Here is a 57,392-nt window from a genome sequence, read left to right as displayed (position 1 = left end):
AATTTAGGACAACTTTCATAAACAAAATAGAAAAAGTGAGCTCTTTGACATTACGAAAAGAATAAAAGAGTGTAACCAGTAAGCAAAGCTGTTCATTTGCAGAAAGTATAACAATAAACATTAATATAGGTTACACACCAAGCTGGATGCAAACAAAATTATTTAGGAAGAATTGAATGATGTTTAGGAAGGATCCTTTAAAATTCATGATAGCTTTCATAAAAAAAACATCTCAGTTCACAAGGCTACCGTTGTCTGAGTTGTTGAGAGTTCCTAATCGTTGTGGAAATCCATTGGAGTCATTCGAACCATTTATTATGTTCAGTTTACTTGCTGACACAAATTCAGTTTTAAATTGCTTTACCTGCAAAAAACATCCCAGTTCACAAGGCTTTAACATCCATAAGCATTGTAAGAAAGAAGCATGGACAAACCAAAAAGAGAGAGAACCCACCTGCATCATTGTGTTTCCTGCCACTTCCAAGACTGTGTCACCAGCATGAGCAAAACAATTCACCCAACCTGTTAAGAGACATAACCCAAGCAGTCACATAAGCCTTGAAGGCCAACACACATAAGCACACACACTCTAATTCCCAAATTATGGCTTTACCTAGGATCTTTGGCACACCAAGCTTGTCACAAATGGTGTTGTTAGTCTTCTCCGATCAAACTGTTGGTCACATCTTATTATGTGAAGAACAATATATGCCCTTGATTTTCTCTCTCTCTCTCTTTACAAGAACTACTTAAAGTAACTTACAAGACTTCAAAATCCACTGCGCTGGTTCACATCTTATGCTTAATCGTTGGTTGATTCCTTCTCCAGTTCTAATCCAATCAACAAAAACTACATAAACCAAATGAAACTAACAAAGAAAAATCAACTTTTTTTTTCCAAATATCTAAATCACACTGGTAGTCAAAATCAAGCTTCTTATAATCTACTGAAACATGTAGAGACTGAACATCAAATCCTTCATAGCACAGTAAATATCCAAACTAAGAATCTCTAGGAAAGTCTCTGAATTTATACATTCCCAGAGTTGTAAAGCAAACTGCAGAGAAGGATGTGAAAAGACATACCTTTTTGCATTAGAATCGATCTCTATTTCCTACCAAATCGAGCTTGCTAGTTCTCTGATCCATTGTTGGTCACCAGAAGCTTTGTCTTCACCAAAAACTTCGTCGGTGAAGCATAGAGAGACTCAACATGAGATTGCAGCTCGGCAATTTATTTATTTTTCTCGGTGACAAGTTCTGAGAGATCTGTTGACTCTGATTCGAGAGCAGAGACATGCGTAGAGAAACCCAAAATCTCAATTCTCCACTTACAAATCTGAGCTTGATTTACTAATTTTACAGTTTCCCCAAATCTGACATATTCGTCGTTAATCCCAAATATGATTGGTGAAAAAGAAGAAGAAGAATGAGAGAATATAATTTTTCTTCTTTTTGTTATAAATTTAATAATTAATTTAAAGAAACATTAAAAAAATAAAAATGCTAGTTTTGGAAAACTTGAGCGTGTGTGCTAATTTTGGAAGAAAAACATAGAATGAGGGAAAACGGCTAATTCCCCCTGAACTTAGTTGCTTTATCGTATTCATACACAGATCTTTGCAGTGTGCCTAAAACTACATGAACTTTACTAAAATTTGAATTTTCCACATGAACTATCGAAATCAAGCCAAAACCATCAAATCGAGTAATGGTGTTACTGTTCCGTTAATATATGATAACTGGATGCCACATTGGACGCTTAAACGACGTCGTTTTATAGTTGGAAATTTTGCACTTACACCCACTTTCTCCTAAACTATTAACACACACACTCACTTTCTACTATCACTATACTTTTCTTATGTCAAATTACAATTTACACCCTCCAACTAAACTAACCTTTTTCTTTTATACTTTTTCTTTTTCTTTCTCATTTCTCACTCTACTATCTCTTTCTCTTTTAATATTTTGTTTCTTTAACATTTTTTTTTTCATTACTATATCTAAGTTTAGTAACTTTAGTTGTTCACAAAAAAAAATTTAAGAAACTTGTAAATAAATATTTTTTTTGCATTTTTCAATATTTTTCTTTCCACAAAAAAATAATAATTTATGAGATTAATCTAAATCAAATACAATTGAATTAGTCTTCATAGTCAAATCAACAATTTATAAGTCCAAACTAAATTAATTAAATAATTTAGAAATTAATGAATTTATTTAACTAAATTTTCAATATGAAATAGACTGTTTGTCCACATACTTTAAGCTTAAATTAGATGTATAATGGATTAACAAAATATTGCATTCATAAGTAGTTATCCATTTGGATAAGTTTTAAGGAACTTCGATCTGTTACAAATACCTACAAATTATATTGGTATCCACATGACTATGAACATATGGATTTGATGTTGTCATTGTATCCTAAACCTTAAATCTTTATAACTCGCAAATTCGGTTGGTATCACATGACTACAAATATATGGATTTGATGTGTTGCTAGTACCGCATTTATGGTCATGTGTTATGGATTAGATAACAAACTTTGATATTGTTACTAATACCCACATTTATGTTCATGTGTTACTAGTACCCACAAATTCTATTGGTATCCACATGACCATGAATATATAGATTTGATGTTGTTGTTATATCCTAAACCCTAAATTTCTAGAACCCACAAATTCTATTGGTATCAACATGACCATGAACATATGGATTTGATGTTGTCGTTGTATCCTAAACCCTAAATCTCTAGAACCCACAAATTCTATTGGTATCCACATGACCACGAATATATAGATTTGATGTTGTCGTTATATCCTAAACCCTAAATTTCTAGAACCCACAAATTCTATTGGTATCAACATGATCATGAACATATGGATTTGATGTTGTCGTTGTATCCTAAACCCTAAATCTCTAGAACCCACAAATTCTATTGGTATCCACATGACCATGAACATATGGATTTGATGTTGTCGTTGTATCCTAAACCCTATATTTCTAGAACCCAAAAATTCTATTGGCACCCACATGACCATGAACATATGGATTTGATGTTGTCGTTGTATCCTAAACCCTAAATCTCTAGAACCCACAAATTCTGTTGGTATCCACATAACCATGAACATATGGATTTGATGTTGTCGTTGTATCTTAAACCCTAAATTTCTAGAAGCCACAAATTCTATTGGTATCCATATGACCATGAACATATGGATTTGATGTTGTCTGTTGTATTCTAAACCCTAAATCTCTAGAACCCACAAATTCTATTGGTATCCACATGACCATGAACATATGGATTTGATGTTGTCGTTATATCCTAAACCCTAAATTTTTAGAACCAACAAATTCGATTGGTATACACATAACCATAAACATATGGATTTAATGTTGTCGTTGTATCCTAAACCCTAAATCAACATAAGTCATACTCTAAACCCAAAAACATCACGATGTTTAGGGTTTACTTTAAAGCTCATTCACACTCTCCACCACTAAAATTTGGTTAGATATATCCTTAGCTCGTAATCATAACACCACATAGATACTGAATCCATATAAGCCCAAAAACCTAAACCCTATACCCTAAACCTTAAATCCTAAACTCTAAACCCTACAACTTGAACCCTAAATCTTAAACCATGAACTAAAAATATAGACACACCATCCACATACTTAAACCCTAAACTTTTAACCTTAACTCTTAAATCATACACCTTGAACCTTAGACCATACAACCTGAACTCAAAACATAGACACTAAATAGTCTAAACCCTAAACTATAGTGATGTTTGAACATGCAACAAACTTGTCAATAAATTTCATCAATGAACTTGAATAATTATATTATTTTTTGAAATTTAGTTATTCATAACTAATTTATCAAGCCATAAATTTTTTTATTAATTAGGTTCTCATATGTTTTTTAAATGTTCAAACATAAATAAATATCCATAAACTACACCATAATTTACAATCCACTTATCAATGAACAAATGTTCAGCTAAAAATGGATAATATATAATTTTTTTCACCTAAAATATAGCAAAATGCATCTTAAAATATAGATAAAATGCAATCATAATCTATTGTACAAAAAAATATATAATTTATTGAGAATAGCTACACAAATGACAAGAAATAAAGAAAGAAAGAAAGAATGAAGGAGAAGAGAGGAGAGAGAAGGGGGGGGAGGACACCATCGACCATTTCTACTTTTTTTCTCCAACAAACCACGTCCCTCAGATATTACATACGGTTATGATCTAATGGTAGTGCTTCATTCATATAAAAGAAGTAATTCTTAGTTCTAAGTTATCCAATATTAGTTGTAGGGCAGTTTGGTCATAATAAAAAGACACATAAGCAAAAAATTTAGAAAAGTATAGAGAGTATTGAAAGTAGGTGTAAGTGAAAGAAGTTTGATAGAAAGTGGGTATGGGTGCAAATATCACTTTATTGTTTTAAGAAAAAAAAATCAATTTGTTCATAATCGGCAGTTGAACCCCCGACCTCTAATACTCACAACCAACCATAAAACCAGCTGAACTACCATAACTTTTTGTTAAATATGAAATGGATAAAAAATATATCTAAGACAACGCAGAAATTATAAAAGAAAAGGAAACCCTTTTCTCTGCTTTTGTTTTCTCTTCTCCGATAACATTGCAACTGTGATTGTTGATTTTTCATGGATTGGATTAAGAATTGGGATTTTTTTGTTAGTTTAGATCAAAATTGATTAAAATCATGTATAAAATCTGATCCTTAATAGCTGAACTTGATTTTATAAAAAAACAAATTGTAACTGAAATTGAATTGGGTGATAAATATCTAAGCTCTTGACATCCTAATTTGAAATTAACCTCTGCAGTTGATATATGACATCCTAATTTGAAATTAAGAAAACTTAATCGTCATAAATATCCCAATTGTTGAAGACTCTGCGAAAGAAGTGCGTAGAAACAAGAAAACGAAGATCGGGGGGGAAGAAGAAAGGATAAGCTTTTATTTTTCTTAGTTTTTTAATTTGCATCGTATAAGTATATATATGTTTGTAGTTGTACTATTTGTTACTATAGTTCAGCTGCTAAATCGCCTGCTCACGTGCGTTAGAGTTCTATGGTTCGATCTTTGAGTTTTTGAAATTTATTTTACTTCAGTTTTTTTCTTAACACAATAAAACGACGTCGTTCAAGGGTCCAGTGTGGCATCCAATCATCATATATTAACGGAACAGTAACACCGTTACTCGATTTTATGGTTTTGGCTTGATTTCGATAGTTCATGTGGAAAATTCAAATTTTAGTTAAGTTCATGTAGTTTTAGGCACATTCCAAATATCTGTATATGAATACGATAAAGCAACTAAGTTCAGGAAGGAATTAGCCGTTTTCCCCATAGAATGATGCTATTTTAGGATATTTCTCTTCAATTTTTTATCACGATAAAGATGCCCCATTTAACACAATTCTTTCTAATTGGTTTAACTTTTTACAATAACTTAAAATTTAATGGCATATCTAAATTATATTAAATAGAATTATATTAGATGAGATACTTTGGAAAGTATCTCACCAATGAAGATGCCATCGGTACCTAATAAAAGAATTAAAATGCTTACACAAAGAAAATTTCATAACAACAAAGAGCCAAAAGATTTAAAACTGGTCAACACAGGCAATTTCTGAGAATGTTTGTGCATACCTCCTTTTAAAAAGTCAACGATATATGTATGTATAGCTTTTATAATTTGTTTAATAAAATTATGTTGCGTCTCAATTCTCAAATTCTATTAGTCAACACATCCAAATTTTGAGTGCTGATCAACAGCCATTATTAAATTAACCGGACAATATTAATTACTACTAGTACGGTTACGTGATTTTACACATTTTCTGAAATATCTTTTAACAAAACTTGTACATCCTCTTCTAATATGTTTTCCCTTACTTGGTCGGTTTGTGGTGTCATCTCGATCACTCTGTCTCTAGCCTTCGCTGCCTAAAATCCCAAATCGAAACAAAAGTCAAAACACTAGAAAAACAAGAAAAAAAAAACAAAAAAGGTAAATCAATAAGACAGAAAAAAAAAAAAAAAAAACAAAGCTATACCTCGTGTTCCCAATTGGTAAAAAAAGTGACAAGACCAAGAACAATAGTTTGTAGAGTAAAAAAAAAAAAAAAAAAAAAATAGTTTGTAGAGTAGAGCCAATCAATATACCGATCCAAAGTCCTTTCCCTCTCAGTTTCACAACGAAACACAAGATTGAACCCACTGGGATCCCGACCAGATAATACGATCCTATGTTTGCATAAGCTCCTATATGTTGCCACCCTGTTCCTCTAGCAACACCTGAAGAAGCAAGAAAATTTAGGGTTTCTCATAACAGATAAATTTAGCTTTCTTGATCGTCAAGTAACATATGTAAATGTTTTGGTCTGTACAATTCTAGTGTCTACAGACTTTCGTTTAATGTGAATTGTTTACCTGAGAGTACGGCGAGGAAGCTGTCAACACCAATGGATAAGCAGAGAAAGGGTGTGATTTGAGTTACATAGTCAGCGACTTCACTCTCGTTGCTGAATATATAAGCCCAATTTCTTCTGTAGATGTACAGAGTGATGCTTACTATCGCTGCATCAATAACGCCGAGAAAAATCGCAGAATTAGCTGCGGCTCGAGCTGCCTTTGGATGTCCAGATCCTAGCTTGTTTGAGACATGTGTGCTATTATAAGAAAAAACATAGTTTCTAAGAAATTTTCCAAGCACAAAAAAAAACATACATTCTTATGAACAATAGGAAATCAATAAAACCTCGCGGCTGCTCCTATTGCATTCACCAGAACGTAATGCAGTGACGACATTGTTAGGCTGTCCAAAGAATAAAGACTGAACGATCAAAAGGTTGTTTGAATAAGAAGGCTTAAGTTAGAATTCTTAGAAAGTGATATATGTGCATTACCATATGGAGAACACCGATGTTTCGAGCTTTGAGTTCGGTAAGAGTCCAGACATCAGTATAAGAAGCTCAAAAGACCACCATTCTAGGCTTTACTTACACACAACAAAAGAAAAAAAAAAAAAAAAAACAGAGTTAGGAGTCCATAGAAGATCAAAGATCATGAATCCCCCAATAAAGAACAAAACCAAGAAGCTTTATAGTGTTAAGAGGGGTTTTATTACCAAGTCATCATAGCAGAAGGTATCGCAAGGGTGATGAACTGCTTCATGCTCAAAAAGATTTCTTGCGCTTGAAGATTCATAGTTTCACGATATAGAGCAGATCGTCTCATGAAAACCCAAAGCAAAATTACGTTGAACCACTACGAAACTCCTATGGACAAGGCGGCGCCAATGATTCCAAAACTCAGTTTATAGACAAGAAGGCAACAAAAGGGAATGTGAAAACAAAGAGCTCCAAGAGAACTCAAGAAAAGAGGAAGAACCAATCCTTGTGACTGGAAAAACCGAGTCATAGATTGAAGGACAGAGTATCCGAATAAAGCTGGTATGAGTCAGATTTAGTATCTACAAGCTAACTGAGAGATGAGAGGATCTTGATGAAAAAGCTCCAAGAGTTTGTCCATGAAAACCCACAAAAGTGAGATTGGGAAGCAGAACAAGAGAAGACATAGCATTGAGCTGTAAGTGTATGCACTGATTTTCCTAAATTGCTCTGCTCCAAAAGCTTGACCATATAGTGTCTCTAACGCACCTGCCAATCCAAACTAACCATCTAAGTCAGCAGGTAGGTGTTTTAAAATTCATAATTCACAATACCTTTAAAGAAACAGAAACATTTGGTGGTCCTAAAGATAAAACTATTATAAAAATAAGATAAAAAGTTAAGTAAATTAAAAAATTTGGTGATCTTAATCTTTTTATTTTTTGACCAAGGTTGTCCTATGGAGAAGTTAGAAAAATGAGAAAGAGAGAGGAGGAGGATTTTACGACGAGGCTGAAGCCGGTGACATTGGTAAGAGAACTTGCGATGACCACGGCTGAGAGAGAGAGGACGTCCAAGTGACCAGCCATAACAATGGAGATAACTTGAAGGAGGTACTGAGAAGCAGCCACAGCTACCATTGGAGCAGCCATGGAGCTAACCTTCTTCATCATCTCTGTTGACATATAATAAGTCGTCTGATCTTCTTCTAGATCTTCTCTAGGCACCAACGAGAAACCCTTTGCCATGATCAAAACTATTTTTGAGATAATCAATAAACTTTGGATGGATCAAAATGAAAAACTTGGGGAAGGATAAAGAACTCGTCGTTGACCATGTCCATGTGAAATTAATTAAACAACGACGCAGAGACAGACGTTGTAATGACCCTCACCAAGGGGTGAAATTTAAAATAAAAACCCCTGGTCCAAGGACACGCAAGGGACACAAATGGAAGGCAAGGGAGGAGAGTAGAAGAATTACAAAAGTAATGTTCGAAGAATTCTGGACGAATCAAGAGATGGCCAGTGGTACCATGTACCATGTACCGTACCGGACGTACGTACGCGTCAGAACGTACCGGCCGAACGCTGAACGACCAAGGACGTACGCGGACGCGAATTCAAGGTGGGAAGGAACCCACTAATGGAGGATTAATTTATTCAAGGTGGAGGATTAATTTAATCTATTGGGAGTTAGTGGAGAAATTAAATAATCAAAGGTGGTTAGTGGAGTTTAGTGGGTGGATTAAAGAAATCAAGTAAACTTAGTGGAAGCAAGGTGTAAGCTCAATTTTCCTCCATGTGTTCCTTCATGCTCTAATGACGACTAAGGAGGAGAGAGCGCTCCACATGCATTGGTTGCCGACCACCGCCTAAACCCTCTATAAATAAGCCTCCATCCCTCTCATTTTCGCATAAGTCATCAAGGGGGTAAGGAGAGAAAATTTGAGAGAGAAATTGAGCGAAAGAGAAGAGAAAGAAGAGAGGGTTCGCGAGGTGGAGAAGAAGAGAGTTGCCGCCGAGAGAAGAAGAAGAGAGGAGCAAGCTGAGACTATCGACAACCGGCCAAGGTTAAATCGATAAGGAAATCGATTCTAACCGAAGAAGAAGATCCGAGTGTGCCGCGAGAGAAGCAGCGTCGAAGGAGTCTGAATCATTGACGGTTTACTGTGAGTTCAGGCACATATTTTGCCGGCTTAGATGGGGAATTAAAGACATCCATCTAGTGCGCGGTTTGCATGAAGCATTTAGTTGCATTTACTTGAAATGTCGTTGGTATTTTTCTTGTTTAAATGCATGCGCGTGAGGTTACATCGGTTACTAGATCGAAATGGTCTAGTGACAAGGGTGTTAACTAGTTAAGATACTTGTAAACTTATGAGTTTAAAAACCATATAAACTCAAGTATTAATTTTTGGTGAAGTCTTAAGGCGTCTTAGTCCGCGAGAAATTCCGGCTAAGCGTTGTAAGATTTGGTATTGTTATCCTTCCCATTCCGTACCACATACAGCCGCGACATGCAACCCATGTTCGTGTGTGTGTAGGGTTGGTTACGAAGAGCTCGGAGGTTACTGGGCTCGCTACCCTGGCCGAGGCTGTTTACACGACGGTGTGCCTTTGAGTGTTATCCGATCGCATGCCTTAGTGGTTGTGATTCGGAGAATCATGAGGGGTTAAGGGAAAAGGATGCATGCCGGGCCCAATAAGATAAAACTTGTTAAAACGGTTGTTTTAGTTCAAGTTAAATTGTTGCATGTTGTTGTTGGTTGTGCATGTAGTTGCGAATGCTTGTAGAACAATCTTGCTTGGCTTATTAGCTTCCGCATGTTGTCTCTGATTGTTGCTTATGCTTGCATGTTAGTTACTTATGCTTACATGTCCTTGTATATGTTCGCATGTTGTTATCTATGTTCGCAAGTTACTGTGGTATGTTCGCATGTTGTTGCATATGCTTGCATGTTAGTTACTTATGCTTACATGTCCTTCGTATATGTTTGCATGTTGTTAATACGTTTGCAAGTTGTTGTGTGTTCGCATGTTGATGTTTAAACTTGCATGTTGTTGTTGTTGTTGGGGTTTGGGATTGGGGTTTAATTCTTTGCAGGAACCCTGAGCTCACTAAGTAATCTTAGATTACTTACGATAAATGTTTGTGTTGCAGGTAACCCTAGAGGGAACTAGAGGGCGTGGTGAACGATAGGACTCCGGAATAGTTTTTATTTTGTGTCTACTGTAAAATTCAAGTATGTTGTGTTGCAACCCAAACTTTGGCGTTAGGCCTTGTGAACTTTTGTGTACCGTTTGTAGTAAACTCTTTTAAGTATCAATGAATCGGATTTTCTTTAACCGAACGAGTTGTACTGATATAGACTCTGTCCGAGTCGGCTCAACACACGGCGTGTCCGTAGGGTTGCAAAGCCTTAAGGACGTGTCATGTGGTCGGGAACCTCACCAAAGGACCGGCCGAAGGGCTTGATTTGTTCTCGTACCCGGCTGGACCATTGGCGAATGTTTCCAAAGTAGCGTCTCGGGGCTGTGCTATGGCCTTGGTGGTCATAGTACGGTTTGGGGGCGTTACAGACATGGTCGCAATAAAAATAGAGTTATATCAGGATGATATTCCCGATGAAGTTAATACAAAAACGTTGACGGATTGTTTTTTTTGTCTTTTTTTTTGTAACCTTTTTAGATTAAAAACGTTGACTGGATGTGTTGTAGAAATTAATAATATTTATGAAGCTGGTGGAACTGCATAAGCTAATGGTATTTTCGGACAGAATCTGATTTATAATCTAACAGGTTTTAAGGATTCACATAATCATAATCTAACAGGTTAAAAAGCTAATGGTATTTTCGTAGTGATAATGAAAAAAAGTCAGTGGAGAAAACTCACCAATCCTATATTTGGCAACGTAATTAACTCTCATAAATTGTTTGGTTCACCCTATGGTGCACCCTGACAGAATCTTGCTCGTTACAATCAGCGGTATAGGGATCGTGATTGAAATCGTTTTCCTTTTCATCTTTTACGTTTTTTTTTTGTGATCGTAATATCATCTGTTTTAATAGTTCAAGCCGTGTTTGTGGCTACACTACCAATCAACGGACAATAAGAGTGGGGATCATATGTTGCATTTTCAATGTTATGATAATTTTCCAAAAGGTCAAACGATTCAACTCTTTTTTTTTTAAATAACAATAATATAATTAAATATCCCACAATATTTAATTACAACACAACCATTAAACCAACAATAACCTAACATACACAGCTGAAAACATAACAAACCAACTCCATTATATTATATCATAATCAATATAAACCAGAAACTTAGCATACATAAACATAACACAACAACTGAGCGGATTGTGACTGCAGGTTCAGTGTCGATCGATATCAGGAGGGTGTCGGTCGACACCCAAGATTTAGCATCGGTCGACACTGTGGGGTAGTGTCGGTCGACACCAATGACTAGTGTCGGTCGACACCTCCCTTCCAGCGAGACAATACTTGTTCCCTGGTTTGTTTGTCTTGTTTGTTGTTTGTATTTGACTTTGGTATCCCAGTTGCTTGTGTGTATAGCCCAGTAGATGAGAAGATTGCCTCACTGAGTATTTATCAAATACTCATGCATCTCAATTTGTGTTTGTGGTGCAGATAAAGGCAAAGTGTGATCATGGAATCAAGGCAATGAAGAGGAGGATGTTCTAGGCCTCGATTGGTTGTTGTCTGGCATTGCTAGGTTGCTAGAGTTGGGTCATTAGAAAATTGCTAGGTTGTTGGATCTATGTTTCATGTTGTTTGGTTATTGGATATTTCTTATGTTTTAGTATTGGATATCGAATATTGGTATTGATTATTTTCTGCTGTTTGGTTTGGTTGTGGTTAGGTGGCTAGTGGATATGTGACCACTAGTTTAGAGTATTTATTATTATTTATTATCTATTATTTATTATATAAAAAAATGGGTCGGGTCGTTTCAGTTTGGTATCGAAGCCCTTACGGTTCTAGGTTAGGGTTCACTAGGCTATGTGCTGTAGATGTTTGGGTTTTGCATGTCTTGATTGATTATGTGAGTTAGTCAATTGTGTGTGGCATGGAGTCCCAGAACATCCTCTTCGAGCCTACAGTGTGATTCCACGGTGAGTTATGTTTTTGTGTTATGTTGAATTGCGTGCTTAGCATTCTGTTCATGGTAGTGCAGATGGTTAGAGAGGATGTTGTTGCTGGTCGTGGTCGTGGATCATATGTTGCATTTTCAATGCTATGATAACAATTTTCCAAAACCTGTTTTTTCCTTTAAATAATAATAATATAAATAAATACTTCATAAAATTTAATTACAACCCAACCAATAAATCAACAATAATCCAACATACACAGCCGAAGACATAACAAACCAACTCTAATATATTAAAATACAATACCAATCATAACCAATATAAACCAGCAACCTAGCATACATAAACACAACACAACAACCGAGACCCTAAATCATCATCTTTCCATGCTACACATTACCTGCACCACAAACAAAATGAGATGCGTGAGTATTAGTAGAAATACCCAGTGAGACGATCTTCCCATCTACTAGCTATACACACAAAAAAATCAAGAGTACAACCAAAAATAAAACATAACAAACCAGACATTAAACTGAACACCCAATAACATATTCACAACATTCAACCCAATTTCTCAGATAAGCTCATGGTCACGCACTCACCTTATTAAACTGATTATAACAACAAATACAACAATTAGAGACTCTCCTAACGTGTGCAACAGCCCAGAAAAGCCCTACAACAAACCACACAACCAAAAATGACTTTATAACAAAACTGGATAAAAACATCAGAAAAGAACAGTCTCAAAGATGAAACCCTAAAATAAAAACCAACCGTTATCTATAAAATCCCTCCAGTGAAAGGTTACCACTAGACGTCACAAAGCTTACACAAAATATCGTGCCGATCAGAAACCAGGCAAGACCACGATCTCAGTTACAACCCTTGATGGTCCTAACTCGCGTCTGAGAAAACGTGTCTCACGAAGCTGCTAATAACTCATCGAGTTTAAAACCAAATCCACTTATGTAAAAAGGAGAATGACGATGAAAGGCTTGGGAATAACTCTACCAAATTTTGTTACTTTTAACGACTATTAGACATGTCCTAACTGTTTCCTCCCAAACCCTAACGATTCTGCTCTTTTGCCTAACACACCAAAATTAAACCTCTCCTTCCTCACACCTCTTCTCCACAAACAAGCTATCTTTTTTTCTCTCTACAGGAACGACCACAACCACCAAAAGAGAGTAGAGAGGCGTGAGTTATAGATGAATCTAGGGTTAATTAAACCATAATTTATGTAAACCGATACTAAACCGATTCCATCCAATTTCGGGTATAAACTCTAATATTTCATTATTTTTCGGGACACGAGCGTTACAAAAAGAATCTTGTAAAAATAATCCATCATAAGAAAAACAAAATCAATGGTCACAAAATAGAGAACAAATGATATGTAAGCCGTTACAAAAAAATGACATGTGATTTCTGTAGCATATCTCAGAAGGCATATCATCAACTCGAGTTACAATTTTATATCATGATAAAAAATATATATAAAACAACCTTGAGATTTTATCAATTTTATTAAATGCTTTTAACCCAAAACATTGACATAAACAACACATATAAAGTACACTATGTTTTTTGAGAATTGTAACATCCGTGAACCAAATAGTAGAATTTGGGGATGGGTGTCGATCGACACGAGGGGTGTGTCGATCGACACCAGCTTTTCTGGTTCGACCAGATTGTTTTAATTCGCAATTTTTGGGTTGGTTTGGTTTAATTGGGTTATCTAAACCGAATATATAAGTGGGGAAGCGACGAATTGAGGGTTTAGGGTGTGTTTTGTCGCTGTTTGCAGAAGAAAAGAGAGAAAAGGGAGAGTTGAGAGGTTTTTGGGATTGTTCTTGGTGTTTTTGGTAAGATTTGTGGCTGAGAAAGGGAGTATTGTTGCTGGAACGAAGGAGAAGCTTCTTGAGGTGTTGTTTCCACCGTTTCTCAATCAAATCTTCCTGCAAAAGAGGTGAGTGCTTGACCATGGCTGATCTAAGCCTGAGATCTCTTTTGTTTTGGCTGTTCTTTGTTGTTTATGGTGTTTTTCTTGCGTGGTTTGGTTGGTTTCATGTTTCCTTAGGTTCCTGAAGTGTTTAGGAGAGTTTGGGATGGATTGGAGGCGATTTGGAACGGAGGTTCGACGTTCCGTTTCGTGCAGATCGTGTATGCGAAGGACAAAAACCGATCTAGCGTCGGTCGACACCGACCTAGCGTCGGTCGACACCGGACTTAACCGGGACTTGTTTGTCTTGGTTTGATGTGTTGTTTGTGTTCTGTTTGTCTGTCTTAACAATAGAATCTCAGTTGCTTGTGTGTATAGCCCAGTAGATGGGAGGATGGCCTCACTGACCATTTATGACAATACTCATGCATCTCAATTTGTGTTTGTGATGCAGGTAAAGGCAAAGTGTGATCGTGGGTCTCGGTTATGTGTTGTTGGTCTTGGTTCTGTTTATTAATGTTGGAACCCGGTTTAGTAGCATGCGAGGTTATTGGTTAGGATGGTTAGGAATGTTTCTGTTATTGGTATGTTTCCGCTGTGCATAATGATTGTTGTTGGTTTAATGTTGGTTTGTGGTTTGATGTTTAATTAAGTATTATAGGGTGCTTAATTATGATTTTTTTTTTTAAAAACGGGAAGGGTTGTTTCAAGAAGACGGAGCTGAGGTTGCATTACAAAATTAATATCTAAAAATAACATATGAACATTTAAAAAATATGTAATTTAGATTAGTGAACGGATATTCATTGTCGGGTTTAACCGTTTCACCATCTAAGCATTCTTGACTTGGTAGGAAATTTTATTATGGCAAGTGATGTACTTGGACAACCTCGTTTAGCGACATAGCACTAAAATTTTTTATGAAACTTTGTATATTTGTATTTAATGTAAAATATTGATATGTTTAAATGATCTCTATAATTAGGCGAACGATCGACATTTGACTTTAGAATTTTTGAAAAGATGTTTTCATAGGATATGAATATGGAATGAACTCTTTTAGGGATAAAAGGTCAGAAGATTGTCGACAATATTGTTTACTTCTCTACTGAGGTCCTTAAATCATTTTTTTGTTACCATGTAATATATTATTGATTTACCAAAATAACATTATTGCGATACTAGACAATATATGTTATATATAGATTAGTAAAATAATTATGACGTTTATATAGATTTATCTTTTAAACTTCAAATGATTATAGAGAAATTCCTCAAACTGCCACTAAAAACGTTTTTTTTCCAAAAATATCACTTTTTAGTTTTTTTTTTCAAAAATACCACAAATGTTTTTTTCTAAAAATACCACAAACACAAAAAATTTGATTTTTAAGGGTGTACATTTTTTTTTAGGTTTGGGTTGACAAATTTAATTTTAGGGTATAGTTTTTAAGAGGTAGGGTTTAGTATTTAGGATTTAGAATTAATATTTAGTATTAAAACTTTAAATCAATTTTGTGGCTATTTTGGAAAAAAATGTATTTTAGTGGTATTTTGGAAAAAAATAAAGTGTGTTATTTTTGGAAAGAAAACCTATTTTAGTGGTATTTATGAGAATTGCCCATGATTATATTTATATTCAATGATTTTTATTGATAAAAATTTTAAACTAAAATCCCACGTAAATAGATATAACAAATAAACATTATCTTCAACAATATAGTATATATCACTTAGTAAAGTAAGTTTAGTGTTTATATAGATTTATACTCAAAAGTTCGAATGTTTTTATTTGAAATCAAGAATTTATATTTATAGAAAATGTTTTAAATTAAATCCTACGCGGATACAAATTCTAGTATATATATATATATATATATATATATATATATATATAAAGGTTTCACTCTCTTCTTATGTGTCCATTTGGTATTTGTTTAATTTATTTTTAAAATATATAATATTATTTTTAATTAAACCTAAAATGCAACACATTTAGTCATATACATTAATTCATACTTTAAATATACACTTTAGTACTAAGTTGTAACTGAAATTACATAAATTGTGAATTGACTATTTTCTTGTCCATTCACTTTCAATTAAATATCCTATCAATTATAACTATAACTCCTCTAATTTAATTAATTTTTAAGAAATGTAACTTCTATCACTTCTTATCCTATAAATAATCATTCTCACATCCTCCTCCATGATATCTCGATTCCTAAATATTATTATTATTATTATTATTATTATTATTATTTTTTAATGTTCTTGCATTGGTTGAAAACTCAATGAAGATAACATTGTAAGAGTTTAATAATATATTTTACATTGTTCTCAATTTGATTCCTTCTTTATGTATTTATATGTATAATAAAATTTTCATGGCAATAATAAAATTAATTAATCAGATTCAAAAATATTATTCTAACCATCTCAGAATAAGGAAATCAAGGTAAAGGAACAATCTCTATTTTTACTTTGGATGTTAGATTATTTCTTACATATTCATGTATATTTATTTGACTCTTAAAAATATGTAATGTTCTAAGGAAATAAATTTGTAATAGAATTATTAAATATCAAATCAATTTTTTTTTAACTCTCTCTTACCTCCAACAAAACTTGTAATACATTTTTTATAATACTTATCATTATATTTAGTTTATTTTCAAACATATAATTACATAAAGAACTAATATTTATTTATTTAATTCAAATATGTACTTTCAAAGGATTTCTCTATATAAAAAAAATATGATATTCTATTTTCTATCTAGCTTTTACTACAAGGATGAAACAATTATTAACTAAATATAGCAGTATAAATTAAAATAAGGGAAATATAAAAAGACTTGAAATAAAATTAATCTTTTGGAATTGTACTAAGTTTTTCTTGGACTTTCTTTAAAGAAAAATGGTCTTTCAAGCTAGTTCAACCTGCAACTTTCATCTACGCTAACAGCTCTCTTCTCTTAAAACAAGCGAATGAAAGGCCGCTTTGCGTTGCATGCTCTTAACGCTCATATGATTTTAGGAAATGATTTCGTTTTTATCATTAAATACTTTAAGTTATGTGTTAGTTTATATGAACAACTTAAATTAAATATTTGATTATCATAGTTAATTTTCATTTTTATCATTCTATTTTTTTTTTACCTCAAATCCTCTAAAATACTGATAAAAATTATTCTCAAAGTTGAACAATAAAAAAACAAAGAAATTCAAGAGATATGTATGTGTGATTATATTTAAACTAGTTATATATTTTGAAATTGTATGATTTTTTTTAAATGTAAATTTCTTAATGACATTTAGATTTAGATTTTTTTTTTATGATTATTAAACAAAATTAAATTAACTAACATAACTTATTATACAACAATCCGTGCATGTGCGGGATATTACCTATTATCTAAGAAAATAAACAAATGATAAACCACTATAGAAACTCTCTCTGATTTTTTTTTCCTTCCATCTAGCCTAAGAACTATGGAGTTTATGACATTTATTTTGTTAGTTTAGGAGAAACCTTAATTAGAGGAGTATTAATTCTGACTAAAGCAAATAGGCTTGTACAAAATGTAAAATAAATATAGGTTAGAAAATATTAGGCCCAAGCCCATCTTATGACCCAATCTCTGGTTTTAAGCAACTCCCTCTCTCATAGTCCTACTTGCACAAATATATTGTGAGAAGGCCACAACTCTCGGATATGAAACCTACCTTATATATCAGTGGAGTACTTTATTCTATGGGACAAGAACAATTTTGTGGTATAATATATGCCCGACTTTATACATTCATTTCTAGTGTTTGTAGATATGAGTCCAACACTATCATCATCTAGTCATTCTATCGAGATTATTTATCCTTTTCTAGGTAAATGTCCTACGAAACATGCCAAATATTAAGTTTTTTTTTTACAGAAAATAGATTTATTATCTGACTCTAAATGAAATATCCCGGTTTAAAACCGAAAAACCATCACTTAAATGGGGCGTATTAAAAATTCAATATTAGAAATTTGATTTTATAAAAAAAAAGTACTATAAAATAACAGAAGTAAATCTATTTACTGTCAATCTATTCTCTGGTTGTGTTGGGTTCCTGCTTTCTTCTCTGTCGATTTACTTTCTGGTTGTCTTTGATGTGAGGTTATCCGGTTTTCTAGTGCTTTCAACATTTACCGGGTTTATAGGGAAGCTTGGTGGGAACTTCTCATATAGAGGTTAGTTCATTTTTCTTCTTCTTGTATTATCGTTTGTTTCTAATCTGGTTTCCTTTACTTTGGGGTTGTGTTTCCCTATTGTGGGTTAATGACTTTGGGGACATTCTTGTAGTCCGCCGGCATGTTTTTCTTGTTTGGGTTTTGTATTCTACTTATTATAATCTACTTTGGTGTGAAACCAAGTTTATTTTCGGATGTTCAAAAAAAAAACCAAAAATTGAACTATTAAAAGACATAATTGTAAGTTTGTAACACATTGAATTAGTTGTGTAGTGTTTGATCTTGACACGGCCGGGCCCGTATAGGTCACTGTTCGAAGCTCTGTGATAAGATTCTTACGTCCATGAAATCTGAACCAATACAAACTGGACTTGAACATGGACTGATGCGCGGCTGGATTCATTTCAGATTTCACAGTGAACCTCCTTGTATATGTACAGTAGGATTTTGCAAGTCATATTCAATTTTGTTTCTTGGAATGATGTTTATTAATGTATATTGGATCACTTCACCGTCCTATGGAATATGCTTCCACGTGTTTTGTACCATTACAGTCACCTACTCACCTTGACTCTTATGAGCATCTCAGTCACGTAATCTCTCTTGTCGGAGAAACTTGAAACTTTTTTTCTTTTTTTTCGGAGAAAGTAATAAATTTGCTTTGACTTCTTTAATTATTTGTTATAGGTTGATGTTTTAGAATTTTTACATGAATTAAAAAAAACATTTAATGTTAAACAATAAATGTATTATTTATTTATAATAAGATATATTATAATTATTAATTATTAATATTTCATCAAACTTTTAAATTCTCATTTAATAGTTCTTGAAATTTACAGTTTCTTAACATTAATTGTAAAAAGTATACAGAAAATTATTCTTTGTAATAAAAAAATTGAAAATCATCTTTTACTATACAGAGCGACTTTCAAGGCAACTACTATTCTTGGGTTCAGTTATTTTTTGGCCTGACTTGAACAAGTGGTATTACTATAGAAGATTGACGCTTGGACCAAAAAACTCTGATTAGTGATCACTACTCCTTAATTAATTTATCTATTATAGACCAAATCTCATTAGCTAGATATCTTATGAATGTGTATAATTTTTCTCTCAAAATTAAAAAATTATATTACAATCAACTGCATACCTCATTAAGTTCCATACATTTTTTAAACAAATCCAAAACCCATCGAAGATTATTGAACAAACTCACAAAAAAAGGCAATCAAAATCACAAAGTTTGTATCTCTTTCAATGAAGGAGCGAGTCATGTCTCAAACCTTTCTCATCACCTATTCTCTCCCTAGCCTTGATTGCCTGCAAAAAATTTCACAAAAATTGTAGGAACAAATATATTAGCTCGATTTTTCGAGAAATCGGATGAAAGATTAGAAACAAAAACCGAAGCGAGTTACGTGGTTGCAATCACCTCTTTGCTCCAATTGGTGAAACCAATAACAAGAAACATGATTAGAGTTTGTAATGTTGATCCTGTGACTAAACCAGCCCAAAGTCCTTTCCCATTGAAGTGAAGATGGAAACATAAAAGAAGTCCAACGGGAATACCAATGACATAATAAGAAGTTATATTCACATAAGCCCCAAGTTTTTGCCACCCTGTTCCTCTCACAATCCCTGAACAAAACAATACACTTACTCAGTTCACGGTCACGAAAATTGAAAAAAGAACTCAGGTTCTGAAAGCATAGATGATGGTTAAAGAAATGCTAACCGGAGAGAACGGTCAAGAAGCTGTCCATGAGGATTGAGATACAAAGAATGGGAGTAATATCAGTCACATAACTAATTACTTCATCCACATTGCTATATGCATAAGGCCACACACTGCGAGACATGAAGAGACTAGAGCTCACAACAACTGACTCAACAGCTGCAATTACGATTGCAGCTGCAGCAGAATCACGAGCCCCTCGTGGATTCCCAGCTCCTAGCTCATTCGCCACATTGGTACTAAACCAACAACAACAACAAAAATGAAACATAAATTCTTTGAAAAATGAAATAATATGAAAATGTCTACTTAGAAGTTTAAAAATAAAAACAAACCTTGCTGCATCACCAATTCCATTTACTAAATTGTAGTGCAATGAAGAGGTTGTAAGGCTGCTCAATACCAAAAAAAAAAATCAAAACTTAGAAAATGAAACAAAAACAAAAAGTAATAACAGAGTAAATCTTTGTTTGTGGTTCAATACATTACCAAATCGAAATAACAGAAGTCTCGAGCTTTGTGTTGGGTAGAAGACCAGACAGCAAAGTAACCACCTCGAAAGCAAACCACTCAAGGCTAATTGAAAAAAAAGGAAGAACAAACAAAAACTGTGTTATTAAAATATTACTGAGGTAAAAAAATCCAATAAAAGATGTTAATCCATTAAAGTTTAAACCATAGGGCCAGACTAATCAGAATCATCAATCAAGATTTACACACTTACCAACACATCATTGCAGAAGGAATCGCAAATTGAAAGAAGATATTCGTATGAACAAACACATCCTTGGACATATTAATCCGCGTTTCCACACAACGGCTAGAGCGTTTCATATAAACCCAAAGGAAAACCGCGTTTAGCCAGTAAGAGATACCGATAGACGCAGCCGCTCCTTTGGCTCCAAAGTCGAATACATGAACCATTGACCAACAGAGAGGAACATGGAAAGACAGAGCAGCTAAAGAGCTCAAGACCATTGGATAAATCAAGCTTTGTGACTGGAAATATCTAACCAAAGACTCGAGAATAGAGTAACCGAATAAAGCCGGTATGAGCCAGATGCAATACACACCGGCCAACTCAGCTATTTGAGGATCTTGATGAAGTAGAAGCAAGATCTGGTTCATGAACATCCAAAGAATCGAAATCGGAACAGAGATCATCAAGAGGAACACTATTGAAGTGAAAGTGTAAGATCCAAGCTTGTGATATTGTTTTGCTCCATATGCTTGACCACATAGTGTTTCTAATGAACCTGAAAGTCCAAACTATATAGTATACCAAAAAATATGATTAGTAACAAAAATAAATCAACCCAAAAAAAAACAAAAAGATTCATAAGTTTTTGGCTTACAAGAACACCAAAGCCAGTGACATTAGCAAAAGAGCTACCGAGAGCTATTCCGGCTAGAGAGAGTTCACTCCGGTGACCAACGATCATTGTTGAAGTTGCTTGAAGAAGGAACTGAGACATGTTTACAGCGACCATTGGAGCAGCCATTGAAGCAACCTTCTTCATCTTCCCCCATCTTATTTTTTCTTTATCTTCTTCTTGTGATTGTTTGGTGTTCAAGAGTAATGGAGCTTCGATACTCTTCTTCATCTTTTTTTTTTTTTTTGGTTTCTAGTTAGAGAAATATGGGAAGTGGTGTCGTGTATTTATGTTACTTTAAGAGTGTGAAATTAATATTTTTTGTTTTGGTTGATAAATAATACTCGAGTAGTAGATAGATTAGATGGAGATACGCGGCGTCGCGACTCGAGGAGAAGAAAATATACACGTTTCCGCGTCTAAAAGCAAAAATCGTTTTCGACTTTTACCAAATAGTACAATTCAGCACGTGTGAGATGAAGACACTTCCTATATAACTAGAACATGGAGGTATTGGTTGTAAATTGTAATAGTTTGTGGAGTAAGATTAAGTTGGGGAAACAACCAGAAAAATATCAAAGTTTTGTTTTGGTTGGAAGATTTTGGTGGCTTAGAAATTAGACTTCAAAAAGTTTTATAGCTTAAAAAAAAAAAAAAAAAAAACATGACTGATTCAGTCGCTTTTGGGTAATGAAACTTTTTTAGAACCTTGTCAATCAACAAGAAAGTTATGGTTAAAAATTGGGTAGGCTCTTGAATAAGGGCAACTTTAAAACAAGAAGAGTTGTTAAGAATGATTTCGCTATTGTGTTTGGCAAAGAAAAAAAATCAATATTAATAATTAGCATAAGAGATAGTACTGAGTACTGACACAGAAAAGTATAATATTTTAGAGTTATGTTTTATTAATAAGAGAGATGCATATTTGCATAGTGTAATGATTTGAAAACTCATTCTAAAATGAATATCTTAGATGGAATACACTCTGATCATCAATTAGTCGAAATCATTTCTATATTTAAAAAGAGTTTTGGTGCTGATGTGACATGAAAAAAACTATTGCCAAACTCTAAAATTTTAAATTTACCATAATTAAGTATTTCGAATTACAATATATAATTGGTTATTGAATGTATATTCTTTCCTAAATTACAAACATCTCTGTTTATTAGAAGAGAGTTGGCACGCCCACAATAATTGTACTCTCTTCTTTTTTTTTTTTGAAAATTGTACCATCTTTTTGGCAATTCCAAATACTACTAATTTTTATTAGTTCACCACAAAAACTTTAGTGCCCACTGGTTATTTTATTTATTTATAATATACATGTATTAATCTTAATCGTAGGATATTTTTAAATTAATTTCAAGTACACAATTTAACACGTTTAAAGGAGATAGGCAATTCAAAGCATAAGGAAACAGTTTTTATAAATTTTATTATTATCTCATTACAAAGAATCTAAGACCATTTCTAACCGTTGAAGTCTTAAAATTTTCTCAAAAAAATAAAAATAATAGTATTTTAATTAAAAAAGTGTAAACTAATAATAAATATATTAAAAAGGTAAGAGAAATAACGTAGAATTGTTCTAAATTTTTTTATTTGAGAAACGTTTCTTATATCATCTTTACAAGTGATGTTGTATTAGTGGTCTAACTTTAAACATTTAAAATATTATTGTATTAATTAAAATATTAATTATTTTTGTTTAAGAAATCTTTCATCTTTTCTACCGTTGGAGAAGAGATCGTTCCTTACTTCCTTACAATAGAATTTTTAAAAACATTTTCTCTTTTTTTTTAACATAAAACTGTTATAAAGTAACTCACGTTGGAATTATCTATTTTCTATGTAACATATGTTAATTGTTGAATTTTAAAATTCTTATTTATAAGTTTAAGTATAAAATAATAATATTTAACTGTATTTAGATATAAAATATAAATCTATATAAATTTAAGGAACTGATTTGCAAATAAAAAAACTCAACTCTAAAATGGAGAAATAAATTAAAAGTTTCCAAATATAGAGACATATATAAAGATTTTCATTTTGGAAATGTAAATGGAGTGGGACTGGAGAAGGTTTTTCTCCAAAATGGAATTTGAAGATAAAATTGAAGATGAACTAGAGATGGTCTAAAATACCTATGGGAATATCTTGGAGATGCTTTGAGATGCCAAACAAGCCTTTTCAATACTGACCGACATTAGAAATTAAAGAAATAAAAACAGCACACATGTTTCAACTTTCAATCCATATCTCGATGTTAACTGCAACCATATGTCAATGATCCTAATACATATTACAGCGACACTAATCCATATTACAAAATTGTTACTACAGAATAAGCGGTATTAAATTTTGGTCCAATAATATGCAATAAAGAAATTTATTTTAATCTTCAAAATCATTTAAAAAATAATAGTATCAAACTGTTAAATTAGTATCAAACTGTATATTGCTAACTTTTTACGGATTCCCTACGTTCATATAACCTAGAAGTAGTAAACCATAATGATTATGATTTGTTACGCGTTTGCAAACTAACAAAATTTAATTTTCAACTCAACATAACCTGTTCACAATCTGTGATAACCAAATGAGACTATTTTTCTAGCTTAGATAATGATAATACTGATGACGAACCTATTTGCTTACTTATAAGTGGACCAAGTGTTCAACAATCCGTGATAACCAATCGGGAGAATAAAAAATAATAATGAGGAACTCATTTGCTTCTTATCCTTGTCGAAGTTTTCAAAAATAAATAAAAAAACAGAAGTTGTTGAGAAAAAAAGTTATTAAAAATGGGCTCTGACAATCTGACATCGTGTGCTGTAAGAAATTATAGATACAGAACCTTTCGATAGTTTTAACTTTCTCGATCGGCTATATTAAGAAGAATATTACGGGATAACGTGGTATGAATGTGTATTATGGTCTGAATAACCGTAGATTTAGTAGTGCAGGATAAAAAATTTGATAGTGCGGTACGATTCAACTGTGATACGTGCAGGATAAATGTATTTGCAGGACAAGTACGATTATTCCAAAATAAGCGGTACAAAATAATGTTTGATTGGTGAAAAACAATTTGCAGTACGGATTTCATATTATTTTATTAATAACTAATATAATTATATATTTCATTTTTTATTAATAAATAAAGTTTTAATTTCTGAATTTTAAATACCAAAATTAATTCAAATTTAAATTTGATTGGTAAAAATAATAGTGCAGTTCACAATTTTAATTGTATTATGATTGATTTTAATACATTTCTGATTAAAAACATTATAAGCATTAATTACTTACATAATTACATATATATATGTTTACAAAACCGCAGAATTGTTTTTCAAAACACATGAAATAGGAGCGTAATTACTGTTACCTGCGTTTTACAATTTCTCTTTGCAAAATTGGACCGCACCTTGAGTTATTTTTTTTTATTAACAAAAGTAAAAACGTACTGCATGTTACAAAGTTGTGTTGATTGGTGAAATAAAGTAGGATCCATTGAAAACTGTCCCGCGTTTTACAATAACGAAGTTCCCATTCACTGCCTATGTTTAAAATCCTATTGTGATAAGGTTTAGGTCTCTTATCTTAGGGCATTTGTATCGGTGATACAGATGGGAGTGTCTAAATCAGACTCAAAAATTAAATTAAAAATTATAATTATATATATGAAAGTTGGCTAACTCTCTTCGTATGAGTGCTACGTCATCATACCAAAAAATGACATATGTCTTTCTACAGATTTTGTTTTTTAAATTAATCAAATTAATTGAAGGAAAATCAAAAGCCACTCTTAACTAAACTTAACGAAGGGAAATAAAATGTTTCATTAAGACTATATACTAATTAAGTAATTATCATATGTATATGGTCTTCTCTCTATTTAATTCAATACATTATGGTAAGTTAGTAACATTGACATGGAGACATTAAACGTACCAATAAATTCAAGACAAGACACACTCTCATTTATTCAAAGTGAGAGATCTAAGAATGTTTACTGAAATGACTTTTTAGTTTTAGCTTTCATTTTCTCTTTCATATGAAAACTCATGAAGCAAATAAGTAATTATAGTTATACATATGTTTTTTAAATTATGTCAATCCAGATTTTAATCAATAGCCTACCATGATGCATGTAACTCGAGTACTAGAACATGAGAGAATATATGGAATAAGAAATTGTTTCTTTAGAATCAAGTTAAGCAAGTTTGAAGCATTATCCATATAAGTAACATAATTGCATAGAATTGTGTCAGTATGTCCTATATTGTTTTTGTAGGTAAAGAAATAATCATATGGATATATGAAAAAATATAATTGATATTTTGAGTCAAAGATGGATCTTACCATACAAGTTGTAACTGAATATATCTTAATTTATTAACTACATAAAAACACACAAAATAACAAAAACTAACCACATGAATAGACAACATAATTCTTTTAAAATAATTTTCAATAAAAAGCAAGGTAATTTGTTTTAAAACAAATTTCTAAACAACAACTCGCGCTTAGCGCGGGTATTCACCTGGTAGAACTAAAAACTAATAGGAAAGTGACAGATAAGTTTGAAGAGTCTAAAAGAATGTCTTTAAATATCTTGCAGAAGACATTCTCTTCTTCTCTCTCCCCAAACATGTCTTACATTTATATTTAAAAAAGAACCAAAGACACCAGCAGTATATGCGATGGAGATGCTCTTAGGACTTAGAGTCTATCTTGTGTTCAGTCCGGTCTGTATAAATATCAAGTCATTGTTAATTAATAAATGCAAGCCAGTTTGATATATAATTCTACATGGTATCAGAGCTAAGATCACATAAATTTCTCTAAAATCTTTTTTTCTTCTTTTCAATCGAAGTTTTGATTATCTCCTTGTTAAAATTTTGTTTCTTTCGTGACAAGAAAACATGTCTGAAGTCGAAGATAGTTCTTCTGCAACCAAGAAAGCTGTTGGTCAACAGCCATAGCCACCAGTGGTGTCTCCCTATCTCCTGTCCAGCTCCGAGAATCCTGGATCCATGATCTCGTCGGTGTTATTGAATGGTGAAAACTATAATGAATGGGCTACAGAGATGTCTAATGCTCTGCAAGCTAAACACAAAACATGTTTTATCAATGGAACAATCTCAAAACCTTACATTGATGATCCATATTTGAGAATTGGCAGACGGTGAACTCGGTGATTGTTGGATGGATCCGTACTTCAATCGAACCAAAAGTTAAGTCTAGCGTTATGTTCATATCTGATGCACGCGAATTATGGCTCGATTTGAAGCAATGTTTCTTAGTGGGGAACAAGGTGCGAGTACATCAAATCAAGGCTCAAATTGCGGCATGTCAACAAGCTGGTCAACCAGTCATCAATTACTACGGTAAACTATGTCATCTTTGGGAAGAACTTCAAACTTCCAAACATTTGACAGTTTGTAAGTGTGGTTTGTGTACGTGTGGTACTACTCTTGAGCCGGCTAAAGAGAGAGAGAAGGAGAAGATCCACCAGTTTATTTTGGGTCTCGATGATTCTTGCTTTGGAGGCCTTAGTACCAATCTCATTGCGATGGATCCATTGCCTTCTCTTGGTGAAATTTATTCACGAGTTATTAGAGAAGAACAATGTTTAGCTTCAGTTCGGGTTCATGAGCAGCATAAAGAGGTCATGGGATTCACGACTCAAACCGAACAGAGTACATTACCTTCTTCACGATCATATATACAGAGTGGAGGAAGATTGTGATATATCATGATTTTTAGGTGTTTTTAACCATGATATAAGTTTTATTTATAAAGTCTTTTTGATTTTTTTAGAGTCTTTTGAGTCTTTATAGGATTTAACATGGATTGGAGCATAATGGAGCTAAATAAGAGGATTTGGAGCACATTCAAGCATTGAGGCTAAGCTGTGAAGTTGGAAGACAAGTTCAGACATAAGCATCAGTTGATACAAGTGATGGTGTCGATCGATGCATCATCCAACAGAAGAATCGGACGTTTTCTCACAAGTTTTGAAGATTTACAGAATCACCCCAAAGTTTTTCATATTTGCATCATTAGTCCCTGGACGTATTTTAGGAATATATATAGGATTTTTATGGTCATTGTTTAGACCTAAGCTTTATTTTTCCATGCAACTTTTGAGAGAAAAACCTGAGAGATTTTTAGAGAGATTTTGGTAAGAAGAATCAAGACTCTTTCAGAGAAGATTCAGAACTCCTTTTCTTCTTCCTTTAATCTCTTAATGCTATTTGTTTTATTCATTATTTGTGTTCTTACAATTATGTCTAAGTAGATCTGCTTGTTAGGTTTAGGGTTTCTCATTAGGGATTTCATGGATTATTAGATTGATTAATTGTTTGGATTCATTATCTTTCTTATTCTTCACCATAGGTTGTTCTTAATTCTAGATCTTTGATTAGTCATCTGGATTTAGATCTTAGGATTATTGATTGATATGAGAATATAATTGATTTTCCTGACAAAAACCTTTGGTGAGCAAAATTACTTTTTGCAAAGAGATTTGAATTAGTGATTTTGTGAACTTATCTAAACTTGATTTTATTGCTGGTTTTTAACTTGAATTTTGCAAAGAGATTTGGATTTTTGAGTTTTAAAACTTAGATAATATTTGCAGTGAGAACTGATTTATTTTACAATTGTGTTTAGAGTTCAATAACGGTGCTTAATTATTGAATCTTGCTTACTTAATTAATTGATATAATTTTCCATGATTTCCTGAGAATTTCCCTAGGCCTAGCGTTTTTAATTCCTGAATTTACAACACTTTTGAATTCTGTTTTCTGCATTGCTTTTAAATTAATATTTTGGTTTAGCATAATTAAAAGATTATTAAATATATTGTGTGATCTAGAGTCCTTGTGGATACGATCACTAAGTACTACAATTGATCTCTTAATTTGAGAGAGTAGCTCATGGTTAAATTTGAGCATATCAGATTGGATAGTTTCTACGCCGCTCTTGGACACGGGGAGTTCCGTTTCTCCTAATCCAGTTTCAGATTCAAATGCCTCTGCTTCTGCGCCAAATTCTGTTAGTAAACCAATAGAGATGGTTGAACCGGTTGTAATTTCAGAACCGGTCGCTGTTTCTCAATCCAATTTATTGGATAAGCAAAACTTTGTTCCTACCCCGCAGCCCGATGAAACAGGTTCGGGTACTAGTTTCGACGACCATTCTGATAGTCTTCCATCCTCGTCGAGTAACCCGATACATGATACTATCAACGACACGGTCTCTCCTATTTTAAATTCAGCTCGTGCAACTACGTTTGTTGAAACTCCAACTCCTCGTCAAGGGAAACATCAACTCGAGCAATCGGTCCACTCGAAATACTATGTTCTTTACAATACTACAAGTGATATGATAACCCCTCACACTCCAACCAACTCCGAATCCTTGTCTTCGTCAACTGTCCCAGGTAATTCTTTGTATCCTTTGACAGATTACGTATCTGATGCTCTGTTTTCAACAGGCCATCGAGCTTATTTGGCTGCAATCACCAGCTCTGTTGAACCTAAAAACTTTAAGGAAACGGTTCGTATTAAGGTTTGGAATGATGCTATGTCAAAAAAGGTGGATGCTCTTGAGTTCAAAAAGACTTGGGATGTCAAGGATCTTCCACCTAGTTAGATTGCCATTGATAGTCAATGGGTGTATAAGACTAAATATCATGCTGATGGCTCCCTCGAACGATACAAAGCTCATCTTGTGGTCTGTGGGAATAAACAGATAGAGGGGGAAAACTATCACAAGACGTTTGCATTGGTTGTTAAGATGACCACTGTACGTACTCTTCTACGGCTTGTTGCAGCTAAACAGTGAGAGGTTTTCCATATGAATGTACACAATGCCTTTCTCCATGGTGATCTTGAGGAGGAAGTTTATATGAAGTTACCACCAGGTTTTTGACATTCTCATCCGGGTAAGGTATGTGATCTTCGGAAGTCGCTATATGGGCTTAAAAAAGCTCCTCAGTGTTGGTTTAAAAAGCTTTCTGATGCCATGCTTTGTTTTGGTTTTACACAAGCATATGATGATTATTCTCTCTTCTCATATTCTCGTGGGAATATTGACATCCGTGTGTTGATTTATGTTGATGACCTTCTTATTTGAGGTAATGATAGCTACATGCTTCAGAAATTCAAGGACTACTGAGGGAGGTGTTTCTCTATGAAGGATTTAGGTAAACTGAAATATTTTCTTGGTATTGAAGTGTCCAAGGGATCCAATGGCATTTTTTTTTGTCTCAACGCAAGTATGCGTTAGACCTTGTTGTTGAGAGCGGCAATCTTGGTTCACTACCAGCTGATACTCCTTTGGAACAAAACCATCATTTGGCTGACAATGATGATTGATCCCTCTCCTTATCGTCGCCTGGTTGGCCGTTTGTTGTATCTTCTACATAATCGCCCTGAGCTCAGCTACTCTGTCCATGTGTTGTCTCAGTTTATGCAGGAGCCGTGTGGAGCTCATTGGGATGCAGCTTTGCATGTTGTGAAGTTTTTAAAAGGATCGCCAGGGCAAGGGATTCTCCTTCAGGCAGATTCTGATTTATCTCTCACGGTACACTGTGATTCGGACTGGTCTTCATGTCCTATCACCCGTCGCTCTCTTAGCGCCTTTGTTGTGCTTCTTGGTGGCTCACCTATCGCTTGGAAAACCAAGAAAACCAAGAAACAAAAGATGGTGTCACATTCTTCCGCTGAAGCTGAATATCGCGCCATGTTTGTGGCTCTTCGTGAGTTACAATGGTTTCGTAAGTTATTAACAGAATTAGGTATTGAACAATCTATGCCTGCCTGTTTGTTTTGTGATAACAAGGCAGCTCTCCACATCGCTGCAAATCCGGTTTTCCATGAGCGTACGAAGCATATCGAAAATGATTGTCATGTTGTTCGTGATGCCGTACGTGATGGTATTATTGTCACCAAGCATGTGGCGTCGAGTGAGCAACTAGCTGATATTTTGACAAAGGCTCTTGGGCGTCCTCAGCAGGGTCGGCCAAGTGAAATTTGTGGCCTAACACAAAACAATTTTTTTTCTTATGGATTTTATAGATAAAAATTTAAAACTGAAACTAAATCTTATAATTTTGGAAATTGAGGCCTATTTTTGCAATAACAAAATAGATAAATTTACAAATTGAGGTCAAATGTATAACTTTCATAAAAATGAAGCCTGTTTTTGCAATAAAATTATATTTTGAGGCATATTTTTGTTACTAAAAATCTCAAAAAATTTAGAGGCCCAACACCAATGTGTCTTAGAAATGTGTGAAGGGTCGAGCCTGGTCCTCAGTTCCTATACATAATGTCCAAGTTGGGTGTTCAGGACCTTCACACTCCAACTTGAGGATGAGTATTACAGAGAATATTACAGGATAATGTCGTATCAATGTGTATTATGTTTAAAGTCCTATTGTAATAAAGTTTAGGTCTCGATATCTTAGGATTTAGAGTCTATCTTGTGTTCAGTCCGATCTGTATAAATATCAAATCATTGTTAATCAATAAAGGCAAGCTAGTTTTATATCTAATTCTACATGTCACACTCTATGTAATCCTTTTAATACTTGTCACTTGGTGATTGCATGCTTCTAATCAAAGCTATTTGGATCCAGCCCTAGCTCTAGACACGTGCTAGGTGTGCCATAGCACAGTGTCTGTTCATTTTTTTGATATTTTTGGTTAACAATATGGTCCAAAATTCTTTTAACCAAAAATTATAGGGGAAAATGCCATTTTTTTAAGCTCAGGCCATTTTTTTTTTTTAAAGTTCAGGATCTTTGTTATGGCTTCTACTCATAACCATTAGAGGAACAAAAAGAAAATGAATAAAAAGAATAATGCATAACAGAATAAACATGAAGAATGAAAGGAAAAGATGCAGAAAAGGAACAACATAATAACTGGTGACCAAACAATAACAATATTTTTAAAAATATATTAAATATTAAATAAATCAATCAATAAAAATATTAGTACTATTTTTAATGTATATAAAATAAATTTTACATTTGATTTAAAAACAAAATTTGTGAATTAAATTTTAGATACATCATATTAAATACCGGTAGTTAATATTAATCTACAAGAAAATTTTAAGTATAATTTGAAATATTCTCTAGTTTTTATTTACAATATAAACATCTTTTAAATTTATTTTACTATTAATAAAAATTTTTAAATAAAGCCTTCAGATTAATTTAACATGAAATTTTGTATCAAATTTTTTTTCTGCCAATATAATATGAAAATATGAATATTACTGTATTATAATATTGAAATATTATTAATAAAGATAATTTTTATTTATTTTAAAATAAAAAAGAATTTTAATATTTGTTCTATTTTTCAATTGTTCCTCATTTATTTTGGGGAGTAATATTTTTGTTTTATTATAAGTGAAGAATGTAAAAGAACGATGAAAAAATAATATTCTTTATAAAATATAAAAATTTTGAAGAATGAAGAAAAATTAATTTTTATTAAATTAAGGTTACCAATCGGAGTCTACGTTGAGCCGGGCCTATTTGGATCGGTGGAGCATAGGTTTTGTCAAAACTTTCTAACTACGCCAAGTTTATTTGGTAACGTTTTTTTTTTTTTAAGTAAAAATTAGAAGCTTGCAATCACCAAGTGACAAGTATTGAAAGGATTACATAGAATGTGGCCTGTAGAATTAGATATAAAACTGGCTTATCTTTATTGATTAACAATGACTTGATATTTATACAGACCGGACTTATATGGTAACGTTGTAGTTTTTACTGTTGAGATACCAACATATTATTTTATGTAGAAGTAACTGTCGAGTGAAGCTTTAAAGAAATTGACAGAGAGAAGATATTGGTAGGTCATATGGTACGTAAACGTAATCGTTATTATTTTGTGGTGGTGGACCGGTGGTAGGTACGGAAAGAGTATCTCTGACTGCCAAATAGTACTGTTTACTAAGTAAGAGAAGACAAGGCAAAGCAATACAATAAATTAAAAGCAAAAAAACGATAGTTAGTTTAAGCATTGACGAATTAATGAAATAACTAGAGTTTGTGTAAGTTATTTTATTTTGTTGTAGTAAATAAACCAACCGTTTGCATAAAATAAGAAAGGTGTACTATTACGTAAATAAATAACTTGTGTGATAAGAATGAGATTACACATGTATTCTTATGTGGCCGAAGGTTCAATCATATTTTTTAAATATAACATGTTGGCTTAAACTAGCGACCATTAAAAAAAAATAAACGAATAAAAGAATGATACGGAATAGAACAAGCATATTTAAAGAATAGAAAAGAGAATATTCAGAAAAGGAATAAGTTGATAAAAAGAAAAGAATAACATTTACATCATGATGAATGGTATCAAACAAAAATTATATCTTTAAAATTTTAATAAATAACTAATAAATCAAATTTTAATAAATATAGATTAATATTTACCTTATATATTTCTTAATTTATAATTAAATAATTTTACATTTAATACTATCTCTAATTAGTTTTTACATTTAATTTTAAACTAAAATTTGTGAATTAAAGTTATGTTGGCTTATAACAGATTTTATTATGGGTTAGTGAGTAATACTATTCTTCGAAAAGCATCGCTAATATCTCTTATATTTTTTTAGTGTATGGATCATACATTTGTTTATGTAATAATTGTGTTACAATAATTCTGTATAATGTCTTTATAATTACTTTTTAAAATTAATAAAAATTTGTTTTGCCGAAACATTGATATATATAATGGTTTTTTTACTGATATAGATTTTTTGAAGCAATAAAATAAACTTTCTCTATTTTATGTTAAATATTGATATAAATATTTAATAATTTTTTGTTTTATTCTTTATAAATTCTAGAGAGGAACATTTTTGTATTTTATTCCTCTTCAGGTTACTCTTAAATAGAAAAAACTGAAAAAATATTACATTGTTCCTAGTTTATTTCCTAAATTTTATATATTTGTGTTTAAGTATATTTAATATACATTGTTCCTCGTTTATTTCCTAAATTTAATTATATTTTTGTTTTATTTTATTTTAGATGACACTATTTTATAAAATAATATAAAATATCCACAAATATAATTTGGTCACATGCAAAATAGTCTACTTTAGGTGATGCTTTCAATACTCTTCTTTGAATTTTTTGATTGGTTTTTTTTCCACGGCGACCACATGTGTTTATTAATCTATATTCTATACCTATATGTTTTATTATTATATTTTATTAGCTCCATATTTTTTTCAGTCTTATTTTTATGTTTCTAGTTCCATTGTTATTGTTGACAAAATTAAATCTTCTTTTTCTATTCTACTGTAAAGTATATTTACATTTTAAATTATACACAATGAAAGTAATATTTTTTATGGTTTCTGAATATATTTAGCTGCATATTATTATATTTAAATTATATTTTTATGGTTTCTGAATATATTTAGTTGCATATTAAATATACTTTATGATTTCTAATATGCAACTAAATATATTCAGAAACCATAAAAATACTATAACTTAAATATACTAATGGTAAAAATTAATATCTATTCAATATTTTATTATGTAAATTTAATATTATTAATGATAAAATGATTTGTGCCCTATATAATTTATATTTCAGGATCCTGCCACTGGTGTAGCTGTTTGGATTTGATGTTACTGTTGTCATTTTCCGATTCATCATTAAGTATACACGTTCAAACCGTTTTTCACACCGACAAAAAAAAATATCTAAATGGCTCTCTCGTTGAGCGACGACGACGACGATCCTGGTCTTTCACACCGTTTCGTTTTTCCAGCCAATTTTTCCGTTAATTTCTCTGTTTCGGAGTGTGTTTCCGATCGACAGACATGGATTTGTTTTCCCTCATGGACTGTTGACTGTTTTTGTCTGTCAGTTTTACTTGACAATTATTTGTCTCCCTGTCTTTCGGGAGTTAACCGTCTTGCAAAACCGCCATGGCCAGGGATATATAAATCAGAGTTTTGTACTCGTCTTCTCTACTTCTACACCACCCTTTCTATAGTCTCATCAGAAGAAGTTACAATGAGTGATTTCCTTCGTAAATCTGTGCAAGACCTCGATCTTGGAATCAATGATGTTCCAATAATGATACCACCGGATTTCTGTTCTCAGGCGACATCGATTAATCGCTTCTCCATTGTGGTGACTACTACATATCCTAGAAAGCAGAATCTAAGGGCGTTAATTCGTCAAATGCCACGAGTCTGGAGAATGGCGGATTCATGTGTGGGGCGAATATTAGAAGGAGGCAAAGCTCAATTCCGTTTCCAGAATGAAGAATCGATGAACTTGGTACTCCGACGAGGCCCTGGTCTTTTAATGACTGGATGATTTCAACTCACCGATGGTACCCAAATATCAGTGAGGCTAAAATGAAAATCATCCCTTTCTGGGTCCAAATTCAATGTTACCCCATACTTTACTTCACTAATGCTATGGTTCGGCGTGTGGGTAACCGTTTAGGACATGTGATTGAGGTTGATTACGATGAGAATGTTAATCAAGTTGGGGCTGTTAGGGTACGCATCAACTGGAATTTAGATAATCCTTTAAGGTTCCAACACGCATATCAGTTTGTGGCTGGAGAGAACTCTATTGTTAAATTCCGCTATCGACTCTGCAATTTCTGTACCAATTGTGGTTCATTGAAGCATGATGCAAAGGAATGCGGTTTAAACTTTGATAATGGAGACCCAGACTCCTCTGATGATGAAGGAAATGATGGGGACAATCTTAACATGAACAATGATACACCTGATGATGTCTCTCTCCCATCAGTGGACACTGCAACTTTGATACCAAGACTCCAGCGACAACCATCAAACACACAACCAACACAGCCTCAGGGTACAACGACCACTACAAGCCTTCCTAGCGTGTTTGAAGACACTGAACTCACAGTAGAAAGAATCAGATACCTTCACGCCAAACATGCAGGGAAGGCGCATAATGTCTTCAGTGATACTAACATATTAGAAGCAACGTCTGGTAATGCACAAACGGAGTTCATGTTCCTAAAGAGAAAGCGGGTGAAGTTTGAAATAGATTTTAACAAAGCTGAAGCAGCGGAGGAGTGGGCAGTCCTGAGCAAACTCCGAAAGAAGGGCAAGACTCAAGAGTATGAAGGTTCCTGTTCTGCAACATATGATCTTTACAGAGGCGCGGCGGGCCCGGTACCCCCATATCCAATATGAAGATCATCTCCTGGAACTGTCAGGGCCTTGGTGCGCCGCTGAATCAATCCCGCCTTTCTCGTTTATGTCGTATAACTAAGTGTTTTGTTCTTTTTTCTTATAGAAACTCTAAATAAGGACGACTTTGTTTGTAATTTGGCTTGTAATCTAGGATTAAAAAACGTAATAACGCAGCCCCCACAAGGCCAAAGCGGTGGTTTGGCCTTGATGTGGAAGGATAATGTGTGTTTGTCCACTCTTTTTCAGGACGAACGCCTTATCGATGCACATATGATTTATAAGGATACTAGTTATTATTTGTCTTGTGTGTACGGTCACCCAAAACAGGGTGAGAGATACAAACTGTGGGATCATTTGACTACCATCTCTCATACACGTACAAGGCTTTGGATGCTCATAGGCGATTTCAATGAAATCTTATCAAACGATGAAAAGATTGGAGGGCCTCCACGGGATGCTTGGACTTTCACAAACTTCATAAACATGTTAGCTGATAGTGATTTAAAGGATATCAAGACAAAAGTGGATCGTTTCTCATGGGTGGGAGAACGGTATACACATACAGTTAAATATTGTTTGGATAGAGCTCTAATAAACTCAATAGGGACAACAACCTTCCAAAAATCCGAGGGAGAATTTATGGAGTTCACAGGTTCGGACCATAAACCTCTTTTGGTGGTGCTAGACAATACACCACCAACACGGAGCAAATCATTCCTTTTTGATAAACGACTCCTAGATATTCAGAATTTTAAAGAGGTAGTTCGAGAGGGATGGAACCTTCATTCGCATTTGTCGAATATTTCGATCACGGATCAAGTTACAACAAGTAGACAAGCCCTTGCTAAGCTACGCCATACCACATCTATGAACTCTGAATTGCACATCAAACTGTACCAAGCTCTTCTCAATAAAGCTATGGCGAGTATGAATTCTATAGAGAGACGTCACATACCACAACTGTAGAGATATCTCACCAAAGCATATAATGACGAAGAAACGTATTGGAAACAAAAGAGCCGCAACCAATGGATGACTACAGGGGACCGTAACACTTCTTTCTTCTATGCTAGTACCAAAACTAGATTTGCAAAAAATGGAATAACCCAAATCAGTGATAAAGATGGACTAAGCTACAGTGGGGATATAGAGATTGGAAACCATGCTCAAAATTTTTTTACAGAGGTCTATACAAGTAACAACTGTGTGGTCTTTGTCTCAGACTTTGCAGATTTCAAAGCTACGGTGACCAATGAAATTAATGATGATCTCACAAGAGACTTTGATGCGGATGAGATATATAAAGCTCTGAGTCAGATAGGTGATGACAAGACCCCAAGACCAGATGGAATTACAGCAAGATTCTACAAGCATTACTGGGACATAGTAGGTCCGAATGTTGTTAAAGAGGTTAAACTCTATTTCGAAACAGCTTGTATGAATCCCGCGTTAAACCACACAAACATATGTATGATACCAAAAGTGACAAGTCCAGAAACATTATCAGATTATCGACCGATTACCTTATGCAACATCCTTTACAAGATCATTTCGAAGTGTTTAGTTAACCGATTGAAGTGTCATCTAGATGGTATTGTATCGGATTCTCAAGCGGCTTTTATCCCAGGGAGGGAGATCAATGACAACGTGATGATTGCACATGAACTCATGCACTCCTTGAAAGTAAGGAAGAGAGTTTCCAAATCCTATATGGCAGTCAAGACGGATGTTAGTAAGGCATACGATAGCGTCGAATGGAACTTTCTTGAAACAACAATGAGACTTTTTGGATTTTGTGACAAATGGATTCAATGGATTATGGGAGCAGTTAAGTCTGTGCATTACTCAGTGTTGATAAATGGCTCACCACATGGATTAATAACACCACAGAGAGGGATACGACAGGGTGACCCTTTGTCCCCATACCTCTTTATCCTATGAGCGGATATACTTAGTCATCTAATAAGATCTCAAGTAATAGACGGAGACATTCACGGTATTAAGATTGGCAATGAGGTTCTTGCTATCACACATCTTCAGTTTGCTGATGATTCTCTGTTCTTCTGCGAAGCTAACGTTCGAAACTGCCAAGCTCTCAAGGATGTCTTTGATGTGTATGAATACTATTCTGGACAACAAATCAATATGACCAAGTCAATTATAACCTTTGGTTCGCGAGTTTATAGTTCAACACATAATAGACTAAAGAGTATTCTAAAGATTCCTAACCATGGAGGAGGGGGTAAATATTTAGGCTTACCTGAACAGTTTGGTCGAAAAAAAGCAGAAATGTTTCAATACATTATCGAAAGAGTAAAGACTCGTACATCAAACTGGAGCGCTAAGCGGTTAACACCTGCAGGCAAGGAAATCATGTTGAAATCTGTGGCTTTGGCTATGCCTGTTTATGGTATGTCTTGTTTCAAACTGCCTAAGAGTGTCATTGATGAGATTGACTCCATATTAATGAATTTTGGTGGGAGAAAGGACCAAAAAAATGAGGTATTCCTTGGGTGGCATGGAAAAGATTACAGTACAAAAAAAAAGAAGGGGGACTTGGTTTTCGTGACCTTGAAAAGTTTAACGATGCACTCTTGGCAAAACAAGCATGGTGCTTAATTCAACATCCAAATACCCTGTTTGCTAGACTTATGAAAGCTCGTTATTTCAAATAAGATAACATATTAGACGCTAAAGAGAGGAAAAATCAATCATATGGATGGTCATCTCTGTTAGTTGGCATCAATGTTTTAAAGAAGGGGTCACGATATTTGGTAGGAAATGGTGAATCCATAAACATAACAACAAATAATGTGATTGAATCCCATCCACCACGACCTTTGGAACTGATCACCTCGGAGGAAGTTACTGATTCGAAACTCAACACCCTAATTTCAAGGAGTGGCTCCCACATATATTGGAACAACGACCGAATTCAGGATATTATTCATCCTCGAGACCATGAATTCCTACACTCAATTCTTTTGCCGATAAGAAATTTGGAAGACAGACTAATATGGCATTATACACCAGATGGTGTTTATACAGTTCGATCAGGGTATTGGTTCCTCACACATGATCCTTCTAACTTCATTCAAAGACCTCCGGCTCCGCATGGTTCAATTGAACTAAAAACAAAGATTTGGCGCCTTCCGGTTCTGACGAAGATTAAGCATTTTCTCTGGCGAACTTTATCTGGGGCCCTAGCTACCCGGGTCCGTCTGAAGTCGCGAGGTATGCAAATTGATACATTATGCCCACGTTGCCGTCTAGAAGAAGAAACTATAAACCATACTCTGTTTACTTGCCCTTATGCAAACCTAGCTTGGAGATTATCAAACTCGGTTTCATAATCACAATTTCCTGTAGATGAAGTTGAAGAAAACATCACTACCATTTTGAGTACCACCAACTCATCAAGTGAAATAATTGAAAAACAATTGGAACCTTTTTGGGTAATGTAAAGAATATGGAAAGCAAAGAACAATTGGTTTTTCAATAATCTTTGGGAAAGCCCCTCTAAAATTGTGATTAAGGCTCAAGCTGAAGTGTCTGAATGGTGCTCTATACAAATTCCACAACTTCATCTGCGGTCATCACAACAATCAACACAACAGCAAACTACACACTGGACTCTGCCGACTACATATTTGGTTAAATGCAATTTTGATGCCAGTTATGATCAACAAACTTCAAAAGCTCAAGGTGGATGGATTATAAGAAATCATCATGGTTGCTGGAAAGCTTGGGGATCAATTGATATGGGTAAAGTGTCTTCTCCGTTAGTAGCTGAAACAAAAGCTCTATTAACAGCTCTCCAACAAATGTGGATCCGTGGATACACATTGGTGATTTTCGAAGGAGATAGTGAAGTACTTGTCAAGATCATCAACAGTATATTTACTCGATGTGAGATTGAAAGCATGGTATCCGATGTACATTTTTGTAAGCAGAAATTTCTCTCTCAATCAATTTGCTATGTTAATAGATCTTGTAACATGGTAGCAGATTTCCTGTCCAGATTATCAATGTCTGAATCATTTTTTTCTGCGTCTGTAAACCCACCATCAAATCTATTACTGAACGATTTGAAATAAATAAATTTTATTTTGAGGGAAAAAAAAAGTATACACGTTCATTTAAATTATTTGACCTTGACAGATCCTAAAACATTCATTTCCCACATCACACATTTAATAGCATCACTGCCACAACCACTTAAGCCAAGTGGCATAACTACGGCCTCTCAATTCAATTTCGTAGCTCTTATCTGAGAGAGGTCGATCTATATATAGGGCTAACTACCAAATTGGTTTGATAACTCATGTTTCTCATGGAATGGTACAAGTTCACAAGTCTTCCAGTTCCTAATAGTACTATAGTAGTAAACCAAAAGAAGAAAACATTAACTTAAAAACCTTTATACATTGACATTTTTGACTATCTAAATCAAGTATGAAAAAAAAACAAAAAAGAAAGTGATATTAAATTTTAGTATTTATTTCCAACAACTCTCCCAAATAATAACTTAATAAGTTGTTGTAAGGTCAATTTTTTACTTAAATTTTGCAATAAGTTGGTTCTTAAAAACCAATGTGGAGTCAGCAAAGTTAATGAGGGATTCGTTCATGTAACCATCAAAATAACTGTTAGTACAATTAGTGGCCTTATAAAATCTTTTTTTTTTTTGCTCTGTATGGATCACACATATAGGAATGGAGATCGCAAATATATTTGTCAACCCTACATAAATATTAATGACAATAAGCATATGATCACCACCATAGATTAAGACACCTGCTAATGTATACCGCATAAGGAACCGTCTAGATACAGAAGGGAAACAGATACATCCTTCGTTTCAGAAAGAATACATAGCTGATACCGATTACAAAACCATGTTTTTCTACCGTGGTATATCTCATTGTTCTCAGTTTGAGGTTTGTAGTTAGTGGAACTTGAATCCAAAGGTAAAAGATGGATAATATGTTTCATTTCTTTCTTAAGTATGGTTTTGATTGGCAACTAATTAGCATAAAGGCATTTGAAAACAGGATTCTAGAAACATTAGATGTTATGTACTTCTCCACAAGTGATGATGCTATAGGGAAAGAACAAAGAAATGAAACATTATTTTCTCAAGTGTATCCTTCAGGACCCATCACTCTCCTCATTTTTCCAGGAGGTGACAGAACGGCCGGGCTGCTTCCATGTTGGTTTTGCTCAGAGGCTTTTGGTTCGAGGGCGTCTCCTTTTGAAGCTGGAATCTGAAGCTTCCCTGGCTCAGTTGGTGATGGAGAAGACGAGAAGTACCTGATGAAAAACCAAATGATAATCAGGGCGATGAAACAAGTTTTTCTTTCTTTCTCTTGTGAGTTTCTTTTGAAAGACTTAACCTGTGATCCAAAGCTTGTTGTATGGTGATCCTTTGTCGTGGATCGTAGATGAACATTTTTGCTAGAAGATCCAAAGCATCATCGCTTGCCATTGGGAAAATGGTACGTAATGGTGGAGCGGGTGTATAGGAGAACTCCATGTAGTCTGGGAGATAGATCATATCAGACCATTGGGAAGGTACTGGAGTTCCAAAAGCTTGAAAGATCTTTCCGAGTTGATCAATCTCAGTAGAACCCTGAAGAAAGTAAAGCATTACGTAAATAAATCTTGACAACTGCTGATATAAAGACAATCCTGAAGTATAGAAACATGTTTTGAGAAACAGAGATCTTTTTAAAACAAATAGTATTAGACATTACCGGTAAAAATGGTCTACGAAGTAATAGCTCAGCAAAGATACAGCCTGCAGCCCAAACATCAACTCCAGCTCCATACTGTCGACTCCCAAATAGTAACTCAGGCGCTCTGTACCATGTAGCAAATACCTGTGTGGATAAGCATATTCAGCTCTGAATCAAACTTTAGTACTCTTCCACAAGCAAATTCTAACCAAAAGTGATACTTTAGATCTGATTCTGAATCAAACTTTAGGACTCTTCCACAAGCATTTCTAACCAGAAAAAACACCTACACAACCAATCATTTTCTCTATCCTCCAGAGTAAATAATGTCGATAAGTCTGTACGCAACAACTTGGTATTCAGTGACTTTAAATAACCAATCTTTTATCTTACCAAAACCAGGAAACATAGGTATGCAAAGAATCAGAATTAAAAACATAAGATGTGTTCTCAAAGCACTGTACAAATTTTTCGTTTCCTGCTAACGAGATTTCTACACAACCAATCAATTTCAGAATCATCAGCAACAAATTGGTATCTAGCAACTTCTAACCATCAATCTTTCACAAACCGAAAACACAAGGATGCAAACATTAAAAGCAAAAACACATGGTGTCTTCTCAACAACTCTCTATCTACTCTCAATTTGTTCCCAAGAAACAAATCCAATAGAATCATCAAGAACCAGACTAACCTAGCTGCCAATTTAAGCAAAAATATCATCAAATTACCTGATGAGTAAACCTCCGATCCGGACTCCCAAACAACCTAGCCAAACCAAAATCAGCCAACTTCAACAAACCATTCTCTCCAACCAGCAAATTATTAGGCTTCATATCCCTAACAAAACACAAACAAACCACCACATCATCAAAACCAAACCTTTAAAAAAAATGAAACCAAACATACAAAAAAATAAAATAAAAACACTCTTCCTTTACTAAACCTGTGAAGAACCCATTTCTTATGACAATAAGCTAAACCCTTCAAAGTCATCAACATATAAGACTTGATATCACCAGGAGATAAGAAGATGTTACGGTCACGAATCACCGCTTCTAAATCCGTTTGCATATATTCAAAAACAAGATGCAAGCTTCCATTGTGAGGGAAAGCATCAATGAGCTGAACGATGTGTGGATGATTCAGCTCTTTTAATAGCTTAACCTCTCTCAAAGCTGTGAAATTTACTCCTTCCTTTTGGTTCCCTAACCTAATCTTCTTCACTGCTACAGTTTTCCCAGTCTATTAAAACAACCAAACAAATAAAAATCGAAGCTTTAAAGTTTGAATCTATTGGTTGAAATTGAAATCGGGGAGAAGGGTTTAGGGTGCTTACCTTTGTGTCTGTGGCTTTGTAAACGACACCGTATGTTCCTTCTCCGAGTACTTGCCGGCGAAGGTACCGATCTACTGGTTGGTTTTCGCCGGATTTTGACATTGGGGTTTAGTGTTTTGAACACTACGACGAAGACGAGGGCTAATGAAGCACCTTAAAGAATTAGATTCGTTTGGTCTTAATTTTGCCCTTATATTTCAGTATTTTATGAAGTAAACCTCATATTTCTGAAATTATCAGAAACAACCCTATTGGAGCATGTTAAAAGCTTTCAAGTTTCAAGTCTTTGCCTTTTGTTATGGAACAGAAGTCGATTGGAGCATGTTAGTTTGTTCAGTTCATTTCCGATATAGTATTCGGGTAATATATATCATATATGGGATGGTTCGGAAAATTCTAGTAACTAAACAATCGGATGGTTCAGAAAATTCTATGATCTTTGGAGCATTATCTTGTTTGGAAAATGTAGGCTTTGCTTCGATTAATGCTTTGCCCCAAAAAAACAAAAACATTCAAACATGTCAAGAATCACTTCCCTAGAGCCTCTCTAGAAACAAGTACAACATACTTTCAGATAATGCTTCAAGGTAGAGAAAAAGCAAAATGCAACATCTTTTGAAGAGACGGAGGTGATTGTTCTCATCCAGACTTGGGCTTAAGGAAGAATCACGACTCTTGAGGTTCTGGTATTGGTGGCTGATCAGGCAAAACCAGAGCTTCACCATTGGCATCAGGCTGTTGTTGTTCATTAGAAGGTTCAGGAGGAGGAGCGGCAGTGGCGGCAGCAGTCTGCTCATCTTCTGGATGGAAATTAATAGGGAATTTAGTCACTCTAGGCTTGTCTGAAAGTATGTTCCTCTGGACTTTATCAATCAAAAGCTTAGTTGGAGGCTCTTCCCTGAGTTGCTCATCCTCGTAGTCATTGTTCACGTAATACCCAACTCTCATGAATTCTTGACCCATGTAAGAACATGTCAACAACAGCACAGTGACACCAATGATGTCTTCTTCACGAATCTTTGATGGATCGGGAGGATCCGCCTGTAAAAAAAACACAGTAATAGAGAGGGTTAAACAAAGACTCTGTTGCTAAGGCCACAACTGTAACAAAGGAGTGTGCCAATGTTACCTGCAAAACGAACCGGTAGTTGCCAACATTAACAGGGCCTACAAGCACACTCTCGAGAAGTTGATCATAAGTCTCATCTTCTGCTGAGCCTACATAGATCAGTTTCCATTCCAAATCTGTACCAAAAGCAACGCTGAGGTCTAAGTACTGAACAAACCTAATGTTATCATAGCTTTACACCATACATTACAAACAAACACACAAAAACACTAATCAAAGGCGAGACCTTTGTGCAAATAGATCAATCCCAACTAATAAGACAACAGGACTTGTACAAGTACACCCCTAAAATCCCAAAGTTTCAATCTTTAAATTGACATCACAAAATCATAACCAAGCATGAATCTGATACAGCAATAAGGGCAAATCACAATCAGTAAGAAGAATACTAAAACCTAATTTTACAAAACCAAGCAAATCATCAAAAAAGATTTCAAATTTCTGGGAAGAAAAGGAGAATTTTTTTACCGTCTTTGAGAGAGTTCAAACACTCGTAAGAGATCTCGAACTGAAAAGGGCTAACGAAAGGAGCAGGATTATCCAATACGGCGACGTTGGTGATGTTGATAGCACTCATTATATGTTGTTATCGAACCCTAAAACTTCATTCAAACTCGGGAGAGAGAGAACCCAAATAACGAAATTGAGAACAAAGTTCCGGTTTTTAAACGAATTCGAAGCAAGGAAGAGCTAGGGTTTTGGAATTTACGAGGTTTTTTCTTTGTTAAATCGGGTGGTGGTGAGTGAGAGAGACGAAGGAAGCGATTCGAATAGAAGAAGAAGAAGAAGATGAAAGAAAGGTTTCGATTTTGGGGGAAGGGAAGGGGGCTTTCTTATAACCGGTTGCCGTATGAAAGGTGACCGGCTATTACCGGTTCGTTGATTTGGCGGGAGGAGAGTGCTTAAGTCGCGAAATCGAGGAGGGAAATTTGCTAAAAAGTTGAAATTTTAATTAGTGATACAAAACATTATATGACGGAATTGTTGTGATAGTTTTCCTGATTTGTAACCTTACTAGTAGTATATTTTACCATGTTTATATAAAACAATTGTATCTTATATATTTTACAATCAATGCTGTTACAAATTCTTTGAATATCCTAATTCTTTTTAATTTGTTCAATGATGGATCATTTAGTGTATATATTCTTTTTTTTTTTTTTAATTTGAATATCCTATATATAAGAATAAGGTACATATATATGAACTTTCATCATAATCTCATCTTACCTAATCAAAGGTTTTCGAAATTAGAGATTAAAACGGTTTCAAATTTGAAAATTGAGGATTAAAAAATGACATTTTTGAAATTAGAGATTAAAACAAAAGACATGTTCAAACTAGATGGAAACTCTAACGAATAAATTACCACCGTAAACGATTTTCATCTATTTAGTTAACGACATGCCTCAAATGGTCAAGTTAATAAAAAAATCTATCATTTTGTTCATGAAAAGCAACAAAAAGTTTTTTTTTTTTTTTTTTTTGACAAAATAACAAAAGCAACAAAATGTTATTATATAAATTTACATTTTCAAAATAGAGGATTAAACCGTCTCAAAATTTAAAATTTCTGTTGTTTTTGACATTTTTCTCGATTTTAATTCCTTAATGTTGTTACCTATAGGACCGTTTGTGTGTTAAAATCGAGAAAAAGTGATGCAGATACCTAATATATACATATTGGCTAAAACATTTACATCGTTTACGGGTAATTTACAAATCGAATTAAAAACCACATAAAATATCGGCAACTAATTTAAACACCCTTGCCATGAGATTGCTAGCCCAAACGCCTAAACGATCCAAAAGCATATAGGAGCATGTTACTATTGAGAGATGATGTTCATTTTTCTGGTTTGAGCATAAAACATCTCGGCGATATCTGTAGCCGTGCTGCATTCGTCGGGATTTCTATCTGTCACTTAACGAATAAATCTCGGAAACCTAACAGAGATGCCTCGGGATGGATGGACTAGACCTAAAGCGGCACTGTGAACAGGCGAGACCGTGAAATCTGCACCTCTGATTTCCCAAACAACCTCTGCGGAAAACCACATGTCAGGTGTCTCCCCTGTTCTGTAGTAAGGCGGCTTTTTCGCAAGGATCTTTTCCCCGGAGTAGAATTCTTTCATCTACAAGATAAGCATCATATTGACGATCCTCGATACTAGAATGTAGAATCAGGCTTGATATTGTTCTCAACAAAACATAGACCAAAACTGAACCTGATTTGTACCAAAATGTATGTACAACCGGATCTGTTTCATCATTTTATAACAAAGGTAAAAAGAACCCAAAAACCAAACCCCAGTCGCATCCGACCATAGTAAATTACAAATGGGTTCTACTGGTTTCAGCTATAAAGCTAACAAAACCGAAAATGAAAACTACCAAACGATAAACCAGATGTCCACCATTAGTCAAAACGTTCGAATTCATAATCATAAAAGGTTTGATTAATGGAGAAGTGCGAAAGTGTAGCTGAGCTTTTCATTACCTCGATGTAAAAGGCATCAGAAATACCAGACATGACACAACAGACACTTTGGAATTCCTCAGTCTCAGGGTTGAAGCAGGCCATAAGGAATGGACTATACCTACACACAATAACAGGAAAAATCAGAATTCATCAAGATGCATTTGAGAAATTACCAGTAGTATACTTATGATTACAATTGAACTTAAAAGCTACAAAGCCAATTCAAACATTTTTCTTTCGGTAAAATAGAAAGTTGGGAAATATATTTTTTACTACCATCCTGCTTTTCTCCCGTTGCCATGCCAAGCACCTATAGGAACTAAATCCAATGTGTCGCCCAATCCATCTACATAATCTCGCTTAACCTGAACCAGAAAAGAAATAGCACCATTTAATCCATTTCCAACACATTATCTTTAGTAAGATAATTTACAGTAAAGAGACCTTGAGCCATGAATCAGAGCGCTTTGTAGGGCAGTATCCAGCATCAACATCTAAATACTTGACCATGATTCCTTCACAAGATGAATGAAATGCTTCTTCGAGAAAAGCATTTATCCTACTCAAAGTGTCTTGATTATTCAAAGACGCTTCTTCTGCTCCCACCTATCAAACAATGATCGAGTGAACATACCAAAACACTTACATAAGAAGGCTTTACAATGTTCTGGCCTATACATTTTAGGTGAGAAGCTACTGTAGCACTTACAGTTATTTCCTTAGCATATTCAAGATAACCTAGTCTAGTCTCAGGGAAAACCTCCTTTAGACCTGAAAGTTTGAGCATAACCAAGTAAGATAAGAGTGTGCACATATGAAACTGGTAGAAAAAATGAATGCATCATGTTAAGGGAAAAAAAGAGAATGATGGGAATTACGCCTTCGTCTCTCACGGAGGGGAAGAGCCAACAGCCTGCATTTATCAACATATAGGTTATTAGTATAAATGCAAATAAAAATAAAATAGTGAGTAAGAGACTCATACTGTTCTCCATTGACGAACATAATATCAAACACGAAGACGCAGACTTCAACCTGCAGAAAGCCATTAGAAGAACATATTGAAAAACTAGAAAAATGACAATGGACTAGGAATTTTGTATTCAATGGAGACAGTAGAACGAAAAGGAAAAATTTCTTTAGGAAATTACCAAACGTACTGAAAAAATAAACAATTAAAAAAAACTCCTATTTGCCTGGCTTTGTTGAGAACTTGATTAGTAGAGACTGAAATGCAAAACGATGTGAACTTCCATACTAACATTCAATTGGAAATGGAGTGTAACATCCTAAACATAAAAAACTTGTCCCCATATCCAAGCAATTAGAGAAACATGAGATAAAACAGGTGACAGGTTTGTACCCGTCACTACAACAAAGGACAAGGGGGCAATAACGTAATTAATAAAGCCAATGAGAAAACTGCTGACATTTTTGACATTAATGCTGATAATCATATTCATATAGTTGTTATAAGGTTGTATGATATTGTGTTCAATACCTTAATACATTATGTAGTTATCAAAGCATCTTTGCTCCCTCTCTCTCTTGTTGATAACTCTTGGAATGACATGAGTTTGTTTCCATTCAATCTATCAGTGGCAACCACCTAGAACCATAAAAATCCAGTATACCATGTTTGAACAAGAGAATTGATGATAAACAAGTACTGGTTGATTTTGAAAACCAGCAACAGGTCCCTTGCCTCGTTTTCTTGTGCCTAGATGGGTTTAGATAGATAAAGAGGTATATAGTGAATTATAAGAAAATTCTCCTACCTCAGCGTCCAACATGAATGTCTCAGCGACATGGCAAGAAAACCGTTTTATGACATCAACCAGATCCGGAAATCTGGATGTTGTTTCGTCGCCATTCCGAGGAAAGATAAGCACAGTACCATCAAGTAACTTATGGATCTGTGCGCGCTGGCCATCATATCTGAAAGTCATATGTAGACATAATAACAAGGTGATTCAGAAAACACAGAAGATTAGTGGAGATCAATCAAGTGCAAAGACCATGGAAATAATATCAACCTCTACTGTAACATTTAATGGTATCTAACAGAATGCAAAGAAGATTCAAGGGTTGTGAGTCGAAAGAAAGAAACAGACATTCTGTTTATAATCAGAAATTTATCAGTTTTTAGTAGTTTAAGAGAAGTTCTTGAGACAAACTTACTTGTATTCACAAGTAAAAGCCTTGTCTTGGAAGAGGTTAAAAAAATCTTGAACCCCCTTAGCAATTCTGCAATGAAAAACAGTAATATAGGCATGAGATCAGCAGTTCTAATCATTGTCTTGCAAACAAAGATGTCAGGTGGATCTCCACAATTACTTTGCAAGCATGGGTTTTATAGGTATCCCTGGGACCATTGACAAAGTTGACGTTGAAAACTGAACGTCTTTTTCCATGAGAGAAGGAACAACCACGTCCTGTTTGGAAACAAATAACGAATAATGTGTTGATATTGATGTATCTACTTGAAAACATTACTATACTGAGTAGGACAAAGAACAAACAGTTTGAAGTAAACAGCTGGAACTCAATTTTTTCCAGAAAACAAATTTTAAGGAAAAAAACAGATTCTTGTATTTTCACTAATTCTTGATCAATTCACTATTTCACCCTAACGTTATTAGTCGTAAAAACAAAATTTAATGCAAACAAATAAATAAGTAAAATACTAAAATGAAATTTTGCATGAAATGACAAAGCAAAAAGAAGCAGGGAAGGTAAAGATTGATATTTAAAGCTCACCAGAGAAGGAAGCATGTTGTAAGCCTCAACTACTACAACAGAAACACCCTGAAATTTTGAAGTTTCTTCTTAACAACATAAACTTGGACATAAACTTTTGAAAACATACTTGACCTTGATAAGTGAGAAGAGAAGACTCTGTCTGAACTAAGAAAGGAAACAAAATCAAACCTCAAATTTCTCTCTGAAACAGCTTTCGGATGGTTCTTTGTTATGGCAATTCCAGAACGAATTCATAACGATTGCTTGCCCGAGTGCAGGCAAAACAGTTCTCAACATAGCGCCAATCCTTAAATTACGGGCCTGAACAGGGACATCGCTGCTTGTAACACGGAAGTTATGAACAATACTATGAAAAAGTTATCTTCAAGAAACTCTTACCAATGTTCTAACAAGAAATTTGATCTCATTTTCTCTACAAGAGCGCATTAGCTTCATGATGAGATTTTTCTTTTGCCTAGTACTTCCAGTACCTGTTTGCACACTGAGGAAAACTGTTAGGATCTTTCTAGAATAACTTGATGTAAAACAATTTCCGGCTAGAAAACAAAGATCATTATAATGATCCACTAACAATGAATCTGCCCTTAGTTGGACGAAAGCTTAATTGAATTACCAGACAGAAATCACATACTGTTTTGCTCACGAGTGTCAAAATCAACACACAAGGCCATCTAAATCTGTCCCACTCACTTTCAAGAACCTGAATAGTTATCTGGAGACCACATAAAATCATTTAATTTATTCCAGCAAATCCTCATTGTCTTAGGCATCGATAGTACTTATACCTATATATGCATGAAATAGATGTAAAAAGAAAGGAAGCCACCAACAAGACCAATATAAAATTTAGAAAATAGAAATGCTGTTAATGTATAAAGTTCTTTAACACAGATATTCGTTATAGCCATTTTAACAGACAGATGAACAAGCAAACCCGAATATTTTCATCTTCGAAGAGACAAAGTGTCATCAGTTTAATAGCTGTACGAATCACCAGTTAGGCTCTTTACCTTATCTTTAGTAGAGTTGAAAACACATCTCTAACTAAAAGTGGAGGTGGAGGAACCAAAAGCTTTTGTTTGTCGACATAGCTGAGCAACATCTCCTGAGAATTTTGATATTTAAAGCTTATTTCAGCAGGGGGAAAGTAAAGAAAAACAACCAAAAATTAACTCGGATGGCATAGAATTGTCTTTAACAAGATCCCCCAGTCTATTATACATATCTCTCATAGTAGATCGACTTATTCCACATGCTTCTTCCAATGCAGAAGAGATTAGGCTTCCACCAATGTTAAGCTCCTGCACAATTAATACATGATCAGTAATTTTTTTTTCATGTTATTCAAATAAAACGAGAAGGAAAAAACGATAAAACTTAAACTGACAATATTCTCATGGTCAGCGGCAATCTTATTTGTGCAAAGATAAACAGCGGGCAGAACATCTTCCCGAGAGAGAGCCAACAAACTGATAGATGCGAATTATACAGAAATATAAGTTCGAGTCATCATTGCTGCAGCTTAATTAACAGAGTGAACCGGAAACAAAGAGAGTTGGAAACCTTCTAAACATGTTACAAAGCATAGACATAGCTTTGATTTTGCCCTTTTCACCTTCAACGGAAGCAAATGTTCGAACAAGGTGTATATATGGAGCTGGTTGTCCCTCCCTCCAACAAGTTGCATTATACCAAACACAAAAATTCAACTTGGCTGAAAATTTCTACAACGCTGCAAACAAACTCTCTCAAATTTAAGAGAAAAAATGATATGGTATAAGATTTAAAAGACTGTGCATATAAATACACCAACCGTGCTCTTTATGTTTATACTTTTCAGGAGGTAGAGATATATAATTTTTGTCCACAATTTCTTCAGCTGATGGCTGCACAGATATGTTGACTTCATATCCTGATTTTTCTGATGCCTTTTTTTCCTCCTGAGAGGAGCATGCTTGTAGACATTCTGAAATCTGATTTGTTTTGCTAGAGAATCCTCCCTCACCTGCATGTTCGTCAAGTATTTCACTGGGATTGCTGTAATAGATGTTCAATGCCCTATTTATATCTCCTTTAGCCTTGTCAATGATGGAGGCAGCATAATCTCTCAAAGATTCAGAACCATTAATAACATCAATAAATTGATTTGTCACTTCTTTGTATGCTTCTGTAGCATCATTGTGAACTATATTTTTATATATATTGCATTCTTCAGTCTCTGAACCAACACCAACAGAATTAGATCCACTATCCGAGACCTTATTGAAGAATTTTAAAAATGGTTGGCTGCCTCGGACCAACTGGTCTCGATTTTGGATCTTTCTTGGCCTTCTTGTTTGACTTACTGCTCGAGCTTTTGCTTCTTTTCCCAGGAGAAATGGCATCCTTTGTTAAATTTATATCTCTTGGTAAGTCAAAACCTTTTCGAATTGCTTGAACATCTGGACAAGTGCTCTTCACAGGATTTGGTTGCAAGTCGGTTACATCGTCATTAAACAAAACAACCTGATTTTCGAAGGAAGGCGTGGGAAGAGAGGATTGCTTGTAAAGCTCTGCTTCACATTCATAAAAGTTACTTACGATTTCCACAGGATCACCAACATGCTTTTTAATCATATCTAACATCTGCTCTTCAGTAACCCAAGCAGGCAAAGAATCACGTACTTCTACCAACAATCTTTCAGTCACAGAACTAGGAGCTGTATCATGTAATAAGGGTTCTGTAGATGATGAAACATTATCTCCACCGTCTTCACTTGCTTTTATATCTTCCCCTTCGTAAACATCTATATCATTTTTCTCATTCTTCTGGTAAGATTGGCGATAGAAACCCAATAAAAAATCCTTCTTGTTTGCCATTTCATCTACCAATCCAGAAAAATGTTTCTGCATTTTATTAACCTCCTTGCTATCTAGCTTCTCGATATTAACTCCAACTGTAGGAATAACTCTTTTAGGTTTCAAGAACTTAATGTACTCTCTAAGTTCATCATAGTTTGAATGCTCACTATACGGTACAAGATGGATCTCCATCGAATCTTTAAACCTAACCGCAAACTTATTCCGCTTCACTTCATAAGTCCACCCTGTGGGCACAAAACCTACAACTTTATCATACCCTTTCTCAACCATAATCTCATCCATCTTCACAAAATTCGGCCTAAAATACGGCCAAGTCTCACCCAAAACATTCCATCCCACAACATGAACATCGCTCTCATTCTCATCCGCTGTAAACATTCCATCCTCTCCACACCCCAAAACCGAAAAAAATCGACATCTTCCTCGCGTCCACAACTATTTTCCTCTTACATCTCCTAGCAATCTCAACCAAAATCTTCTCTTTACCAACAACATAAGTAGCAACAAGAAACAAAACCTTCTTCTTCGAATCCACACACTCCTCACTAATCTTATCTACCACACTAACCACATAACCAACAGATTCCTTTTGAGTCGGGAAAACAAACTTAGGATTGCAATAAGTAGTGTCCAGAAACACACCATCACAACCAACCAAGCCACTAAGAAACGAATCAAATCTCATCTCATCACAGAATCTAAAATCTCCAGTATGAACATACCTCTCAAATCCACCATCCTCCACTGTGACTTTGAACAAGAACTGTACCGCTCCATGACAGTGATTCGCGTCAATCAACACAACTTCAGAGCCATCGATCACAACCGTTTGTTGCATAGGCAAAGCGAAGACGAACTGTGAAGGAACTTGAAGGACTTGTTTAACGAGACGAGCGGTTTTGTGTGAGCAGAAGATAATTCCTCGGGACCAAGAAGACGAGAGGCCGGAGTAATGATCGGAGTGAAAATGCGAGAGGATGAAGGCAAAGGAGGAGTATTGTGGGAAGCGAAAGAGGTTGACGATGAATTTAGTTTTAGGGATTCGTTTTGACTGAGGGATTGAAAGAGATGAGAACGATGGTTTCGGTGGGGGGAATTGGGGAGAGATAGAGGAGATTGCTGATGAGTAGAGATTTGTAGAGTCAAGGTTTAGGGTTTCTGAGTTGCCGGCGATTGTGGTTACGCCGGAATCGGAGACCATGATGAGGAAGATGGAAATTGGCGCCAAAATGCGACGGTTTTAGGATTGGAATTATTAGGGTTTGCCTTTGGAGAAAAGTAGAAAACGAAAGCAGAGTGTCACAGTGTGATTCTTCAAGACTGTTACTAGCAATTTATATTACAAAAAGATATTTACATACTTGCGGCAAAAAAAAAAAAAAAAAAAAATATACATACTAATTTAGGCCGCAAGTATTGTAAAGGGATTTTACAATAGCCAAAATATACTTTAGATTTGGGTTCAGTTTTGATTATTTACATCTTAATCTTAACAAAATACACGAATTCAATCCAAGTTTCAAATATATCCAAATTTAAATCTCTTCAACTATATTAAAAGTGAAGAAAAGGTATGACAAACATGTTTCTTGTTGAAAATGTTTTTTTTGTTTTGCATTTCTTTTTTTTTTGTGTGTTTTTAATATGTAAAAAGAATATTTTGGTATCTAGAGTTCATAAGTATAGAATAAAAAAAATACAAATAAGTCTCTACAAAATAAGTAAAATCTCTCATATCTAAATTTCTTTTTTTTTTACAAAAGAAGTTGTACATAGTAATATATAAATACTGGAGATTTTAGTATTAGTTAAAGAGATTAAAATGGTTACAATGCACCTACTAAATGCTTTAGGTGATGGGTTCAAATCCCAATAATGACTATTTTGCACTCTGTTTATATATGTTCGGATTAATTCGGATATCGGATAATACCCGATCGGGTTCGGGTATCCGATCTTAATAAATTCTAAACCCATTCGGGTATTTTAAAATTTTGGAAATGGGTTTGGGTCGAATTTTCGGATTCGGGTATTTTGCCCACGCCTATACTATTTCTATATATAGATAATTCTCATAAATATTACTAAAATGAGTTTCTTTTTCCAAAAATAATATTATTTGTAGTTTTTTCTTCTTCTAAATATATCACTAAAATGTATATTTTTCAAAATTACCATAAAATTGAGCTAAAATTTTGATATTAAAAACTAATCCCTAAATACTAAACACTAAATCTTATCCCTAAAAACTATATCCTAAATCTAAAATTGTCAACCCAAACCTAAAAAAATTTTTGGAAAGTACAAATTTGTAGTATTTTTGCAAAAAAAAAAAAAAAAGTGATATTTTGAGTAATTTCTCAGTATATATTTGGGATTCCCTTAATTTAATTAAATAATTATAGAATTTTATAAGCTAGTGTATGGAAGACCCACTGTCCCCCAAAGTTACAACATTTTATGTGGCAGATACTTTCTGAGTGTCTGTTAATTTAAGACGACGGGGTATTTCTTGTGACTTGGAGTGTTTTCAGTGTGGGGCTGAGGGGGAAACTATTAATCATGCTCTTTTTGAGTGTCCACCAGCGCGGCAGGCTTGGGCTCTTTCTAATGTTCCGACGGGAAACCTGACGTTTTCCACGGCTTCTGTATATGCAAATATGGATCACTTCTTAGGGGCACAAAATCAAAGCTCACAGGTTTCAGCATTTCCTTGGATTATATGGTATATTTGGAAAGCCCGAAATGCAAAGGTGTTTGAGAATGTGGTCGATCAGCCGGATGAAGTGGCACGATTAGCGGCAAGCAAGGTACATGCCTGGTCAGAGGCTCAAAGTGAGGAGGATGAGATTTACCACGTTAGTCCACGAGCTGTTCCTGGCCGGGGGTGGGGGGTGGGAGGGGGGGGGGCTCAGCTTCCTTCAGTTTTCACAGGTTTCCGTTGTTTTGTTGATGGATCGTGGACGGACACAAATAGGTTTGCTGGTGCATGATGGGTGTGTCGGTTGTCTCAGGGGTCCTCTCCGCTTATGGACGCCTCTAATTTCCGACGTAGTTTATCCCCACTACATGCTGAAATCGAAACTTTTGTTTGGGCTATGCGATGCATGATAGGCCATGATTTCTTAGATGTGGCTTTTTATACAGACGGTTCAGATTTGGTGAAGATGTGTCTTCTACGTCTGACTGGCCAGCCTACTCAGCTTATCTTGATGACATTAAGCTGGACATGACGGAGTTTTCGAGCTTCTCATTGACTTTGATTTCTAGGAAGTATAATGTAATTGCAGATCGTTTGGCACGGCAAGTTCATAAACAACCGCAGAATATTACTTTTGTTAACGATACTCATCCCAATTGGCTTTCCTAAGCTAATCTATTACATTTGTGGTCAAAAAAAAATTATAGAATTTTATAAGCTAATCATAAACAATGACCAAAACATTTATTCATTTGTAGGATTGTGGAGAACACAAAGATGCTAAGATAACATCAACAAAAAGATGAAATGCAACCATGCATGGAGGACACACATATTCACAATATGGATCATTAGTCAGTTCTTGCGAAGTACAATGAGGTATTGCATTCCGGGTTTGGCATTCTCGATGCGAGAAAAGTTTTGGTGTGCCTTGACCTCGACGAGATCAAAGGCTTTTCTCATAGCTTCGGCTCCAAAATGTGCGGATAGAATACCACCTAAGGCAGCCTTAGAGGAGGCTACAAAGATCTTTGGATCTGATGACTCCTCGATGGGCTGATTGATATCCTCGAAAGCCTCAACTGTGAACTTCCCGTTCTCTTCTATGATTTGCCTCAACTCGCCTTCCTCTGCAATGTAGAGTCTGATGTTGAAAGAGTCCACCTTCTCTTGCTCGATGATACCATGATGAGCAAGATCATTTAAAGAAGCTCCAATTAAATCCAGGACTATTCCTCTATAGGTTTCCGACATCTTCATACCGTCTTTAAGACATGATCCTAAAATCAACATCAATCCCCCGGGCACGAGCTCTTCAGCTCGAGCATCTAATATTTTCTTGGTGTCGACCAAGTACTGATCAAGATACGCTTTCTTCACCTTGTTGTTGAAGCCGGTGCAATGGATGTCTCTGTTCCACATGGGAGAGTCGCGGTCCAAGATCCCTTTTGGATTTTTTGAGATGAATTGAAAAGCGTAATTCATGACTCCGATGTGGAGACTCTGCTTAGGAAGAACCCGGTCGAAGAAAGAACCAGGAACGCCGGCGCTATAATACCTCCTGTCCGAGGGAAGTGTCCGGAAGAGAGAGTTGAAATCGTTATTGCTTAAGTCGTTGAAGAGGACTTGGAACTCGATGTTATCCACGGGGTTTTGTCCGGTTTCCTTACGGTATTTGTTTTCCACAGCATCTATTATGGTTTGGACTGCCACAAAAGTGTTAGGTCCACTCGCACAGCCGAAATCGGCTACACTAAACCCATTTGAAATCAAATCAAGACTAAGGCTCGCTAAGATCACTTCGTTTATCTTTTCATTTGCCGCTTCCACCAACGCTCTCTATAGAAACCAAATCAAAGAGAAAACTGTTAATACATCGTAGGATAAATAATCATTTAATATATATATATAGATAAACCTGATATGCGGAATGCTTCTTGTAACTCTCAGCATCTTCTCCTCCCATCATGACCCATTCTGGAGTAGGAGACATTATATTTTCTTTTATTGTTTGATTACTTTGGAATGTGGTGAGAACTGTTATAATCCATGGACGCCTCTAGGCATGTTTATATAATAAATTTCAGTTGGTGAGAAGTGAGAACAGTGATGTTTTTAAGCCTTTTTTTGAAAATTCTTCCTTACACTGAAATAGAATAATCAGGTGGCTTGGACCTTAAACTAGTTTTTTCAACTTGAAGTTAAAATGACGACGAAACGAAGAAAGGGAAATATATGAAAACGTTTAAGATATTTACAAAGTTGGTGGTTTAAAAGGGGGGAATATAGGTTGATGTTTGAATAACATAGGTGTCTATAAAAAAAAAAGAAAACATACAGTAGTTTAGTTCTTTATGGTGTCGACGGCTGTGACTAAATCTTTTTCGACGGCTGTGGTCTCGCCGGTCACATTTGACTAATATCTTTGTTTCGTGTATCACGTCATTTTCTAATAACATAGGTGTCTATATAAAAAAAGAAAACATACAGTAGGTGTCTATGGTGGACTCTTTTTTTTCCTCTTTCGTCTACTTTATTTCTTTACTTATGTCTTTTACATGTATTTACATTATTGTCATTTCTAAACAAAACAAATCTAATCAATATCTTGTCTCATTGATTAAAAATAGTAAAAACTTTTTTATGAATAAAAATAAAAAATTGAATGTTACATTTTTTTTAAAGATGAAAAAAAAGAGAGAGAAGGATAGATGTACGT

At 34.6% G+C, this 57,392-nt stretch overlaps 4 protein-coding genes and 2 pseudogenes across 5 annotated transcripts; all 6 read right to left on the bottom strand.

The window, feature by feature from the left end:
- Positions 1-5,827: 5,827 nt before the first annotated feature.
- LOC104701264 (protein DETOXIFICATION 8-like) lies at positions 5,828-8,294 on the bottom strand (annotated as a pseudogene). Its single transcript, XR_015562892.1, has 8 exons — positions 7,970-8,294; positions 7,202-7,746; positions 6,981-7,067; positions 6,833-6,889; positions 6,505-6,743; positions 6,222-6,369; positions 6,129-6,186; positions 5,828-6,018 (listed from the first exon to the last, which is right to left on the bottom strand). The product of XR_015562892.1 is annotated as a protein DETOXIFICATION 8-like (transcript).
- Positions 8,295-19,384: 11,090 nt separating this feature from the next.
- On the bottom strand, positions 19,385-21,846 carry LOC104701262 (protein DETOXIFICATION 9). The gene is made up of 7 exons (XM_010416912.3): positions 21,370-21,846; positions 20,739-21,283; positions 20,504-20,590; positions 20,350-20,406; positions 20,015-20,253; positions 19,712-19,917; positions 19,385-19,599 (listed from the first exon to the last, which is right to left on the bottom strand). Exons 1-7 carry the CDS (start codon positions 21,616-21,618, stop codon positions 19,534-19,536), a joined length of 1,449 nt encoding a protein of 482 aa, XP_010415214.1. The 5' UTR covers positions 21,619-21,846; the 3' UTR covers positions 19,385-19,533.
- An 18,825-nt stretch (positions 21,847-40,671) lies between these two features.
- Positions 40,672-43,103, bottom strand: LOC104701261 (cyclin-dependent kinase D-2). Its single transcript, XM_010416908.3, has 6 exons — positions 42,737-43,103; positions 42,344-42,642; positions 42,129-42,237; positions 41,416-41,541; positions 41,056-41,291; positions 40,672-40,972 (listed from the first exon to the last, which is right to left on the bottom strand). Exons 1-6 carry the CDS (start codon positions 42,836-42,838, stop codon positions 40,798-40,800), a joined length of 1,047 nt encoding a protein of 348 aa, XP_010415210.2. The 5' UTR covers positions 42,839-43,103; the 3' UTR covers positions 40,672-40,797.
- Positions 43,104-43,188: 85 nt separating this feature from the next.
- On the bottom strand, positions 43,189-44,743 carry LOC104701260 (putative histone chaperone ASF1A). Its single transcript, XM_010416907.3, has 3 exons — positions 44,334-44,743; positions 43,866-43,981; positions 43,189-43,777 (listed from the first exon to the last, which is right to left on the bottom strand). Exons 1-3 carry the CDS (start codon positions 44,440-44,442, stop codon positions 43,403-43,405), a joined length of 600 nt encoding a protein of 199 aa, XP_010415209.2. The 5' UTR covers positions 44,443-44,743; the 3' UTR covers positions 43,189-43,402.
- Positions 44,744-45,694: 951 nt separating this feature from the next.
- LOC104704677 (DNA ligase 6-like) lies at positions 45,695-53,173 on the bottom strand (annotated as a pseudogene).
- Positions 53,174-55,398: 2,225 nt separating this feature from the next.
- Positions 55,399-56,960, bottom strand: LOC104701259 (paraxanthine methyltransferase 3). The gene is made up of 2 exons (XM_010416906.3): positions 56,592-56,960; positions 55,399-56,512 (listed from the first exon to the last, which is right to left on the bottom strand). Exons 1-2 carry the CDS (start codon positions 56,664-56,666, stop codon positions 55,529-55,531), a joined length of 1,059 nt encoding a protein of 352 aa, XP_010415208.2. The 5' UTR covers positions 56,667-56,960; the 3' UTR covers positions 55,399-55,528.
- Positions 56,961-57,392: the final 432 nt, after the last annotated feature.

The sequence above is a fragment of the Camelina sativa genome, chromosome 7 (genome assembly GCF_030686135.1).
Source record: "Camelina sativa cultivar CO46 ecotype springtype chromosome 7, ASM3068613v1".
NCBI lineage: Eukaryota > Viridiplantae > Streptophyta > Magnoliopsida > Brassicales > Brassicaceae > Camelina > Camelina sativa.
This window is presented reverse-complemented; position numbering and strand designations above follow the sequence as displayed.

What these genes read in the sequence shown, in the direction of transcription:
- LOC104701262 (XM_010416912.3), bottom strand. Translation starts at nt 21,618, where the DNA reads ATGAAGAAGAGTATCGAAGCTCCATTACTCTTGAACACCAAACAATCA. An exon ending in CCTTCTGCAATGATGTGTTG is followed by an intron (nt 20,591 to 20,738) that starts GTAAGTGTGTAA and finishes TTTTTCAATTAG; the next exon opens with CCTTGAGTGGTTTGCTTTCG. An exon ending in CTTCTTGACCGTTCTCTCCG is followed by an intron (nt 19,918 to 20,014) that starts GTTAGCATTTCT and finishes TGTTTTGTTCAG; the next exon opens with GGATTGTGAGAGGAACAGGG.
- LOC104701261 (XM_010416908.3), bottom strand. Translation starts at nt 42,838, where the DNA reads ATGTCAAAATCCGGCGAAAACCAACCAGTAGATCGGTACCTTCGCCGG. An exon ending in ACAAAGCCACAGACACAAAG is followed by an intron (nt 42,643 to 42,736) that starts GTAAGCACCCTA and finishes TTGTTTTAATAG; the next exon opens with ACTGGGAAAACTGTAGCAGT. An exon ending in CAACAAGCTTTGGATCACAG is followed by an intron (nt 40,973 to 41,055) that starts GTTAAGTCTTTC and finishes GTTTTTCATCAG; the next exon opens with GTACTTCTCGTCTTCTCCAT.
- LOC104701260 (XM_010416907.3), bottom strand. Translation starts at nt 44,442, where the DNA reads ATGAGTGCTATCAACATCACCAACGTCGCCGTATTGGATAATCCTGCT. An exon ending in TTTGAACTCTCTCAAAGACG is followed by an intron (nt 43,982 to 44,333) that starts GTAAAAAAATTC and finishes CTTTTGGTACAG; the next exon opens with ATTTGGAATGGAAACTGATC. An exon ending in ACTACCGGTTCGTTTTGCAG is followed by an intron (nt 43,778 to 43,865) that starts GTAACATTGGCA and finishes TTTTTTTTACAG; the next exon opens with GCGGATCCTCCCGATCCATC.
- LOC104701259 (XM_010416906.3), bottom strand. Translation starts at nt 56,666, where the DNA reads ATGTCTCCTACTCCAGAATGGGTCATGATGGGAGGAGAAGATGCTGAG. An exon ending in AGAAGCATTCCGCATATCAG is followed by an intron (nt 56,513 to 56,591) that starts GTTTATCTATAT and finishes TGGTTTCTATAG; the next exon opens with AGAGCGTTGGTGGAAGCGGC.